This window comes from Silene latifolia, chromosome 6, assembly GCF_048544455.1.
Source record: "Silene latifolia isolate original U9 population chromosome 6, ASM4854445v1, whole genome shotgun sequence".
Lineage (NCBI taxonomy): Eukaryota > Viridiplantae > Streptophyta > Magnoliopsida > Caryophyllales > Caryophyllaceae > Silene > Silene latifolia.
This window is the reverse complement of record NC_133531.1, coordinates 114,308,489-114,380,577: the sequence shown is the minus strand read 5'-3', so window position 1 is coordinate 114,380,577 and position 72,089 is coordinate 114,308,489. Positions and strand designations below refer to the sequence as shown.

At 36.8% G+C, this 72,089-nt stretch overlaps 2 long non-coding RNA genes and 1 other non-coding gene across 3 annotated transcripts; 2 read left to right on the top strand and 1 right to left on the bottom strand.

The window, feature by feature from the left end:
• The first annotated feature begins 21,201 nt into the window (after positions 1-21,201).
• On the top strand, positions 21,202-21,308 carry LOC141589378 (small nucleolar RNA R71). Its single transcript, XR_012520319.1, has one exon. It is a non-coding gene; the product is annotated as a small nucleolar RNA R71 (small nucleolar RNA).
• Positions 21,309-33,022: 11,714 nt separating this feature from the next.
• LOC141587131 (uncharacterized) lies at positions 33,023-36,554 on the top strand. The gene is made up of 3 exons (XR_012519705.1): positions 33,023-33,368; positions 33,609-33,687; positions 36,195-36,554. It is a non-coding gene; the product is annotated as an uncharacterized LOC141587131 (long non-coding RNA).
• A 30,399-nt stretch (positions 36,555-66,953) lies between these two features.
• Positions 66,954-70,281, bottom strand: LOC141587128 (uncharacterized). The gene is made up of 2 exons (XR_012519704.1): positions 69,903-70,281; positions 66,954-67,234 (listed from the first exon to the last, which is right to left on the bottom strand). It is a non-coding gene; the product is annotated as an uncharacterized LOC141587128 (long non-coding RNA).
• Positions 70,282-72,089: the final 1,808 nt, after the last annotated feature.

Genomic DNA, 72,089 nt, shown 5'->3' with positions numbered 1-72,089 from the left:
ATTGAAACGATCGTTACAAATGAGATTGATTAGCACTAGTATAGAATGACAAACACACAGAGACCCAATGTACTTACATATCCAGCATGGACAAACCATACAACCCAAAGGTGGAAACAACCACGCAATAAATAAAGAATAAACACACAAGAATATGAAAATACCACCTTGTATTGGCCGAACAATGTATCATGCATCCTGTACCTGTTTCAACATAATTAAAGTACATATACGGCCTATAATATTCACTGTCTCACCTGCAACAAAATACAAATATAGAAAGGCAAGTCCAGACAGCAATATATCAATCTCATTTACCAAAATTGATAAGTAAATGTATCCAAAACTATCTCTACGTATCAGTATACACCATCTTAAATAAACAATACACTAACTAGCATCCCAAATGATCCCTACGGATCAGTATACACCGTCTCAATCATTTTCACATATCAGTATACACCGTCTCGATTATACAACGGGCTAATTAGCAACCAAAATGATCCCTATATATCAGTATATACCGTCTTAACTATACAACAGACTAACCAGCATTCAAAATACATATTTTACAAGTAATATTGAGTAACCTGTTATTGTTAACTTTTTCCGAGTGAACTAGTCCTCCATGACGTAAAAGTCTTGTACAGGACCGTCTGTCTCAGCCCCTACAACCGTCTTACAATAAATAAAACTGAAAATATAAAATAGTTTTGTAAAAATTCATAACTAAACTGAATTTTACTTACAACGGAATGACGAGAACGACGAGAGGAGCGCTATGGAACAAAAATAGTTGAAAACAGATGAGAAACGAAGCGACATAATCAATATTTTGGACAAAAATTGAAAATGTGAACCAGAAAGAAGAACAGAGAAGGACGAAGAAGAAAAAGAGGCGTGAAAGAGTGAAAGAATGAGTGACGAGCTTGCTTTTCTGCTATTTATTATGCGTACGTTTCTTCGTCGTTAAGTAATTTTGCTAGTTTCTAAATCCGCCTCGAGTTAAATTAAACCGATTTAAGTAAAAATCTGAGAAATAAAACGGAATCAATTATTAATAAATTTACTGAGTGAAAATAAAAATAAACTCAATTAGCGGAAATTAACAGACATAATACGAAATCGGCTCGAATCGGAATTCTTAGTGATTTTTACTAAATTAGCGGAATTTAAAGAAATTTGCTAATTTAGCGGAACAAACTCAAAATAGCTAATTAGACGATTCTTCTCACATCCGTCTTGAGCCTACTTAGCTCAACTTTCATAAAGAACTCGTAAAAGGAACATAAATTATTAACGACTATTAAAATTAACGTATCGAATTGTGATGAAATTAATTAATTAATTAGCTGAGAATAAAATTAACGTATCATGGTAACATTATATATATCGTTATATGACGTAATTAAATCCAAAAATAGAAATTAAAAGAATTTATCTCGCTTAATAAAATATGGGGTGTTACAATCACCCTACCTTCAAAAAGTTTCGTCCTCGAAACTTGAATGTAGAAAACCAAAACTCAAATAAAAGACAATTAGTCTTGAACTATGTGTGTTGACAAAAAGGATACAAAATAAAAGTTAAAATTAAAACAATCCTTTAACAATTTTTCAAGAAACGTTTATCAGAAAATACAAGTTTCACCTGTTGGAACGAAAGAGTACCCGTCGCGAACAAGAACTCTGTCAGTCCAACTCAAAAACAAACCGAAACAAAACTCAAAAACATACGTTAGCAAGTGATGAACCAAGTAATAGACGTCTCCAATAACAGGTCCAAGCATCAAACCAACGTTAAAACCAACTAAACTTCGTATAAAATATCAATTATATAGGAATTTTTTTTCAATTGGTAGACATAATTTACAAAAAGAAAGTAAAACACATTATAAAATCTAATGATAAATCGAAATTATTACTAAAAAGGAAACGAGATCTATAACCTAAATCTATGAGAAGAGAGAATGTTATGGAACAAAGAACAACTGAATGAGTTAAGCAATTGAGAAAAGGCGTATATAAGATGTGTAACAAACTTCGAAACAATTCCATAGGCTAAATTTATAGCACGAAATGGAGGAGTGCTAAAAAGAAATGAAGAAAAATGAGGACTTCAATCCCCGATAAAAATTATCTAATATCCAAAGTTCAACTTTCATATAAGAATAACCTAAAATGAAAGAAAATAGAACTCAGCAACTTACTGAAAACAAATCCCATTCCAATGGTACTCACAAATTTAATGATACTCCCTCAGTTTTTTGTTTTCTGTTACTCATTGATCCACGGTTTACGCAAACGGTCAAAACCGCGCTACTGTCTACCAAATCCCATTCCAATATCAATATTACTATGAGCAGTCTAACTCAAACATCATTCATCAAATAATCACCATTTAAATTTTTAGTTTCTCTACTGCAAGATATTCCATCTAGGGAATCTCCAACTATTTTATTCCAATTCATCTCCATAAACCTCCAATGGAATCTCACCAAATTAAACCAAAATCGTATCATATCCATGATAAACCTCAGCACTCAATCGAAGGTCTAATCTCGTAAGTTTGATATTGTCCAAAATATACACCTCCACTACCATTCCATAATATCATAACCTAATCATACCCGCTTGACTTCCAACATTGCCTCTTCCATTCAACTCACCATTAAGCATCAAAGTACAATATTTCAGACATCATTACCAACACAATCTCTAAGTTTATCCAAGTGGGAAACGGTCACTCAAAACCTAGCATGGTCTCTAGTTTATAAACATATACTCATAGAATTCCACGACACTTGAGAAAAGAGCATATTTGGCATCTAAAATTGCCAGGTTCGGTACAATTGGTTCCCTAAGCATCCACCAACTCGTCTCTCACATTCTCAAGGATTTTCCTCAAAAATCTCTAAATTAAATTCTACTCACTAGCCAAACCATAAAAGTAGATCCTTAAGGTCACTAATATCCCAAAAGAGCACTGTCTAGATTGTCTAAGCTAGCTTACACACTATCCCTGAACTCGATCAACATTCTCCAAATAGAGTGTCCTACGCTATCTTTCTCACTAAGCATTATATGGAAAACACCCAACAACTCTCATCCCAAATCAACTAGTCTCACTCTTTGCACGTTCCCAAAGTAGCTCACAATTATTGGCTTCACAACCTTACCTTACCTAGACGTTTAATCACGCAAGTTCATAGTTAAATCCAAATTCAACAATATCTCTCAAGGTCAAGTCAAACAAAAACATGCTCAATCCAAATAAGAGTGACACATCTCAAGGGTCCTCTAATAACAGTCCATCAAGAAAAGGTAAGGTATCTACGAACCAGGCGGCAATAAAAGAATTCTCAAGAGTAGTACAACTCATATCAAGAAATTACTAGGAACGGATAAGGTTCGGAATGAGGGTAGACTAAGTCAACCTACAAGTTTAAAGATTAAACCTAAACCAAGATAACACACAAAGACAGAACGGTCGATGACACGATATAAGAGCATAAGCATGAAATGGAGGATGATGGAAAGAATAACTTGGAATATTATGAAAGGTTAGATATGACTATTAAATGGAAGTTCTTGAAACGAGGTTAGTATTAAGACACTAGAAGCAAACGATATATGGACAAGAAAAAGAACTAATCATGAAGGAATATGACACTAGATAATTCCACTAATATTTTCACAAAGGGTACATGCTTACTTACCCAACTACAATACACTGGATCTAAAACCATAAAACTAGTTAAAAGATTATTCGTACTAATAATTTCAGTGAACTTAACTTTCCTCAAGATGGTTCACCGGTTATCAATTCACAAACTTGAAACCAGAAAGGTTACCAACAATAAGTATCAAAGTTTAGTCCTAAACACAAGCTCATCCTTGCACAATCAATTCCTTGCAGTAAATATACTCAACTTTTATCGCGCATCTAAGTTCCAAGATCTTCAAAATAACATTCACCTGAATTCTCTAAACTTACCCAACAATTGCACTATTCCAAAAGTCCAAGGCAAGTTTCTATAAGTTAGGGCAGAGGAAAGAATAAGAGACGAAGGATAAGTCGGAAAGATGATTCCCAACCATGAACAAAAAGTATTTCAGAAAAGTAACAAAGAATAATACCTTTCATTCTAGCAAATCCCCAAGCCAAATATAATGAAACTTATTCCTCTAAATTTAACATTGTTTCATCCTAAACAAGACTATATCCATCCAAGATAAAGTCCAACTACCGAGCACACAACCTATGAAAAGATCTAGGTTCCAGTATTCCCAAAATACTTCTCAGAAAGCTTTTCAGGCTCACCCCAAAACCGAAGTAATCAATCCACCTAAAGGTAAAGCAAGAGAGGGTACTTAAAAGATGTAGAAGGAATGTGAACAAACCACGAAAGAGAAGCTGAAAGACCCATTCTTAAATATAGAGTTCAAATGTCCTTGACAAGAAGGAATAAGAGTACGATCCATAGCAAAGAAAAGGATTGGAATAATAAAGATATCAAAATGAAAAGAATAAAGCGAGCAGTACCAAGAACGGGTAGAAAATACGAGGAAATAGAAGCGCCCCTTATTTTAGTCTAACAAATCGTCATAGAGTACAACGACCACTTTCTGTCTTTTTCTTCACACGTCGACAATTTGGTAGTCGATTCCAAGTTGTATATAAATCTTTCACCAAAACCAACAAATAGATTAGTACTTAACAAGTAGCAAACACACAAAGACTATCAAATTTGGTCCTTATTTCTACCCACTCTCACCTATTCTAGGTCAATATCATTGGTGTTACACGAATGTGCGTCGGGAGCGTTATGCTCTGATACCAATTGTGAACCCCCTCGGTTATACAAAAACATACACATATAATATGGGATCCAAAACTATCTCTACGTATCAGTATACACCGTCTTAAATATAAAATACACTAACTAGCATCCCAAATGATCCCTACGGATCAGTATACACCGTCTCAATCATTTTCACATATCAGTATACACCGTCTCGATTATATAACGGGCTAATTAGCAACCAAAATGATCCCTATATATCAGTATATACCGTCTTAACTATACAAAAGACTAACCAGCATTCAAAATACACATATTTTACAAGTAATATTGAGTACCCTGTCATTGTTACCTTTTCCGAGCGAACTAGTCCTCCATGACGTAAAACTCTTGTACCGGACCGTTTGTCTTAGCCCCTACAACCATCTTACAATAAATAAAACTGAAAGTATAAAATGGATTTGTAAAAATCCATAACCAAACTGAATTTTACTTATAACGGAATGACGAGAACGACGAGAGGAGCGCTTTGGAACAAAAATAGTTGAAAACGGATGAGAAACGAAGCGACGGAATCAATATTTGGGACAAAAATTGAAAAAGTGAACCAGAAAGAAGAACAGAGAAGGATGAAGAAGAAAAAGAGTCGTGAAAGATTGAAAGAATGAGTGACGAGCTTGCTGCTTTGCTATTTATTATACGTACGTTTCTTCATCGTTAAGTAATTTCGCTAGTTTCTAAATCCGCCTCGAGTTAAATTAAACTGATTTAAGTAAAAGTCTGAGAAATAAAACGGAATCAATAATTAATAAATTTACTGAGTGAAAATAAAAATCAACTCAATTAGCGGAAATTAACAGAAATAATACGAAATCGGCTCGAATAGGAATTCTTAGTGATGTTTTACTAAATTAGCGAAATTTAACGAAATTTGCTAATTTAGCGGAACAAACTCAAAATAGCTAATTAGACGATTCTTCTCAAATCCTTCTTGAGCCCACTTAGCTCGACTTTCATAAAGGCTCCTAAAAGGAACATAAATTATTAACGATTATTAAAATTAATGTATCGAATTGTGATGAAATTAATTAATTAGCTGAGAATAAAATTAGCATATCATGGTTACATTATATATCTCGTTATATGACGCAACTAAATCCAAAAATAGAAATTAAAAGAATTTATCTCATTTAATACAATACGGGGTGTTACATGGGTGCATTGGGTGACTCTCCTCTTAAGGGCAAGTGATAGGTAACCGCTTCAAAGGGGGCACCCGCCTGACGGGTTTGCTGTGGACTAAGGCTTTTAGTTCGGAAACCTCATCTGGTAGACTAATAGAATAATTTCTAGCAATTTTCAGAATCATATGAGGATGAGAGTTTCTAAACCAATTTAAAGATACAAAATATTCATAATCAAGTCCGCCATCCACCTCTCCCGAAGAAAGCAAAGGTTGCAAATGTGTGGTCTCTTGGTTAAGCGGCATACCCTATTAGCAATCCTTATGACCAACCCACCCAAGATAATCTAACTAGTGGAAGTGTTACATTGTTTGGTCAAATAAGTCGCAAAGTGGTAAAGGAGATTAATCCCCCATTTTTCATCACCATCAACATTTAGAAATACACCCAAAATTTCAACCTCCAACATCCTCACCGAGTGAGGTTCATTTATACCCAAAAATGTCCATCCCATGAATCGTTGCCATATACGAATGGCGGGGTAATCAATATATTGGTGGGGGACATGGTTCCAATCATCAAATGGGAATTTAGAAATGGCTTGCCATGTATTCTAAGGTTATAATGGATGGGAGACTCAATATGCAATTTCTCATGTTTTAATTGAAACTTTTCCGCAAATTCACCAAGAGTCATCCTATAGTCAATATTAAACAACCGGAAACTTACACCACAAATAAAATCCTTCTTCTTAGACTTCTAAAATTCAAATTAACTCAACTCAAGGGTGAGTTCGGGGAAGGTTTTGTAATTCATAGTATAAGCAAACTTCATATCAAGACCCTTAAACAAAGATTTGACATGCTTATCAAGACCAATATGCTTTAAAGAATCATGATTGATAAATTTGGTGGCCTTCATACCTTTGGCTCTCAAAGAAACCCAATTATCCCATTGCTTCTTAGTAGTGAAGATGATTTGGGGAAAAGTTGGATAATGCCATTCCGGTGTTTCTCGCATCTCGGCATCCTCTGCAGCACGGGATGCCTCCGCTTCACCTCTCCGCTTCTTTGAAGGACCTCGTGTAGTTGATTTTTTAGGAGACATGAAATTTCTGAAATTTAAAACAAAAATTTCATCTTATGACAAGCAAAAATTCTTCCAATCAAGCATAATAGAACAAACTAGTGAATTAATTCATCCTACAAGCAATAATAAAATATAATAAATCCAACTTCTAGCATAAGTAAGTGGCAAATCAAAAACCCCAAAATTGAGTTAGGGTTTGATAAATTGGGTTTTAATTGATTAAATTGGATGAAATCAATGGGAAATGAGATGAAAACTTACTTGTTGTTGATGAATGAAGAAAAAACCTTGATTCTTGATGATGGAAATGGTGTTTTGTTGTGATTTTAGGTGAAGAAAGTGAAGAAAATAAAGAGAAGAGTGAGAGAGGTGTACCGTCGGGTTGGAGTTGAGCATGAGAAATGATAAGCATTATCCCGTATGACAAATAAAAGCCACGAAAATATGAAATCACGTCTCCGATTGGGGACGCCTCACCCCGATCAGGGTTGACCAGTCCTACGCAGTTGACTTTTCTTTATTCCGTATGCTTTATTCTTTTCCCATTTTTGAAAGTTACGACCCCAAACGGGGTTCTTGCATGGGGACGCATGCGACCTCCATAAAGCCTTCTTCTCATCTTCAAGTACCTATAAATCACAAAACAAAACACCATCTAGTCTATAAATTATTTCTAATCCTACGAAAGCAGTAAATTGTTCGGAAATTAAAAACAAAAACAAATAAAAATACGGGTTGCCTCCCGAGAAGTGCTGATTTAACGTCCCGCACGACACAAGAAGATTCAATGGGTTAAGCTTCCATAAGTAGAGGATTCAAGGTGACTTCCTCTACAACTCCAACGATCACATTGTCATGATAGACCTTCAAACGATGGCCATTTGCTTTGAATTTTTCTCCATTGGTGGTCATCACTTGAACGGAACTGAACTTGTTGACATTTGTGATGGTAAGCGAACCGGACCACCTTGATCGTAATTTTCCCGGAAATAACTTGAAACGGGAATTGCATAGCAACATCTTATCACCAACTTTGATTCTTTCTTTAAGATCTTTTTGTCATGCCACCTTTTCGTCTTCTCCTTGTAAAGACGGGAGCTCTCATATGCTTGCAAGTGGAATTCATCAAGCTCATTGAATTGAAATAGACGTTTCTCTCCACTTAGCTTTGCATCCATAATTAACTCCTTGACCGCCCAATATGCTTTATGCTCCAACTCAACCAGTAGATGCCAAGTTTTTCCATAGACTAACCTATATGGTGAGGTACCAATAGGGGTCTTATATGCGGTATGGTAAGCCCACAAGGTGTCATCAAGCTTCAGGCTCCAATCTTTCCTCGACTTGGAAACAACTTTCTCAAGAATGGACTTGAACTCACGATTAGAGATCTCTACTTGCCCACTCGTTTGTGGATAGTAGGCCAAGCCTCTTCTATGGGAAACCCCATACTTTTCAAGCAATGCATCATGTTGTTTCTCACCAAAGTGAGTACCACGATCACTAATGACCGCTATAGGCACACCAAATCTTGGAAATATGATTTTCATGAATAGATTAATCACGGCTCGGGCATCATTGGTGGGGTTGTTGGAGCTTGTGTCCTCCACAAATTAGTGTGATAACATTTGTAAATCTCTTACAGGTTCACAAGGGTATACTTCGTATTTTAATCAGTTGATTAACGATTACCTAATAACTGTTGGCTTGCTAGAAAGGTTGACGTTATTATCATACAGATGGCGGTGATCAACTGGTCCCTAAAGGTCACACCTATAGGATGTGTTCGAGAGATGTGGTTATAGAAATATAATCACATTGATGCCTTATATGACTAAACAGTTAGTCAATGTGTGGATGAGACAATTATTTAATGAAGATTAAATAATATTAGTTGAGACGAATTAACTGTCAATTCGTAAATTGAATATAATAAGTTATATTTAATTAAATGTATGTAATGTTAGCTTGGACGAATTAATCTGTTAATTCGTAATTAAATGTAATCGGTTATATTTAATATCAACAAGATGAATGTGTCATAGTGGTAATAGTGAGGGTACTCAAACCAAAAGGTCATGGATTCGATCCTCACTAGATGACAATTTAACACATTTTATACATTTTTGGAATAACCGAAAATAAGGAAATCATACTCCTTATATCGGTGATATGGGCCGAATTTAGGGAAAATAATATCTCCCTTATTCACTCCCATTTTTCGGTTTCAATAAGAGGGGAAGGGAGATCCTTTTCTTTAACCTAATTCTCTTTTAACCTAATCTCTCCTCTCATCAAAAAAACACAAAATAACCTAAATTTTTACAGAAAATTTGGATCGATTCTAGCATAATCAAAGGGCATATCTCATATCATCTTGGGTGCAACTGATAGGAGAATATCATTGCGATATTGTACATGGGCCGTTTTTTCTAGGACCGAAGGTTATTTCTTAATCATTTACTTTTGTTTATGTAATTTTATTTTATGACTAGTGATCATCTTCATAAAATTCGTTATAATCCTTGAATATAAATGGATGCATACAGATAAATCCCACAAGTGGTATCAGAGCCAAGGCCACGAATTTTAATTTTGATGATTTTCATAAAATCGTTTGTAAACAACATTAGGGTTTCGAAAAAAAAAAATTAATGGTTCGGCTGAAAAATTTTGTGCCGAGAGGAATTTTTTTTTTTACGATTGTTGCGTTTTTTTGTTGTTTTTTTTCCATTTGATTCTCATATTGTTGTTTTTAATCGGTTAAGATAATAATATGATAATTTGTAGATGTTTCGATTTATTAAATCGAGATGTAAATGGAAATCGGTTTTGCCGAATTGATAAAAATATTTTGGGGCTGTTTTAATTTTTTTTAGCCGTGAAATTTTTTTCTGCTGTTACTGTACTATTCAAGGATGAACAATATTAAAAAAAAATAATAAAATAAAAATTCTGTTTTTTTCTTTCGGTTTTCCTGAAAAACCGATTAAAGTTTTTTTTACGGTTGTTTTTGTTTATGCCGATTTGAAAAGCATCCGAGAAAAGATATTTTTTTTCTTGTTACTGTTCACGTGTTACTGTTCACAGGGGACAAATTTAAAAAAAAAAAATTGTTTGGGTTTTTACAGATAAAACCGTGTATAAAATAAGAAACGGGCTGTTTTTGTGAAACGGTTCACAATTTAAAGATACCTAATTATTTTAAAGCAGTTTAAAATATTGATAGATTAAATTCATATTACAAGTTTAATATGAATTAAGATTGAAATTAATGTGATTAATTGAGGAATTGTCACTTAATTTAATTTAAATAGGTGGTTTGGATAAATTAATCAACATAATTAAGGAAGTGTGTCATGTATGTTTAATTTATTTTTAGTTGATGCATTTTATTTTTGTTGAATGAATCGTTGAATGAATTTAGTTACGTATGTTTTTGCAATCGGTTGTAATTTGTAATGCTTAGTGTGGCCTTAGTCAAATTATGTTTTCGTAATGAAGGAAACATGATTTTTTATGTAATTATGAGATCTCGAATCCCCTTTATTTTTCTTTTAGCTTTGGGTTTTGAAAATTGAATGTAATAAATAGGTTTATTATGTAAATTTATTTATTGTAATTTTCAAAGAAGACTAAAGATGGAGATTGGAGCTCACTCCCGCTACATGGATCAAGATGGAACATCAAGACAAGCTTCTCGGGTCCAAGGATGGATTCCAAACTTGTATTTAATGTTCATTTTGATATGATAGGCTACACTAGGACTTTTATTGTGTTTACGTTTTCATTCCTATTGCTTTTCATTCACATGCTAGTTAATGCATCATATTCCGCCTAAAACCAAACCACCTACTACTAAAATACATGAAAATTGACTCATATAGGTTGTATGTTAGTTTTCATGGACATACAGATGTCACAGACTTATTAAGCCATCACCTTAGTTTATTCATTCTCGCATGCTAGATATTAGTTCACTTAAAATGAATTAAAATAAAGTTGATGGGATCTTCCTCTAAAACGGAAATTGAGACTAGTCTTTATAAGGGCAAACAACTATGAATCCCTTCTTCGTCGGTAGGCATAATATGACCCCTTCTACGTTGGGTAAGTAGTTGTGTTGACTTAGTTTATCTCAACATTATAGTCCGAAGAGTTTCTCGTGATTATGATGGACTAAAAGATAGAATTTACAGAAATTTATCAACCAAGAATTCTAACGGTAGAATTAGCTAAAATGTTAGCTTATCAATTTACAGAGATCCTAATGCCTAGTGCAACACTCGATCGCGCGTCCTGGCTTAAAATTTTTATGGACCAAATGAATCAGTTCACACGTCTAAAAAATGACGGGTCCAACTTTTATGCGGATCGGGAGGCAAAGACTACGGAATGTTGCCATTCCGACGGTAAGCTCGGTACTTAACCGAGCCAATACCGGTAAACCCAGGCCCCAATGCAGGAGTCAACGAGTCACTCGCCTATAGTGACTTCGTTATGGAAGCGGGTGCGATAAAGAACGTACTCATCTTTGCAATGGAAACCAATTTGCAGAGACGCTTCATTGCCCAAGATGCAAACAAGATTTTCACCACGCTCACTAACGAGTTCTCAAAAGCACCGAGAATCGTTACATATGAGCATACCTGTCGCTTATTTGATGCAAAACTCCAGAAGGGCCAACCGGTTAGCCCACACATTCTTCACATGATTGAGAATGTCGAGAAGCTGGAGGCACTGAATTGTAAAATCAGTGAGAGCATTGTCATTGACCGAATGCTTCATTCTCTTCACGATGGTTTTGCCCTTTTGAGGGCGAACTACTACATGAATGACTTGAAAAAGAGTCCTCATGAGCTACACTCCCTTCTCGTATAGACTGATAAGGATATGAAATTGAGTGGGAGCATGAAGCAGGATGTTCTCACGATTTACAACAAGGGTAAAGGTAAGGGCAAGGCTCATGGCGACCTAGCTGTAGGTAAGCCAAAGTTTAAGAAGCCAGGAAATGGTAAGAGTGCGCCTGGTGAGACTAGTGGCTCACAGGGCAAGGCAAAGAGCAAGGGCGGTGACATAGAGTGCCACCATTGTCACAAGACTGGACATTGGAGGAGGAACTGTCCCGTCTACCGTGAGGACATCAAAGCAGGCCGCGTTGTTTCTGTTGGTATGTCATCTTATATTCATATGATTGAGATTAACCATGCAAGTTTTGGAACTTGGGTACTTGATACTGGTTGTGGTTTTCATCTGTGTAATCATTTGCAGGGCCTAAAGAACATCATACCTCTCGAAAAAGGTGATGTGGACCTGCGAGTCGGGAATGGAGCACGAGTTGCTGCTGTCTCGAAGGGAACATATGTAATCCAACTCCCTAGTGGTTTTGAGTTATTTTTAAATAATTGTTACTATGTACCCAGTTTGTTTAAGAACATTATTTCAGTTTTCGTACTTGCTAAAGACGATTTTGCATTTTCAATAAAGGATAATAGCTGTATTTTCTCTTTCAATGAAATGATTTATGGCAAAGCAGTTTCCATGAATGGAATTTACATCTTAGACCAAACCACGGAAGTATTACACGTGAATAATAAGAAAATAAAGGTTGGTGACAAATATCAAACCTATCTATGGCATTGTCGAATGGGACACATAAATGAGAAACGCGTGAAGAAACTCGTCGATAATGGGACTATTCCCGCATTCGATTTTTCTACATATGGTACGTGTGAATCATGTCTCATTGGCAAGATGACTCGAATTTCCTTCAAAGGTGTTGGAATGCGCGCTAGTGACCTATTAGGACTCATACATACTGATGTTTGTGGACCTATGTCAATTACCGCTAGAGATGGCTATAGATATTTTATCACTTTCACGGACGATTTGAGTAGATACGGATATGTCTACTTAATGAAGCATAAAAGTGAGTCCTTTGAGAAATTCAAGGAATACCAGAACAGGGTTCAGAACCAACTGGGTAGAAAGGTTAAAGCACTCCGTTCAGATCGGGGTGGCGAATATCTTTCAAATGAGTTTGATCAACACCATAAAGACTGTGGAATCGTTCTACAGTTAACTCCACCTGGAACACCTCAATTAAATGGTGTGTCCGAACGGAGAAATCGAACCTTACTGGATATGGTTCGATCCATGATGAGTCACACGGTAGTGCCTGATTCATTATGGGGTTATGCTCTTTTGTCAGCTGCTCTTATACTTAACCGAAGTCCGACTAAAGCTGTCGACAAGACTCCATATGAAATGTGGAAGGGAACGGTCCCTAACTTGTCCTTTATTCGGGTTTGGGGTTGCGAGGCTTATGTCAAGTGGAGACACGAGGATAAGCTCGGTCCGCGATCGGTCAAGACATACTTTATAGGTTATCCAAAAGGGACATTTAGTCATTACTTCTATTCGCCTACCGAACATCGAGTTTTTGTTGCGGCCAGTGCGACATTCTTAGAGAAAGAATTTCTCGATAACAAGACGAGTAATAGAACCTTCGAATTGTCGGAGATTCCAGAACCAACAACCGAGGAACAGATGGAGGAAGTGGTTCCTCCAACTAATGATACGGTTAGTATTCCTGAGGAACCTAGGAGGTCGGGTAGAGTCTCTCATCCTCCGGACAGATACATTGGTATGGTCGAGGAGAATGACGTTTTACTCCTAGAGAGTAATGAACCCGCTACCTATAAAGGTGCTATTACCTGTTCCGACTCAAAGCTATGGCTCGAAGCCATGCAATCCGAGATGGACTCCATGTATGAGAATGACGTGTGGGATCTAGTTGATTTACCTAATAAGGTAAAACCTCTACAGTGCAAATGGCTTTACAAAATAAAGCGTTCTGTAGACGCGCAACCAGATACCTATAAGGCACGACTAGTGGCAAAAGGTTTCACTCAAGTGCACGGATTGCATTATGATGAGATTTTTGCACATGTAGTCATGCTACGTTCTATTCGGATAATCTTAGCGATTGCCGCTTTTCATGATTATGAAATTTAGCAAATGGATGTGAAAACCGCCTTCTTAAACGGTTATTTGGAGGAAGAGTTGTACATGGTGCAACCCGAAGGTTTCATAGATCCTGAACATCCTAAGAAAGTATGCAAGCTTAAGCGTTCCATTTATGGACTTAAGCAAGCTTCTCGGAGTTGGAATCATCGTTTCGACCAGGTGATAAAAGAGTATGGTTTTACTCGATCGGTCGAAGAACCATGCTTATATATCAAGTCGAGTGGGAGCAAGATTGTATTCTTGATATTGTATGTCGATGACATACTCCTGATTGGGAATGACATTCCTCTCCTATCTTCGGTTAAAGAATGGTTGAAGAACCATTTCCAGATGAAAGATCTGGGTGAGGCACACGCATTTTGGGAATCCGTATCTACCGAGATAGATCACGACGGACGTTATCACTTAGTCGGGAGTCTTATTTGGATAAGATTCTTGAGAAGTTCAGCATGACCAACTCCAAGAAGGGGAACCTTCCAATGACGACCGGGATGCGTTGAGCAAGTCTCGATCACCCACGACGCCTGAAAGGATTGAGCGCATGAGTCGTGTTCCTTATGCATCCGCAATAGGATCGATCATGTATGCCATGATATGCACACGTCCAGACGTGGCATATGCATTGAGTATGACGAGTCGGTACCAAAAGACTCCAGGTGAAACACACTGGATAGCTGTCAAAAACATCCTCAAGTACCTACGGAGGACTAAGGATTGGGTATTGACTTATGGAGGCGATACTAAGCTATGCGCAATAGGTTACGCATATTCTAGCTTCTAAACGGATCGAGATGACTCAAAATCGCAGTCCGGGTTCGTCTTCACTCTTAATGGTGCTGCGGTCAGCTGGAAGAGTTCCAAACAGAGTGTTGTAGCAGATTCTACCATCAATCCGAGTACTATCGCTTCGGAGGCAACAAAGGAAGCTATATGGATGCGTCAATTCTTACAAGGACTTTCGGTAGTTCCTAGTTCGAATGACCCGATCACCATCTATTGTGACAATAGAGGTGCCATCTTCCAGGCTAAGGAGCCAAAGTCTAGCAACAAATCTAGACATGTACATCGGAAAGCTCACCTGATCCGTGATTACGTGGAGCAAGAAGAGATAGTGATTGACAAGATTGCGACAGATGATAACATCACGAATCCTCTCACTAAACTATTGAATTATGATAAGCATGTAGGGCACGTTATTTCCATGGGAATTAAACGTGTTCCTGAGTTGTAGTACTTGATTATGGATTTGATACATTATCTTTTTCATATACTATTTATAACTTCATCGTTTTATTATAATATTTTGTTTTTCATGTGGATTGTACTGACAACATTGAACGCCACAAAGTGAACTGAATTACATTATATTTGTTTTTGGTCCGTAATCGCCAATGTGAGTTGATAACTCCGGCTATTATATTGTGCAGTCGATTGATGGTGGGTTCAACGAGCCATAAGTAAAACGGTTGACTGATCGATCACAGATGCGAGATTATAACGATACCTCGTAGGACAACTTTTTGTGACAAGGTAATGGAGTCCTAAATGTTTAAAAACATTCGGTGCCAGGTCGTGGATAGGACATCCATTGTGTTCCTAGAGTCGATTCTTTTGACTATCGACTGTCTCTTGAGATTAAGGCAGTTTTTGGGTGACTTTGGTTTCTTTCTCACGGTCTGCCCGTGTGAATCGGAGGCTAAGTAGATTTTTTCTGGGTCATTTCATACTGTGCTTACATCTGCAGGATTCGAGTTGAGGAAAATATACAACCCTTATCAGGTATAGTTATTTCTCAGGGCCACTCGAGGAGTTGTAACTGAAATGCATGGCCATGCTCGAATGTTCATTCGTTTATCAGTTAAGTTACTCTCTAGTCGGGGAAACCACTCTTGATGATGATCGCTTGTAAAATACGACCTTTGTGAATACGGATTTGCAAATTGTTTTACATTAAGTGGGAGAAATTTTAGGATATGAGAATCGGTTATCGCACATACACTTGTGAGGACAGGTGGGAGTTTGTTGGAGCTTGTGTCCTCCACAAATTAGTGTGATAAAATTTGTAAATCTCTTACAGGTTCAGAAGGGTATACTTCGTATTTTAATCAGTTGATTAACGATTACCTAATAACGGTTGGCTTGCTAGAAAGTTTGACGTTATTATCATACAGATGGCGGTGATCAACTGGTCCCTAAAGGTCACACCTATAGGATGTGTTTGAGAGATGTGGTTATAGAAATATAATCACATTGATGCCTTATATGATTAAACAGTTAGTCAATATGTTGATGAGACAATTATTTAATGAAGATTAAATAATATTAGTTGAGACGAATTAACTATCAATTCGTAAATTGAATATAATAAGTTATATTTAATTAAATGTATGTAATGTTTGCTTGGACCAATTAATCTGTTAATTCGTAATTAAATGTAATCGGTTATATTTAATATCAACAAGATGAATGTGTCATAGTGGTAATAGTGAGGGTACTCAAACCAAGAGGTCATGGGTTCGATCCTCACTAGATGTCAATTTCACACATTTTATACATTTTTGGAATAACCGAAAATAAGGAAATCATACTCCTTATTTTGGTGATATGGGCCAAATTTAGGGAAAATAATATCTCCCTTATTCACTCCCATTTTTCGGTTTCAATAAGAGGGGAAGTGAGTTCATTTTCTCTAACCTAATTCTCTTTTAACCTAATCTCTCCTCTCATCAAAAAAACACAAAATAACCTAAATTTTTACAGAAAATTTGGATCGATTCTAGCATAATCAAAGGGCATATCTCATATCATCTTGGGTGCAACTGATAGGAGAATATCATTGCGATATTGTTCATAGGCCGTTTTTGCTAGGACCGAAGGTTATTTCTTAATCCTTTACTTTTGTTTATGTAATTTTATTGTATGACTAGTGATCATCTTCATAAAATTCGTTATAATCCTTGAATATAAAGGGATGCATACAGATAAATCCCACAGGGGTAGCAGTTGCCTCTACACCATTTAGAGACATAATCAACGATGACCAATATGTAACAATTACTTCTTGATGAAGGAAATGGTCCTTGATAATCGATACCCCACACATCAAACACCTCCATTTCTAAGATACCATTCAAACGCATCTTGTGTCTTCTTGAAATAGAGCCCGTCCTTTGGCAAGCATCGCATGCCATCACAAAATTCTTGGCATCTTGGAACACGGTAGGCCAATAGAAGTCGGATTGCAACACCTTTGAAACAGTTTTGGATGGTCCATTATGACCATCATAAGGAGAATAATGACATCCTTCTAGCACACCTTTCACATCCCATTGTGGGACACATCTGCGAAATAGCCCGTCGGAGTAACAATTGAATAGATAAGGATCGTCCCAAAGGAAGAACTTGGCATCATGTAAGAACTTCTTCCTTTGTTGATATGAAAGGTCGGGTGGCAACTCCTTTCCAACTAGATAGTTGGCTATGTAGGCATACCAAGGTGTATTGGCTTCCAACATCATCAAAGCATCGCCGGCGAAAGAATCATCAATAGGTAAACCAATACCTCAATCATCATACTTTATTCGAGATAAGTGATCGGCAACAACATTTTCGGCCCCTTCTTGTCTCGAATATCGAGATCAAATTCTTGCAAGAGCAAGATCCATATTATGAGACTCAACTTGGCTTCTTGTTTAGCTAGGAGATGCTTCAAAGCGGCATGATTGGTATGAACAATGACTTTGGAACTAATCAAGTAAGAGCAGAATTTGTCTAACGCATAGACAATGACAAGTAGTTCTTTCTCCATAGTGTCATAGTTGATTTAAGCCTCACCCAAGGTTTTACTAGCATAGTAAATATATAGCATAGAACACCTTATCCTTCGTCTGTCCTATCACGGTACCTATGCATAGTCACTTGCATCACACATGAGCTCGAATGGCAAGTTCCAATCTGGTTATTGATGATAGGTGCGGAGATCAAAGCCTTCTTGATCTTAGTAAACGACTCAAGACAATCATTAGTAAACACAAATGGAGCATCTTTTAAAAGAAGCTCCGTAAGGGGTTTGGCAATTTTAGAAAAATCTTTGATAAAACGGCGGTATAATCCCTCATGGCCTAAAAAACTCCTTACACTTTTTACATTTACCGATGGGGGTAGTTGTTCAATAACTTGGACCTTAGCATGGTCCACTTCAATACCTCTTTCGGACATAATGTGACCAAGTACCACTCCTTCATTCACCATGAAGTGGCACTTTTCCCAATTCAATACCAAATCAACCTCTTCACAACGCTTCAAAACTTTAGTTAAGTTAGCCAAGCATGCATCAAATGAAGAACCATAAACGCTAAAATCATCCATAAACACCTCCATAATGGATTCAATGAAATCAGAAAAGATGTTTATCATGTAACATGGGAAGGTAGGGAGGCCATTACAAAGACCAAAGGGCATTCTACAGTAGGCAAATGTACCATAGGGACAAGTAAACGTGGTCTTCTCTTGGTCATCCGGGTGAATGGGTATTTGAACGAACCGGAATAATCATCTAAGTAGCAAAAGTACTTGTGACATGCCAACCTCTCTAACATTTGGTTAGTAATGGGTAATAGGTAGTGGTCTTTCTTGGTGGCCAAATTTAACTTCCTATAGTCAATACACATGCGCCATCCGTCACAATCCTAGTGGGAATGAGTTCATTTTTATCATTTTTTACTATGGTGGTTCCTCATTTCTTAGGAACCACTTGGACCGGAATAACCCATTTAGAGTCGAAAATTGCATAAATAATTCCCTCATCCAACAATTTAATGACTTTCTTTTTTGCCACTTCTTGCATGTTAGGATTTAGTCGTCTTTGACCTTGGACACATGGTTTATGATCTTCCTCAAGATAGATTCTATACATGCAAAATTCGAGGCTTATGCCCTACAAATCATCAAGTTTATATCTAATGACTTTCTTGTGAGTTTTCAAAACTTAAAGTAGTGAAGTTAATTGACTTTCACTCAAATGAGTACTAACAATGACCAGACACATTTCCTCATCATCTAAAAAATCATATTTCAAATTGGAGAGGAGGGGTTTAAGTTCGGGATTTTGTACCTCGAGGTCTTGAGGAGTAGAAACCAAACCTACAAATTGTGAGCTTTCCTCCAATGGTAGCTCTTCTTCATCCAATTCAATCTCCAGAGCATCTACTTCCTAACTTCCAATCTCATCACCACCCGCAAATGATTCCAACAACAAGAGTGCCTCCAAGGGATCTTTAGCCAAAGATTGAGGTATAGAGTCTTCTATCACAACATCAACAATATCCAAAACGTCAATAGAATAACAAGACTCTTCTAACGTAGGACTCTTCATGGCACTATTCAAATTATATGTGACCTTATCGTCACCAACTTCCAAAGTCAACTTACCATTCTTGACATCAATTACCGCACCCGCGGTATGTAGAAAAGGTATTCCCAAAATTATTAAGATTTGGGCATCTTCAGCCATGTCAAGAACAATGAAATCAACCGGAATGAAAAACTTACCAACTTTTACGGGAACATCCTCCAAAACTCCCAAAGGGTGTTTTATAGACTGATCCGCCATTTGCAAAGTGACACTAGTATATTTTAAGACTCCCATGTTTAGCTTATCACAAATAGAATATGGCATTACACTCACACTAGCACCTAAATCACATAAAGCTTTGCCAATTGTATAGATGCCTATGGTGCATGGAATAGAAAAGGTATCGGGATCTTTTAACTTAGGAGGGGATTTAATTTGCAAAAGAGCATTTCAGTCGGCGATGAATGCTATAGTTTCAACATCATCAAAAGTCCTCTTCTTAGTTAAAATGTCTTTCATGAACTTAGTGTAAGATGGAATTTGTGTAATTAATTCAGTAAAAGGAACGGTTACCTGGAAATTCTTCACCACTTCCATGAACTTACCGAATTGAGTTTCCTTTTGATGCTTGGCCAATCTATAAGGAAAAGACACTTTGACTTTTTCCGGCACTTTAACTTCAGCATATTTCTTTGGAGGAGCATCCTCCACATCTTTAACTTTCTCAACAACAATTGGTTCATCAACTTTCTGGGGAATAGCTTCACCTTTCTTTGCATTAGGAGAAACCTCCAATTCAACAAGTACCTCCCCACTTTCTTTGGGCATAGGTGGCTCATCATATTTGGTGCCACTTCTCAAGGTAATAGCAATGACGGTATCATGTGTTTGCTCACCTTAGGGTAGTAGTTGACCCGTCTTTCTTTGAGAGCTTGATGAGGCTAGTTGAGCCATTTTATTCTCTAGCATTTTGATTGCGGCACTGTGAACTTGATCACTCTTTTGCATTTGAGGCAGCAATTCGGGTTGGGTCTTAGCCATTTGCATCACCAAGGCTTCAAGTTTGGTCCCCCCTTGATCACTTTGTTGAGAATTTGAATATTGACCTTGAGGTTGTTGGAAGTTTTGTTAAAATTTTGTTAAGGTGGCCTTTGATTTTGACTTTGAAAACTTAGTGGGTTAACGAACCTTTGTTGTGGGATATAGATATTTTGTTGTTGGGGCACAAAGGTATTTTTTGGTGGAGGGTTTAGCACATTTGTGATTTTGTAGGACATATTTGGGTGGAATTTCAAATTGGGATTATAAGTGTTAGAGAAAGTACCCGGAGGATATGTATTTTGCTTAAAACTTTGAAAAACATTTACCTCCTCAAGAGTTGTCGTACATAAATTGCAACATGTCCCGCTCCTCCGCAACCATCACAAACAACTATTTGGCTCGTAGTGGACATAGCATTGACTTGTTGGAGAGAGGCCCTTGCATCTCTAGCCTCCCATTGTTGTTGAAGCAAGGCAATTTGAGCCTTCAAGATGGATGTATCAGAAGATTCCTGCTTACCCTTGATTGGTGCACTCCGGTTATTGACATATTGAGCATTATGGATCGCCATGGATTCAATTATGGTATGAGCCATATCGGTGTCAATTTGATCAAACTGCCCATTGTTTGCGGAATCAAGAACTCGTCAGGACTCGGCACAACATCCATTGTAGAATGTTATAGGAAGAAACCAAGGATCCAACCCATGATGTGGGCATTATCTTTGAAACTACTTGTACCTTTCCCAAGCTTCATACATGCTCTCTAGTGCTTGTTGGCGGAACCCCGTGATTTTGCTCCTCAAAGTTTGAGTTTTCTCCGGTGGGAAATACTTGGTAAAAAGCAAGAGTCAAAGTCTCCCAATTGGTGGTCCCCGTGGCTTCTGTATCAAGGCTATTGATCCATAGCTTAGTCATGCCCTTCAATGAGAAAGGGAAGAGTATCTCCCTTATTTAGCTTGTGTGACTCCCGTTTGCCTAATCATGGAGCAATAGTCACAAAAATTTTGCACATGCAAGTTGGGATCCTCCAAAATACTTCCCCCAAATTGCCTTTTCTCCACAAGGCTAATGAAAGCCAATTTGATCTCGAATTCCGCGACTCATACTTTGGTAGTAGTGATACCCCTTGGAAGCATGGCCGCAGTGGGCTTAGAATGATCGGAAAGTTTCACCATCTTTTTTATTGGAGATGGTGGTGGCGGTGGAGATGATGAACTAGAACCTTGTTCCTCTTCATGAATGGGATAGTTGGTATGAATGCATTCCAAACTACCGAGACTAGATGATTCGTCAAGCTCCTTAAAATAATTGAGTTGGCTACGGAACGTTCTCTCGGGCTCCGGATCAAAGGGAATCAATTCTCCGGTACGAGAGGACCTGAGCATAAGACACAAATCTCAAGAAACTTGCAAGTAACGGTCTCAAGGAACAAGTGTTCCTTAAGACAAAAAAAACAAGATATAAATCAACAATTCTAAACGCAATAAAACCGTGCTCCTCGGCAATGGCGCCAAAATTTTATAGGCTATCTCACACCTAACAAAGATACCCTAAACTTGGCTAACAAATTAATGTAGTAAAGTAGGGGTCGAACGCAAGGAGACGGGAATTGCGTAATGAATTGTTATGAGTAGAATTCTATCTAGGTCGATTCAATTGTTTGGTTGGTTTGGTTTGGTAAACTTGTAAATAAAATGATATAAATATATAATGCTAAAGGAGTCTAGGGGAGTCGGGTCACACATGGAAATATATAGATGCTCATGCTAACTAGAAATAGATAATATTGTCAATGCTTTAGATCTTATGACAACCACCTCCCGGCCTTATTGTCAACCATAGAATGAGTCTTAACGAGCTCTCGCTATGGCTGATACGGTCGTTTTGTACCAAAAATAAATACCTAAGTTACTACTAACAGAAGTCAGCGGTAAGTAGGGTCGATCTCAACAGGGAGGCTAAATTGCTATCTATCTGTTTAATTCGGTCCGTCGGTGTGTCAGTCGTAAATGGGGGTTTTGATTGTTGAACTAAACTAATGAAGCTAAGGCAAGAGAGAAATGAATGTAAGAAATTAACAGAAAGAGAAAGGAATATGCTAGGAGTCGGTCTACCGTGGCAGCTACACTATCGGGTTAACTGAGTCGATTAAACTATTGATAAGAAGAGCTATGGTCGTCACCTTTCGGTCCTTAAACCGCCCTAGGGTCTCCTAACTTAGCTTTCGCCCAAATTAGGTATTACCTATTGTAATTAAGCAAGCCTTCCCTTCCAATTTTTCGATCCAGGTCGGGGTTAACTAGATAAATTGGTCTCCTACATGCATTCATTTGACCTAATAACAATTAAATTGCCTAATACAATTCTTATCGCAAGACTAATCTAATCAAGTCAATCCTATCATATTACTACCACGGCTTCCCTAATCCTAACATACAAAGGGAATTAGCTACGCATAATGAAATAGAAAACAAGAAATAAAAGGAGAACAATATTCATAAGCATAAATTAAAGAGAAAAGAAAGGGAAAGAAAGAAATACTGAATTAAATCCGGAAGAAAGTAACAGTAGCAAAGTATGATCAAGTTCCAGAGGAAAAGGAGAGAGCTTAAAAGTCGTCCTAATCTTCCTATTTATAAGAAAATAGGATTATTAATTAACCTAATGACGGAAATAAGCTAAAAAGCCCAGCCCATAGCGAATCCACTCGATCGAGTGGAATAAAACCACTTGATCGAGTAAACTCCAAAAGCGCTTTCGATCGACCAAGAATAGAGCTCGATCGAGTAAATGCTATTATTGAACTGGTCGATCGAATGACTAAAGTGCTCGATCGACTGTTTATTAGACCTAAAACCACTCGATCGACTAGAAAAGCACTCGATCGAGTGGAAACTAACTTCAGCAGCTCATTAATCACGTTAGTTCAGCTTTGACTTGTCCTTTTAGCTCCCAAAATAGCTTCACGCATCCCAAGACAGCTATAATTCCCGCTCCAAATCCACTCTTCCTCCAAATGCATGCAAAACGGACGGTAAATGGCTTGATTTCACTATTTTATGGTCCATTCCTGCAATTAAGACAACATACACCAAAGTAGCATATTCGGGGCATTTCGTAGCATAAAACCACGATAAAAGCATAGAAATACGTGCATAAAATAGGCTAAAAAGACTATATAAAATGCACGTATCAAATCTTCCCAAACCAAACCTTTACTCGTCCCCGAGTAAACTAAAATGCAACTAATGGAACGGAAAAGATAACTCAGAGCTAGCTACAAATGCCCACTTAAGCCAATTTAATGCAAACAAACTAACACTTATAGCTAAACAGTCAAATGCAAACGAGTTATAGGGTGTTTATAATAAAGCTGAACCGTCGACCTTGCAAGACCTTTAAAAATGGACTCTCACGGGTCACTCTTCCCTCATGAAGCAAAGGGTGAACATATATATGTAAGAGAGAAAAATAAATAGTCGCTCACCTAGACTACGACCCACATAAGCATGCATGCAACTAATATGATAGACAATTCTAGCTACCGTACATACATTCCAACCAAACAAGGTCTGTCACAGCCGAGGGCTTACAAAAATATGGTAAAGTGAGGCAATGGGTAAGAAAAGGCAAAACATTTATGGGAATGTGGAGGTATAGGCCGCCAAGCTAGTACCTAAACAAAACCCTATGAAACATATCCATTTCCAACTCAATTATGAATTAAGCACATGCCCTTCATTTGGCATAAAATCTCACCAAACCGAACTAGAAACACTCCTCAAATGATATAGGATAGAACATAGGAGCAGAAACCGACTAATCAACAAACAACATCTCTTTTTTCCAAATTTTTCCTTTCTTTTTCTATTTTTTTCGGTTTCTTCTTTTCTTCCTTTTCGAATTTTTTTCTCTTTTTCATTTTCGAATTCCTTTTTTTTTTTTCTTTTTCACGTCTTTTTCATCATCCTCCTTTTCTTCATAAGTTACCAACTCCGAATCAATAGATGCAAGCCAAACTTGATACAATAGACAATATACCGTAGAACAATCTAAACTAGCTTGACAAGGCAGGCTAAATTTGGAATGTAGCTAAGGGTCAACAGGCAAATTTGGCTAATGTGGAGTTTATCCCTTGAAAAAAATGAAAGAAGGGGAAAATGTAAGCACCTCCCTGCATGTGACACCAACCACTAACCCGAATGTATGAAGGCAAAAAGCAATTGAATTTCATATACGTGCAAATTGATGATACATGTTATGCAAGGAGTAACTACTCACAATCCTACATGAAACCGGTCATAAATGACACCAGTTTATAAGGCTTTAATTCCTTAGAAATTATAAGTAGGTTGCCAAAATTTCAGGTCAAGTCTATTCGTTCAGCTAAATTAAACATTAACTCGTAGATTATGCAATAAGACAAAGCTAAAATAATATATAGTTTATTGCAAGGCTTAAGCAAAAAGACAAATATAGTGCAATTTCATCATGGAAATCTACCGTTCCGACTCAACCTACATGATAAAATAACCGTGAAATTTTTTGAATTTTTCAATTTTTCTAATTTTTATGAGATTTTAAATTTTATATGAAAATAAAAACAATGCAATACATAAATTAAACGTGATAACATAAATGCAATTAAAGACAAGATGCAGACATAGATATGGATGCATAACCTCCCCAAACCAAACCGTACAATGCCCTCATTGTACCAAAACATGGAAAGGAAACGCAAACTAAAAGAGAAAGAGAGTAAATGCGGAAAACTTACAAGATACGCGAATAAAGGGACCTCCCCAAACCGACCATGAATATGGGAGGTTGCTAAAAGGCCCGGAAAAACGTCTCGGGAAGCTAATCCAAGTCAAATACACTCGATAGCAGATGAACAGTGGCCGATCGAGTAGAATGGGCATCCAAAACCGCTCGATCGAGGGGAATAGCAGTCGATCGAGTGGTTTCTCTTTTTGCAGGTGGTCGATCGAGTAGAAATTCTACTCGATCGAGTGGATTCATCAGAAAAAGTACTCATTGTACCAACCCGCTAAACGAAATGTAAAACAACCCGCAAACTAACTAAACAAGCATACTAAAATAGTTTATGGTATAAAAACCATTTATTACAACTGAAATTAAATAAAATGCAAAATAAAATCGCCGGGTTGCCTCCCGGGTAGCGCTAGCTTCAGACAGGTCCCAGCTCGACCTTCTTCTTATCATTTAATAGCACAGATTATTGGTCCACTACTAGGCCTCTGACTGGACGCGGTAGCTTCAGCAATCGTCAAGCGGACATCCGGCCTCCACAGCTTGGCAATGTAAGAACAATGACTTCCCACAAAGATCCGGTCCCAAACTATTGTCTCATCACGCAGCTTCTTCCTAGGCGGTGTAGCTTTATCAACACCTCCTCCTGGGTCGTCTATCCAGGCAATTGCGGATTCCAGACTCGGAGCACCCATCTCGCCTCTCGGGTCTGTGAACTTGTCAAGACCTGTAAGAAGAGAAACAAAACAATGTCCCTCCAATTCGCTCCCAGAATGGGGCGGAGGTGTTACAACAGCAACGACAATATGTGACTCAAAAGACGGCTCAGACGGAATGTCAACGGAGTCTACAAGGGGAATATCAATGCAAGGTATGATAGGTATGGACTCCCTAGGGTCATCGGACTTAGTACAAACCAAGTCCTCTCCTCCGACCTGAAAGGTAGGTGTCCCTACCCCGACATCAACAATTGCGCCAGCAGTGCACAAAAATGGTCGTCCCAAAATAATGGGAACATTGCGGTCTTCGGGTATGTTTAAGACAATGAAATCTGCGGGAATATAGAAATTCCCGATCCTAACAGGTACGTCATGTAAAGCTCCTTTGACCCGTACATAAGAGTAATCAGCCAACTGGATAGTCGTTCTAGCGCGCATAAACTTATTCACTCTCAATTTCAACGCCAGTGACAAAGGTAAAATGTTGACACTAGAATAGAGGTCACATAAAGCATTATCAAACGAATGGGTCCCTATAGAACACGGAATAGGAAAACGACTTGGGTCAGACATATTAGGGGGGTCTCATTCCGAAGAAGTGTGCTACACTCTTCAGTCATAGCTACATTCATTATCGTCTCACTGGCATCCCTCTCAGACCAATCAATCTGAGAAATAAAATTAGCATAAGTAGGTACCTGAGTGATCATCTCATCGTAATGAGCAGCGACATTGAAAGCTCGTATGCGGTCCAGAAATCTACGGTGTGGCAGCAATCGTTGTGGATACGGAATTGACCGAACAGTAATACTACTCGATCGAGTAGTTTCCTCATCATCTATAATCGGTTGAGGATCAGTGAATAGCTGAATGAACGCTTCTTCCTCAAGAGTCCTCGATCGAGTGTTTACATCCTCTCGATCGAGGGTTATAGCATCGATTCATTCGATCGAGCCGCATGCGAGTTTACTCGATCGAGCTCATTCTCCTGGCAATTGCTCGATCGAACAATAGCAGTAGCTCGATCGAGTGGCCTGTCCTCCAACCAACTCGATCGAGTATTGTGAGTTACTCGATCGAATTGAATTCCAAACGAAGCTCTTAAATCAGCGTGCATATCAGTACTGTGAGCTGCGTGAACGGTACCCGTGAAACTCGAGTCATCAACAGTAGCAATAATAGGCGACTTGGGCACTTCATAAGACGGAATGATGTCGGTGTTGATAGCATACACCGTCTCACATTGCTCTTGCTCGGTAATTAATTGATCACACCGAGCCCCTAGCTCCTTTATACGGCTATCAAATTCCGCACTAGAATTATGACACTGTAGTGCAAGTGCCAATATTGTTGACTTCAGTTCTTCCACCTCATCATTCCTAGCAGGTGAAGGGGTTGGTTGCGGTGGAAACAAATAACAAGGCTGTTGATAGCCTTGTTGCATCAATGGTTGTGGTCGAGGAGCGACATCATAGTAATTACCACAACCCCAAGAATCTTTCCTCTCCCAATTGGCAGATTTTTCAGTTTGAGCTTCAAACTGAGCAATAAGTCGGGAAACGGACGTCATCTTGGCAAAAGAGTCGAAGGTACTCAAGCCTTCCCTACGACAATCTTCTCTAAAAATTGACTAATAGACCTGTAGGCCTATCAAAACAGCGCTGAAGAAAAAGATTAGAACGGCCTCAAGGTACTCAGTCTTCCCTTGAGGCGAAAAACAGACAAAATTAAAACAGATAAAGGCGTCGCCTCCCCGACAACGGCGCCAAAATTTGATACGGTCGTTTTGTACCAAAAATAAATACCTAAGTTACTACTAACAGAAGTCAGCGGTAAGTAGGGTCGATCTCCACAGGGAGGCTAAATTGCTATCTATCTGTTTAATTCGGTCTGTCAGGGTGTCACAGAAATGGGGGTTTTGATTGTTGAACTAAACTAATGAAGCTAAGGCAAGAGAGAAATGAATGTAAGAAATTAACAGAAAGAGAAAGGAATATGCTAGGAGTCGGTCTACCGTGGCAGCTACACTATCGGGTTAACTGAGTCGATTAAACTATTGATAAGAAGAGCTATGGTCGTCACCTTTCGGTCCTTAAACCGCCCTAGGGTCTCCTAACTTAGCTTTCGCCCAAATTAGGTATTATCTATTGTAATTAAGCAAGCCTTCCCTTCCAATCTTTCGATCCAGGTCGGGGTTAACTAGATAAATTGGTCTCCTGCATGCATTCATTTGACCTAATAACAATTAAATTGCCTAATACAATTCTTATCGCAAGACTAATCTAATCAAGTCAATCCTATCATATTACTACGACGGCTTCCCTAATCCTAACATACAAAGGGAATTAGCTACGCATAATTAAATAGAAAACAAGAAATAAAGGGAGAACAATAATTATAAGCATAAATTAAAGAGAAAAGAAAGGGAAAGAAAGAAATACTGAATTAAATCCGGAAGAAAGTAACAGTAGCAAAGTATGATCAAGTTCCAGAGGAAAAGGAGAGAGCTTAAAAGTCGTCATAATCTTCCTATTTATAAGAAAATAGGATTATTAATTAACCTAATGACGGAAATAAGCTAAAAAGCCCAGCCCATAGCGAATCCACTCGATCGAGTGGAATAAAACCACTCGATCGAGTAAACTCAGCCAAAAACTGCTCGATCGACCAAGAATAGAGCTCGATCGAGTAAATGCTATTATTGAACTGGTCGATCGAATGACTAAAGTGCTCGATCGACTGTTTATTAGACCTAAAACCACTCGATCGACTAGAAAAGCACTCGATCGAGTGGAAACTAACTTCAGCAGCTCATTAATCACGTTAGTTCAGGTTTGACTTGTCCTTTTAGCTCCCAAAATAGCTTCACGCATCCCAAGACAGCTATAATTCCCGCTCCAAATCCACTCTTCCTCCAAAGGCATGCAAAACGGACGGTAAATGGCTTGATTTCACTATTTTATGGTCCATTCCTGCAATTAAGACAAAATACACCAAAGTAGCATATTCGGGGCATTTCGTAGCATAAAACCACGATAAAAGCATAGAAATATGTGCATAAAATAGGCTAAAAAGACTATATAAAATGCACGTATCAATGGCTAGGTCGGTCTACTAAAACATGCTTATTCTAATTCATTTTCGTCCCTCTCGACTTATAAAAGTGAATTAACAAATTAATCTAAGATAGTGATCGATTACCAAAGATTAGCAAATAAAACAAGCATGTGATATAAACTTATCAAACAATATTATATCATCCTAATTTAACATTTACAAATATTATTCATGCATGACTTCCCTAATCTCTAGACAAAAAGGACTACTCACTCATGTTGGAAATTAAACTAATGATCTATGAATAAAAAAACATTATTATAATAGAAATATTACTTAATGAAATTATAAGAATTATGAATAAACTAAATAGTGATAACATATGAATTAGTGAAATTGCTAGTGATAAGAAATGTAAATGAAATTGTTAGAAATAAACTATGGTGATAGTAACTTGATAATTCAATGTAATAAACTAATATGAAAATGCTAATAACAACAATGAGAATTATGAAATAACAAGAACGAACAACGGATTAACGAAATAAACTAGAAACGAAATTACTGTAACAAGAGAATTTAGAACTTTGAACAAGAAGAACACAAGTTAATAACCCAAATAACTTGAATGGAAAGCTTGTATTATAAAGAACAAAGTGCTTAAGTAAATTGTTTATAACAAAGGAAAGCTTAAGGAAATGTAAACTAATCTGAAACCTAAGAGAATATGTGTGCTTAAAAGTATAAGAATGTGATGGAAGTTGGTAAAATATATCCTAAATGACGAAGTCTACATCCTTTATATAGAAAATGAGGGTGTGAAACGTCAAACCAAGGAGGAGGTAACCCCGATCGGGGACAGGCCACCCCATCGAGGATGGGTGTTTTTAGGTTAAATGCCATTAATCCATGATTAATTAGCATATGGCATCCAAAGTTGGTCATTAAGCTCCTTAATTTCCCCAAGTTAGAGCATCATTTGGCATAATATGTTTGCTAGTTGACTTGGTCTTTTTGGACTTTGTTTTGGGCTTTATTTCTTTTCTTTTCTTGCATCAACCCATGTTCATTTCTTCCATGCTCATAATCCCTTAATTGTAATTCTCCAAAACGCCCTTCCTTTTGCATGATCTCATTTCTTTTAGCCTTGCGATCTTTAGTGGTTGCACATTTGACGGCAAAAAATGTAATACCACGGTATCCTGGGTCTTGTTACTCGGCCGAATAGGGCTAACTCGGCCGAGTAGAGCGTTGTGTGTTTTCTGGTCAGTCTACTATCCAGGAACACTCGGCCGAGTAATGTAATACTCGGCCGAGTAAGGGGTACTCGGCCGAGTACTCCACGTACTCGGCCGAGTAAGGGGTACTCTGTAACACCCCGATTTATAAAGGAGCCTTTAGCCAGACATTCCCTAATAAACCGGACTGTTACCATCTCGGTTTCCCGAGGTAGTGAATAACAAATTAAACTCCAAGGCAAATTATATAATTACTTTAACTTAATTATTACAAAACGTCTTTTACATCAAATTACAAAGAACTAACATAATTAAAAGTGAAAGTCTTCTAAATGATTATCTAGCTACTAAGTCTTCGGATCCAGTGTCTCACGCCCATCAAGCTCCCATCCTATCTCATAAACCTGTCAAATCTGCTCCCCAATATTTGGATCATCACAAGTGTTCACGAATACACAGGGTCAACCACGAGGTTGAGTAGGGAATACAATGAAACAACAAAATATGATATGCATGCTCCTCCGTCACCTCCATCTCCATCTCAATTCATATCTCATAACCCGGAACACCCAGCCATACCGATCCCCGGTAGACTATATATCGACCGTAGCCGATCGATCGCCACTTTCCTTGTTGAGGACACCAGGGCAAGTCTGCGAGAACCCCCGGGCCTTATCACAACATCATCTTCACCACACCACATCACCACAACATCCTCCATCTCCAATGCATATGAATGCTCAGAAGAAATTAATGCAACACAATATATATATCATTGAACTGATCAATCATAAAATCATGCCGGTTACCAAATGTTGTGATAACATACTCAATACGATCAATTGATCAATCACCTTCCAAAGATATGAATCATAACATAAATCAACAACCACGAATCAAGTCAACGTTCACAGTTTGGTCATATGAAACACAAACAAGTCAACACAATTCAACATCAACAATAATAAGTCAAGTGTATTTCCCTACCTCGATCTTTGAGTCAAATGGATGGATGCTCAATAATATTCCACAGCAAATTCGCCCTCTGAAAGATAAATAAATGATAAGGGATTACTTAACTATTCCCGTTCCCAAAATAGAAGGTTACTAAAATAGAAACTTCCTAAAAATGGAAAGTTTTCTTAAATGGAAACTTTCCCGATATAGCAGCTTAATTTTGGTCATGGCGTGGAAACACGGACATATAAAAATAAAAATAAATAGAAAGAATAATAAAAACACTCCCCGTTAACGCATCTCATACTCAAACCTACTCCATAATATAATAGACACTCTCGTCCCAATACTTAACTCAATCTCAACTCATTACTCTGTCTTACTCATTACTCCGTCTTACTAATTATTCTGTCTCATAATATAATTCTCCAAAATAACCATGTATCGTATTCTCATCGTCGAACCTAAGCCAAAGACAAGGGGTGAGTGAACTGGCGGATAAAAACCGCGAAACAATATTTCCATCTCAATATCAATTTCAAACTTCAAATAATTCAGTAACCATGGTCACACTGGACCGTAAACATAACTCGGCTCGAAGGCCCCATAACTCAAAACTCATAACTCAATACCAGTAACCAATTTCCATCTCAATTTTAATATCGATATTGTCAAATATTCCATTAAAGGAACTGCTCAACACTTAAAGTACAAGACTTTAAACTACTCGCCCACAAGTTAAGGTAAAAGGAAAAGACGATTCAAACACAATATAAATTGCTCCCAAAGTCCAAATAATGAATCATAGTAGAATGCATCCACTGATCAATGTATAATTCGCCACCATTATAAATAGACCTACACCAATCTAGAAACATTGTACATACTGCGTAAATATTATTGCGTGAAACTCCTAACCAACCAATTATCAAATTTCCTATTGCTCACAAGTCACGACTAAACCATAAAAGAGTAATAGAAATAAGAGTTGTGTTACCAAGTGATTCCAATTTTAAACCCATCTCAAAAACTAATAGAAATAAGAGTTGAAATTACATAGTTACTGGTACACATAATATTACACAACTGCAATTAACCACTTTTATCATCTAATGACAAATATTTACACATATACATACAACCCCGAACGATAGTAATAATAATAGGATCGGTAAAATTGTGTTACCTTTTACTAGAAAATCTGCTCAACAATTCTCGAAAACGGATCAACAATTAACCATCGAACTGACCAAATTAATGGAGAGTGCAATATGTCCACTTGAATGAAATTGAAGATATACAAATAATGAATCTACTAAAGAGGATGGGAGGTTGAAAATAAAAGAAAGTGGTGGACGAGAAAACCAAGTTTGCAGGAGAAGGATGATTGTAGACATGGAAACGTACAAGGGAATCATAGTTTAGATTTTGACGGCTTTTGGTAATCGATCATTCTAGGGCAGCATCATTAAAAGAAGGCGATGACAATTAGGTTTAGATTAATTTTGGAGGCCCGGTTCCTGGGCTCAGCCTGAGTGTGTTCAACGACTTTATTTTTCTACTCGAAAATGTCTCATGGATGAAATGTTTAACAAGTTTGATTATTAAAGCCAATTTGAGCATAAGTGTGTTCAACGACTTTAGAAAGCTGCGAAAGTGTACCCTCAGCATCAGGGGCGGCCTTGGGCCGGTTCAGGCTGAGCCCAGGAACCGGGCCTCCAAAATTTCAGCCCAAAAACTCTCTGCCAGTTAAAAAAAAAAAAAAAAAAAAAAAAAAAAAAAAAAAAACTAAACTTCTCCAATTCCGCAGTGTGAATGACAACGTTTAAGATATCATCATATCAAATACCCAATCAATCAACATAATCTTCTCCTTCCCAAAATAACTTTAAGATTCCCAATTTCCCATTAATCTCATATACTCAAAATAATCAAATGATCTTATTTTTCGATTATATATCTCTCTCAAATTCACAATAATCACTTGTATTCTCCAAATTTTTCTTTCAATCAAATTACCCATCTAACAAAGTTCTAGCTATTATTTATTTTTTTAAAACAAATCATCACAAATTCACGATTGCTCGATTTCTATTGAAAAGCGTAACGAAAGAGATCGCAGGTAAAATTTTCTTTTAATTTTATGAGTTGTAAGTTTTAATTTATTTCTTTAACAATTATATTGTAATTTCTTTCATCTTAATAATCTAAAGATCATGTTTTTTGATTGAATATTCAATACATTATACATGTTTGGCCGTTTATGGGACAATCTGACAAAATGTCAAGTTGTTGTTAATTTGTTCTACCCAATTAAATTTCATTTAATTATTCTTATTTATGTGTGTTGTATTTTGTTCAGGTTTTGTTAGATCAAATTTGGGGGTTTATAAATTCAATCAAAATCTCAAGTATTTTAATTTTCAAACCTACCATATCAGGTTGTTTCTTTCCCTTATACTCTAATTTTATTAAGATGCCGTCAAGAATAAGAAAGTTTGATTCTGGGTCTGAAAAACGTAAGAAAAAAAAAGGCGAATATAAGAGTTAACTCGGTCCCAAATTGGCGCCCTTGATAAGTTTTTAGTGAAAGGCTCTAGTAGTACTGTTGAAAATGTTGTTGATTGTGATAATTTGGTTATAGGGACTGAAAATACTGCAGATTGTGCCCAAAAAGATAATGATAATGTGGATGATGGTGATTATAATGGTAGTAATAATAATAATAATAATAATAATAATAATAATAATAATAATAATAATAATAATAATAATAATAATAATAATAATAATAATAATAATAATGAAAACGGTAATAATGAAAATGGTAATAATAATGAAAATGGTAACAACAAAATTGATGATGTTGCTGGAGATCCAACTGTTCATGGTAAAAATAATGCTGACAACATCGAAAATGTATTAGATATTTTTGATCCAAGAAATTGGAATGCACTTGACACTAATACGATTAGTATTTTAGCTGATAAAGGACCCCGTAGAGATCTTTCATTTGAGAAAGGACTCAAAGGCAAATGGTCTAGACAATTTTCTTCAACATGGTTCACTAGAGTTTTGTCAAACGGAGAGAAATGTGACAGAGATTGGCTTGTTTATTCAAAGGAGCTTGATAAAGTATTCTGTTTCTGTTGTAAAATATTTAGAAAAGGGGCTGGTAAAGGGCAATTAGCTAACGAGGGTTTTGCGGATTGGGCTCACCTTAGTACTAACTCAAGGAACACGAAAAGGGTGTTGAACATATCACTAATATGAGTGCTTGGTATGATTTGCGTGAAGGAGTTCGAAAAGATAAAACCATTGATAAAATCACTAAAAAGAAAATAAGAAAAGAGAGAGATCATTGGAGAAAGTTGTTGCAAAGAGTTATGTATGTCGTGGAATTTCTAGCAAAACATAATTTGTCGTTCCGTGGTAAAAAAGAAAGATTGTCTCAAAATAACAATGGCAATTTTTTAGGATTAATTGAAATGTTAGCGAAGTTTGACCCTATTATTCAAGACCATATTCATCGTATAACCAATGTTGGTATTCATGCTCATTATCTTGGTCATAATATTCAAAATGAGTTGATAATTCTTATTGCTTCAACGATTAAATCTGAAATCATAAAAAATGTGAAACAAGCAAAATATTTTTCCGTTATTCTTGATTGTACTCCTGACGTTAGCCATCAAGAACAAATGTCATTGATTTTGAGATATGTGGATGTGTCTTCTAATTCTATCTGTGTTGAAGAATCTTTTTTAGGATTTTTGAATGTAGATGATACTTTGGACAAGGTCTTTTTAATGTTTTATTGAATGAGTTGAAATCACTTGACCTTGATGTTGGTAATGTGAGAGGACAAAGTTATGATAATGGGTCAAATATGAAAGGTAAACACCAAGGTGTACAAAAAAAACTGTTGGATAAAAATTCTCGTGCATTTTTTACTCCTTGTGGTTCTCATAGTCTCAACTTAACATTATGTGATATTGCTAATAGTTGTGGTAAAGCAAAGGAATTTTTTGGAGTCATTCAAAGAATATATACTATTTTTGCAAATTCAACAAAGAGATGGAAAATGTTGTTAGAAAATGTGTCGGAACTTACTCTAAAACCATTATCATCTACTCGTTGGGAGAGTCGTGTGGAAAGTGTTAGAGCTATAAGATTTCAAATTTTGGAAGTACGTGAAGCTCTACTTCAAGTCGGTGAAACTGATAATGATACTAAGATAAGAAGTGAAGCTAAATCCTTAGCAAAAAATGAACTTGGTGATTTTGAGTTTTTGGTAGCCTTAGTCATTTGGTATGAAATATTGTATAGAGTTAATTATGTTAGTAAAAGTTTACAATCACATAATATGGTTCTTGGTGTAGCAATTGAAGATATTAAGAAGTTGGTTTTGTTTTTTGAAGAATATAGGGAATCTGGATTTTTTGATGCTATTAACGAGGCTAAAAAAATTGCTATTGAATTAGATGTGAATCCAGTATTTTCAAAAAGGAGAGAAATTCGAAGGAAAAGACATTTTGATGAAAATCAAAGTAGCTCATCTGATGTGGTTAGCCAAACTACCGAAGAATCATTTAGAGTGAACTATTTCTTATACATTGTTGAGCGGCTATCGGTTCACTTAATAAAAGATTTGAGCAATATCAAGAGTTTCAAAATATTTTTGGTTTTTTGTTCACTTCTAATAATTTGCAGTCGCTAGATAATGAGACCTTAAATTCCAATTGTATTAATCTTCAAAAGGCACTTACGAGTGGTGAACATTTTGACATTGATGGAAATGATCTTTATATGGAGTTAAAGTTACTTAGAGATATTTTGCCTAATGAAGATATGAGAGCCATTGATATATTGACGTTTTTGAAACGTAAGAATTATTTTCCTAATGCATGTATTGCCTATCGAATTTTGTTGACTATCCCTGTGACAGTTGCATCTGCAGAAAGGAGTTTCTCAAAGTTGAAGTTGCTCAAATCTTATTTACGTTCTACAATGTTGCAAGACAGACTTAATGGACTAGCATTGATAGCTATAGAGAAAGATCTGTTGAAAAAGGTTGATTATGGAAGTTTGATTGAAATATTTGCTTCAAGAAAAGCTCGAAGGAGGGTACTTTTCAAGTAAATATGAGGAGTATAACAAGGACGAGAGACTTAATTGATTTTTTTTTTTTAATAAATAGATGATGTTATCAAATTTTAATTTTATGCTTTTTCTTTTTTAGCAAATGAATTATCGACACTATGTTTATTGGTTATATAAAATTTCAAATGTAATTTTTAGGGCCTCATTTTCTTGCGGAGCACCGGGCCATTGTGATTGTTAAGACGCCCCTGGTGCCTTTGGAATGTGTAATATACATAACATAGGTTAGCATTATAATTTGCATAATCCATTAAAAATATGGTGGCTGGCGAATATTGTGGTTACGTTGAAAAAAGCTTAACCTAGAACCGCCTTTCCCATCTTAAATCAATCCTAGATTTCTCAATCCCCTTATATTTACACAAACCCTATTTTATTACTCAATTATTTGTCTGCAAACAAAAACATGAATTAGTGGTAATTAGTTGGGTTTGGTGTGGTTGATGGTGGCTTACGTGAAAAAATAAAGGCAAGAGTGAAAACTTTTACAGATAAATGAAAAGAAAAGAGGGGTTAAATAAGTGATAAAATTTTATTTACTTGTTTAGGAGGTAGCCGATCGTCAGTGTAATAAAAGTGAAGGGGGGTATTAGTTGGTTTTATTGGTATTTAAACATGAGTTTGGAGTATTATGAGCAACACCCCTATAGTTCGGAGTATTCCTATTAAATAATCCATAATTATAAGATTAAAGTTTAATTATAAGATTATATTTTAATGAAAGATAATAGTTTAAATAGAGACAGTTTTACTCGTTTCTTTATTTAGATATAGGCATTTGGAGGGAAAAATAAGAGAATTTTATTCTCTTAGTAGTAAGGGGATTCTATAAGATATTTAGAAAGATTGTTAAAGTAGTCTCCAAGACACTCTACTATATATTGTACCTTATATTTCACTAATAAGAAATTAGGAATCAAGTCATTCACTTATCTCCCTTCTATATCATCTAACAGTATGGTTTAATGGCTGAGGATCATCCTCACTTGTTTTTCAGCTGTGAGTATAGCTCCATATGTAGCAAAATAATATTCGGAAAATGCACGCGGTGCCCTTGAACTTTGATGTTTTGCCCGAAATACCCAATTTTTTTATCCGGAAATCTTTAAGAGGCTATAACTCGTGTTTACAAGCTCGGAAAGTAACGATTTTTTTTTCAAATTGATTATCTTTTCGAGACCTACGACTTGAAAAAAAAAATTGTCGTGTTTGGAATTCGTGACCAAGAGATATGGTCACTCAAAGTTTGTACGGTAAAAAAAACTTTGACGTACAAAAACTCCTAGCCACGGGATCCAAATACGACAATTTTTTTTTTCAAATCGTAGTTCTCGGAAAGATGATCGATTTGAAAAAAACAATTATCACTTTCTGAATTCGTAGACACGAGCTATAGCTGCTTAAAATTTTCCGGAACAAAAAATTGGATATTTCGGGCAAAATTCGAAACTTCAAGTGGACCAATTCGAAATTTCAAGGACACCACGTGCATTTTCCCAATAATATTTGAATGATGCAAGATGTAAGATGCAAGATGCAAGATGCAAGATGCAAGTGCATGATGCAATTAATTGGTGGAATGTAATGAGAATGAGGTCTTTTTGCAAAAAGAAGATAGTGGTTGTTATATCGACAAGTCTTATGTATCATATTTGGTCCTACAGGAATCAATGTCGAGTTGATGGTGTTTTGCTGACGCATGAAGTGCTAGTTAAGCTAGTTAAAAATGATGTAAGATTAATGATAACTCACATTTCACAAAAAAAAATGATATGATGTGACGATGAGGATTAGAAATCAAAATTGTTATATTCCGCTCCTACTTTACTCATTGTTCCCCTAATTTTATTTCTGAAGAGTCTATAGATCCAAAATACTCAAGAGGAGGGTGAATTGAGGATTTAAAACTTTTAAAAAAATTTCGATTGTATGAGTATAATTGATTATTTATAGTTTATTGATTAAACTTTAACTAATCAACTAATGAATAAGCAAGAACGAAGTAAACAAACAAACGAAAGAGAAAGAGACGCACGGTTTTTGAAGTGGTTCAGTTTCACAAATCGAAACCAACGTCCACTATTCTCGATTAATAAATTTAATACCTTTCTACGGATTACAAATTTACTAACCCAACTCGTACAACTAACTCTAGCTGTAACGCAATGAGTACCGTTAAATACTCGAGTGACTAACTTACGCTAATAAGAAAGCACTAATGATTCTTGCAAAGGTTCACGTTAATGAACGAGTAAGAAATCAATTAAAGCACTATTATCTTATAACGATAACAAAAGAACGAATGCACAAGTTTATAAACCACACGATCTTTTTCGAAAAATATCAAAACGGTTTTTGCTCTAAAACACGGTTTTTGCTTTTTGAAAATATATGAAAGTTATGCTCAGATGTAAAGTATGGAGTATTTATAGTAAAAGAGGAGCAAGGGTTTCGATTTATTAAAAACCCTAAGTGCCTTGTGAAGTCTTGTAAAGCAAGAAAGAATTAGGTTAAATCTTTCCTTAATTCTTTTCCAAGACTTCTTAATAAATAATATCTTCCTATCTTAACAACTCACCAATATCTTAGAGATTAGGAAAGATAATATAAGGAGATAAAAAAATCTCTAACAAATATTATCCTAATACCATAACCCTTATCCAAGCAAAGGCTTATTGCACAAGAAAAAAATTACTATTCACGTTTTACTATTCACTGTAGGCGGTATGACTATTAGACGAACAATGAACAGATAAACTTACAGAACTTTGTGAGAAAGATGTCGTGGCGTGATAGAATCACTGCCCTAAAGTTGAATTTGCCCCGCTCGATACACACGGCCTCTTAGCAACCAACTTCCCAGGGTTACACGACTTCCGAGTCTAAGGTGTACGACAAAGACTCAGATTGAGAATTACTAACAGAACGTTGCCAAAATCAGCTATGAAAGAAACAGATTAGAGAGGGAATAGATTGAGAAAGAGTAGATGAGAGAATGTGTTGTGTGTTTTGGAATGACAAAATAGGTAGTATTTATAGGTACATAAGGAAGGATTTTAGAAGCGTATTAAATATGTCTTGTAAATGTATTTTGGAAGACCGCACAATTAGCATGGAGAAGGCAACACTCAGTTTAAAAGACTGAGTAATCCGTATGGGAAAACTGCAATAGTCAGCATAGAAGACTGAACTATCAAACTTGGAAATTGTGCAAAAACCACATAAAATTCCAACACTTCCAACATCCCAACGATTATACTAATGTGGGATAATAAGAGCTTCTTTTGAAGCAATAATTCCAACAATCCCCCACATGATTCAAAAGAAGAAGAAGAGATATAGCTGATTAAGGCAACGGAACGCAAGTCTTAAGATGACAATGTTCCTGAGGAATTGAATTGTCACCCAAAGGTGCATACAATTATTACCTACATACCTCGATCGAGTTGCTCTCGGCATTGGACTCTCCACGGTGGTTTGTAACGGATAACTGCGCACAAACCTGCATTCGAATCTGTGTTCGTCCTCGCGAAATGTCATAAAAAGTGCCCCTCACATGCCTGGGATCTCCTGAACGCTCTAGAGGTCCTAAAGCCTAAGAACCTCATAGGGGGTAGGGCATTTCCCCCACATTCACATAGGTAAGTCCATCAGGTTTGACTGTCACAAACCACCCTTAAAAAAGGACTATGGACTTATTAAGAGCTTAGCTCAGCCTTCCTCACATGACAGAAATAACACAATATATAGAAAGAATACTACATCACTTTTAAAAATAGGAATGGTAGTAGTATTACAATATGAGATCCTCGTGACTTCGTTTGACCCATTGAACTTGGTAAACCCAAGTGGGGGAGCCCCGTCACGATTCACTCCCCATAGGCTTTAAACCCATTCCTCGTAGTGCCACCTACACCAACATCTACCATGGCCATTGGTAGGAGGATCTCAATATCCTCTTCACAATTTACGTACGTGCTATCATGATATCACATTATTGTGTAAGGGATCTCAATATCCACTTACAATTCACAATCTTTGTGAATCCATTATCCGATCAGATTACCCATCACTCTTGATAATCTGTCAAAAAACCCGATGCTTCAGATTATGATGCATGACAATTAATGGAGTCAAAATATTACCACAAAGGAATACAACCACTTAGTCATTCAACTTTTTATCCTGCAAATTCTTCAGAATATATTCATACTCCATTACATATTCAACAATGCAATTATGCATCTATAACTTGCATGATATAGCATTATGAAAGATACCGTTTTCCAAAGTCAAATATCATAATTATTCGACGTTCAATTAAATTGTAAACTCATTCCCAAAGATACAACTATTTTTATAGATTAGCTTACAAAAAATCATGGTGTCCACCATCTATAACAACAATATAAGCTATATCATATCTCTCATAACGCGTACAAACATCATATATATGAATGTAACAACCTTTCCACCAATTTCATCTTGTCATGTATAAACTCAAGAATATATCTTAAATAACTCATATATTGGTGTTCCAATTATCACCAATAACTTACGTTAAAGAAACATCGCCAAAATCAAAACCAAATAAAAATATATAGATTATTCGCCCTTTTCCTTTTCTTGGTTTACTATAATCATTTAAACAAAAAAAAGTAATTACTCGAACACATGTATTACCAAACAACCATTCATAAATTTCATAAACGGAGAAACAAGTTTATACAATCACAATATCAGAGTATTCGCAACTATCAATCAATCCCATGTAATTGTAATTATCACCACTTTCAACACTGAAGCTCAATTACCTTACAACAAAAAATAAGGCGGTCGAGTCTTACCTTCACCGAGTCTTACCGTCACCGGACACCCCCATAATCAACGACTTACCTCGAAGTCAACGCCTTAACTATGCAAACATCTTCTAATTAGACCAAACATGCTCATGAGAATTAACAAAGTTAATAAAGTTTTTAAAACATCCGACCAACAACAAAACTTCAAAGCAGTGAAAATGTTTAACAACATTTTAGACTTAGCTAGCAATCACGAATTCATGATGGGATAACTCAATGATAAAAGATTAACATGTCATCAATTTTCCAACATTGTCATATAAGAAATTATTGAACATCATAAACCAAGATGCCAAATTATACTTTGTCATAACCAATTATAATAGACCCAATTTTGCATTGCATTTAATCATACAATATTTTTTCCGTTAGTACGCTCCATATATTTCCACGTATATCACATAAGGATACATTCTTCACAATTAAGAGATAAAATATCAAACTTCTACAAAATTTATTCAAAATATACTACTTCCCCCACATGTTATCATATTTTATATAAGTGACAACACAACATTCAAAAAGTCACCATTGGAAAACTCCAACAACAACAAAAAAACAAAACAAAATTTACCTAACTATCTAGCCCACCATTGGAAAAAGATCTCGGCTCAAAATTATATCGTCATAAAAAATCGTCATTTTAGCATACGACTTCAAATAAGATCTCATTTTCAACCTTTTCAATCCCCATGATACGATTCATCGTACTCAACATATATTATGATTTCGAGGTGTCATATATATCATGATCATTTAAAAATTTCACAAAAAAAAAATACATAGTACTTATTAACCATACTAACAAGTAATGATTAACTAGTGAGTATATAATCTAGGTTATATAAGAGAAACTGGGAAGAAAAAGAAAGAAGCAAATAATAAATAAAAAAAAAAACGAATCTGCTCCAGGAGGCGAACCCAGAAGTTCATAGACTGAGGTCACAATTACGTGAAGCTTCTACCTGTCAGATGCTATAGATAATATTGCTTATTATTACTACTGTTTAGTACTTTTGCCTGAAATTATCACCCGGACCATGACCCAATTGGCTTCGTCATTGATAACAGACCAAATTATATGATTTTTACTAACCAAAAAAGATATTTTATACCTGTCATACAAAATTCACTTGATATAGACAGAAAATTATGACGGACTTCCATTTACAATCATACGAATTACCGCCATTCTAAGTCTAGTATGCTAATGCCATTTTACTTGTTACTCAAAAAAAAATACACCGTCTATCACAAAGTTTCTGCTATTAATTTTGTGTAAAGTCCACTTGTATTATATGACACGCTAAAGAACAGAGCAAGGGATATACAAAAGGCTAATGCCAAATAGAACAAAATTTTTAAATGTACACATATCATATTACTTTTCGCTACTAGAAATTATATATGATAAAGAATACCAAAAAAAAGACTTTAGATGACGAATAAGTAGAAAAAGACATAGCCATATCGCCTTAAATAAAAATTTAAAGAGCAAGATTTTTCTAATTTTCAAATTCAACTTTAGACTGTAGGCGGTATGACTATTAGACGAACAATGAACAGATAAACTTACAGAACTTTGTGAGAAAGATGTCGTGGCGTGATAGAATCACTGCCCTAAAGTTGAATTTGCCCCGCTCGATACACACGGCCTCTTAGCAACCAACTTCCCAGGGTTACACGACTTCCGAGTCTAAGGTGTACGACAAAGACTCAGATTGAGAATTACTAACAGAACGTTGCCAAAATCAGCTATGAAAGAAACAGATTAGAGAGGGAATAGATTGAGAAAGAGTAGATGAGAGAATGTGTTGTGTGTTTTGGAATGACAAAATAGGTAGTATTTATAGGTACATAAGGAAGGATTTTAGAAGCGTATTAAATATGTCTTGTAAATGTATTTTGGAAGACCGCACAATTAGCATGGAGAAGGCAACACTCAGTTTAAAAGACTGAGTAATCCGTATGGGAAAACTGCAATAGTCAGCATAGAAGACTGAACTATCAAACTTGGAAATTGTGCAAAAACCACATAAAATTCCAACACTTCCAACATCCCAACGATTATACTAATGTGGGATAATAAGAGCTTCTTTTGAAGCAATAATTCCAACATTCACAGCACTATTCATGGCACTATTCACGCAGCACTATTCATCCCTAATATTTTTATAAGATAAAAAGGAATAAATCAAATAATAAAGAGATAAAAAATCTCTAATCAAATATTATTTTAAACATTTACTCAATCTTTTCCTTCTATCTTTGCGAAAATAATATCTTATAAGTTAGGAAAGAATAAATCAAAATAATATGAAAGAGATATTAAATCTCTAATCAAATATTATAAAGATTTACATAAAATCCTAACTTGTACAAAGAGTAACCATGTATGAGAAAGAAATGATTCATAAGCTCAATCCTCTTTCACGAAAACCCTAGGTAAGATAAATTAGGTTTAGGATTTTTTAGAGTATGTAGAAACTAGAAACCCTAATTAGCAAGATGCCTCAACTCATAAGTTGATTCAATCATAATTACTAATTGTAAGCTCATAGTAGAACCATACTCAATATTAAAATAAGCTCCCTTGTAAAACAAATACTTTTACTAAAACATTTAAAATGATTTTCCAAAAACAATTTAAAAACTATTTTGTCGTGTATTTTATAAACTTCACATCTCAATGTTATAGTAGAAGAGCTATAACATTGAGCTCTTATATAAGTAATGTTATAGCTGTGAGGCCATAACTTTACCAATGTAATAAGTTCATTCTTACGTTACCACTACGAGATAATCACCTACGTTATTCTAATCTTCGTTAGGAGATCTTCGAGTGTAGGCTGCTTCATTATTCAAGCTTGATCAATCTTTAAATGAGCTTCATCTTCTAATGAATGCTTGAATAATTCTTCAATATCTTGTAATATCTTGATCCTTGATTGAGGGCTTGATCATAATATAAACGCATCATACTTCCATCACATTTCCTTAATGCTTGCGATTAGTAAGTTCAATCTAAAAGACTAAACAAACAATTACGCGCAACGAGTATATAAAATATAAAGCACTCTTGACATCATCAAAACAAAAACATATTTATCTATATGGTTCAACAATTTCCAAGATTCCAACTTTGCCCTTCCCTTTCTAAAAATATTTCTAACAATAATTTATCAATTAATCTTTAATGGGTGATGATAACCTATTTTTCGAATATCTATTTGAATCATACAATAATGAAAGTTCGTACAACAATGACGGAAATCGATTTAACAACGATTGGAATGCCAAACAATATAACAATGTGTATTATAGTTACAAAAATGGCTAGGGAAGCGGTTTTGCATATGGTGATCACAACAATACGGGTTCATATAGTTGCGCCGAAGAAGCTGAAAATGAGGTATTAATCGATTTTATAATATTTCGTCACGTTTTTTTAAAGTTCGTCACGTTTGTTTTTAAGTCGAGTAGCAGAAAATACATACATGGGTCAGATTCACGTTTTTGCCCTTGCTAAAACATGTAAATTACACGAATCAACCTAGGCTAATTGATAAGTGCACATTTTGTACATATTTACTCCATTATTTAGCTCCATTTTATATGTATTATGCACTAACTTTAATGTTAATGAGCTAATATTTGCTTTCTAGTTCCATTTGTATGTTTTGTCATGTTTTGTAGGTACATAAGCTTTTAGGAGCTTAATTCTACAACATTTACAAGTACTAGAAGCATGAGCTAAGTAGCTAAGCTAAGGAAGAGAATGGACTAGCATGAAGGAGTTGCATGGACTAACAATGCCAAAATAATGGACCAAAATGTAGATGTGTAACAAATACAAATGCAAAGTCAAGCCCATAATTTAAAAGTCAACAAATGCCTAGGATGCTAAAGTCACATAGAGATCCTCTCTAAGATGCCAAACATTGCATTCAGCTGGGTGATTAAGGGAGCATTTATCATGAACATTGGATCCCTCAAGCATTTAAGCACGGATTAAGTGAAATATGCCGGGACAACCACACCCCCGATCGGGGTTGACCCTCTCATGTTATTTTACGTTATGCCCCTATTTTCTTATAAATAGGGGCCTTAATCCATCATTAGGGTTATTTTATTCTTACGTCTCATACACTCTATAATAGCCTTAAGCAATATTTCTCTCATAAGTTTTCATATTTGTTTTCAATATTGTTAAGCTTTTAGTTATCAAACATTTGGTTCTTAATATATTCAAGCATTTGGTTCTACTTTGTTCTTCCTTACAAGTTCATTTCCATTACGGTATTTCTATTTCTGGTTTACTACTTTACATTTCTATTTTAGTTATTGCATAGTTCATCATTAGTACTTTATTTATATCACGCTAGTATCATTCTTATTTTATGTTATATCATTTAGTTTATATCATTTCTACAATTATGTTTAGCATTTCCTACAACAAAGTTTATAATTTACATTACGTCATGAGTAGCTAAATTCCTTAGTCTAGGGGCTAGGGAAGCCATGCAAAATCAAATATAAAAAATGTTAAATTAAGTTGATATAATATTGTCTAATTATTTCTATCACATGTTTGCATCATCACGTTTAATCTATGTTTAAAGGCCTTATTCATTGATTAAGTTTGTTCATTCATTCTAAAAGTCGAGAGGCACGGAATTGAATTAGACAAAGCATGTGTAGTAGGACGACCTAGTCATGGATGAGAGTTTCTCTAGGACCTGGTCTATTGTTGACACTAATATCGTAAGGTAGGTGTCTCTAAGCCTAAACAATTGACAATGTTATTAATATCGAGTTTAACATGATCATATATTTACCTTCGCATGTGTGACCCGACTCCCCTAGACTCCCTTTTATCATATAATTTTCATATTAATATTTGTTAGTCATCAACCAAACAACAAAAAAACCCAAAACGAAATCGACCTTGATAAAAATCCTTCCATAGCATTTCACAACGCAATTCCCGTCTCCTTGTGTTCGACCCCTCTTGCTACATTAATTTGTGTCTAGGGTAATTATCTTTGCATAGGTACACGATAAGCCTATCAAATTTTGGCGTCGTTGCCGGGGAGCACAGTTTTATTGCGTTTTGAATTGTCGATTTTTATCTTGTTTTCTTTTGTCTTAAGGAACACTTGTTCCTTGAGACCGTTACTTATCATTTTCTAGAAATTGTTGTCTTATGCCCAAGTCCTCTCGTAGTGGAGAATTACTTTCATCGGATTCCGATCCCGAGAAAACCATTAGGAGAAGACGGCGTTTTTGGAAAGAAGTGAAAGAAGCTGCTTCTCCCGAACAACTTGAAAGTGCTATAAAGTCTTACTTAGACGATCTAAAAATCTTTGAAGAAGAGGAGGGTTTAAGTTCATCATTTCCACAACCATCTCCAACTAAAAAGATGGTGAAACTTTCCAATCACTCAAAGCCCACCGCGGCCATGCTTCCGACCGGTATCACAACTACTCAAATTACCGCGCCGGACTTCGAGATCAAATCGGATTTCATCAGCCTTGTGGAGAGGAAGCAACTTGGAGGAAGTCCTTTGGAGGATCCCAATTTGCATGTGCAAAATTTCTGTGATTATTGCTCCATGATCCGTCAAACGGGCGTCACTCAAGCCCAAATAAGGGAAATACTCTTCCCTTTCTCTTTGAAGGATAAGGACAAGCTTTGTATCAATAGCCTTGACCGCGCCGCATTGGGAATCACAAATTGGGAAACATTGGCTCTTGCTTTCTATCAAAAGTTTTTTTCCACCGGATAAAACTCAAACTTTAAGGAGCCAAATCACCGGATTCCGTCAACAAGCTCTTGAGAGCTTATATGAAGCTTGGGAGAGGCACAATGAATTACAAAGGCAATGGGCTAGATGATTGGTTTCTAGCTATAACATTCTACAATGGATGTTGTGCCGAGTCCCGAAGGATTCTTGATTTCGCCAACAATGGGCGATTTGATCAAATTGACACCGATAATTCTCATGCCACAATCGAATCTATGGCGGTCCATGTGCACAATATGTCAATTCCCGAAGTGTGCCACTCAAAAGTAAAGAAGAATCCTCCGACAAATCCGTCTTGTTAGCTCAAATTGCCTTACTCCAACAACAATTGGCGGAACGAGATGCTAGAGATTCCCATCAACAACTCAATGCCATGTCTTCTACAAGTCAAATAATTGTTTGTGACGGTTGCGGAGGTGCGGGTCATTACACCGCTCATTGCCAAGATCCTATTGAAGAGATAAATGCTTTTCAAGCTCTAAGACAAACTTCTTATCCACCAGGTACATTTTCAAATACATATAACCCGAATTCAAGATTCCACCCGAATATGTCTTATAGAAGTAATAATGTGCTTAATCCTCAACCCCAACCCCCACCACAACAAAATGTCCATGTCCCTCAACAACAAAAGTATAATCCTCCACCGGGTTATCAAAACCAACAAAGGCCACCACAACACAACTACCAACAAAATCAACCCCCGCCACAAAATGGCCAACAAAACAACCAAGGAGGAGGGAAGCTTGAGGGCTTGATAGTGCAAATGCAAAAGTAATTGTTGGCTCAAATCCAAAAGAATGAGCAAGCTCAAAATGCCGCGATCAAGATGTTGGAGCAACAAATGGCTCAACTAGCCTCATCTAGCTCTTCAAGGAAAACGGGTCAATTACCACCTCAAGGTGAGCAACCACATGCTACCCTTAATTCTATCTCCTTAAGAAGTGGTACGAAATATGATGGGCCATCCATGCCCAAGGAAGATGAGGCGGTACTTGTTGAGTTGGAGATTTCTCCAAATGGTAAAGAAAGTGAGGATGTTCCAAAGAAGGTGGATGATCCACTTGTGGTTGAAAAAGTCAAAGATGTGGAGGATGCTCCTCCAAAGAAAGATGTTGAACCAAAGGTACTGGAAAAAGTCAAAGCGTCGTTCCCTCATAGATTGGCAAAGCATCAAAAGAATTCTCAATTGGGTAAGTTCATGGAAGTTGTGAAGAATCTCCAGGTAACCGTTCCTTTTACCTAATTAATCACTCAAATTTTATCTTATACTAAGTTCATGAAAGACATTTTAACTAAGAAGAGGACTTTTGACGAAGTTGAAACAATAGCTCTCACCGTCGAGGTGAGTGCTCTTTTGCAAAACAAGTCCCCTCCTAATTTAAAAGATCCCGGTAGCTTTTCTATTCCATGCACAATTAGCACCTATCAAATTGATAAAAGTTTTATGTGATTTAGGTGCTAGTGTGAGTGTCATACCTTACTCTATTTGTGCTAAGCTTAATATGGGAGTCTTAAAATGTACTAGTGTCACATTGCAAATGGCGGATCGTTCTATCAAATGCCCTTTGGGAGTTTTGGAGGATGTTCCCGTTAAGGTTGGTAAGTTTTTCATTCCGATTGATTTTATTGTTCTTGACATGGCCGAAGATGCCCAAATCCCAATTATTTTGGGAAGACCCTTTTTACACCGCGGGCGCGTTAATTGATGTCAAGAATGGTAAAATTATATTGGAAGTGGGTGACGATAAGGTCACATATAATTTGAATAGTTCCATGAAGAGTCCCATGATAAAAGAGTCTTGTTATTCTATTTACATTTTGGATGTTGTTGACATTGTTATAGAAGAATCTACACCTCGATCCTTATCTAAAGATCTCTTGGAGGCACTCTTGCTATTGGAATCATTTGCAGGTGATGATGAGATTGGAAATGAGGATATTGATGCTTTGGAGAAAGAATTGGATGGAGAAGAGCTATCATTGGAGGAGAGCTCACACTTTATAGGTTTGGTTGCTACACCTCAAGACCTTGAGGTACAAAAATACGAACTTAAACCCCTTCCTTCCAATTTGAGGTATGCTTTTCTAGATGATGGGGAGATGTGTCCGGTAATTGTTAGTGCTAAATTGAATTAGAGTCAATTGTCTAAATTGCTTGATGTCTTAAGGTCTCACAAGAAAGCCATTGGATAAAAACTTGATGATTTAAAGGGCATAAGCCCCGAATTTTGCATCCATCAAATTAATCTTGAGGAAGATCATAAACCATGTGTCCAAGGTCAAAGACGACTAAATCCTAACATGCAAGAAGTGGTCAAAAAGGAAATGCTTAAATTGTTGGATGCGGGAATTATTTATGCAATTTCCGATTCTAAATGGGGGAGTCCGGTCCAAGTGGTTCCTAAGAAAGGGGGAACCACCGTAGTGAAAAATGATAAAAATGAACTAATTCTAACTAGAATTGTGACGGGCTGGAGAATGTGCATTGACTATAGGAGGCTAAATTTAGCCACCAAGAAAGACCACTACCCATTACCTTTTATTGACCAAATGTTGGAGCGGTTGGCATGTTACAAGTATTTTTGCTATCTAGATGGTTATTCCGGGTTCTTTCAAATACCCATTCACCCGGATGACCAAGAGAAGACCACATTCACATGTCCCTATGGTACATTTGCTTACCGTAGAATGCCCTTCGGTCTTTGTAATGCCCCCGCCACTTTCCAACGTTGCATGATAATCATCTTTTTCGACTTTATCGTGTCTATCATGGAGGTGTTTATGGATGATTTTAGTGTCTATGGTTCTTCTTTTGATGCATGTTTGGCTAACTTGTCTAAAGTATTGAAGCGTTGTGAAGAGGTTGACTTAGTGTTGAATTGGGAAAAGTGTCACTTCATGGTGAATAGAGGAGTGGTACTTGGTCATATTATCTCGGAAAGAGGAATTGAAGTGGACCGTGCTAAGGTCCAAGTTATTGAGCAACTACCCCCACCGATAAATGTGAAGAGTGTAAGAAGTTTCTTAGGCCATTCAGGATTCTACCGCCATTTCATTAAAGATTTTTCTAAGCTTGCAAAACCTCTTACGGAGCTTCTTTTAAAAGATGCTCCCTTTGTGTTTACTAACGATTGTTTTGAGTCTTTTAATAGGATCAAGAAGGCTTTGATTTCCGCACCTATCATCCAATCACCGGATTGTAACTTTCCATTCGAGCTCATGTGTGATGCAAGTGACTATGCGGTAGGTGCCATGCTAGGACAAAGAAAGAAAAAGGTTCTTCATGCTATCTACTATGCTAGAAAAACCTTGGATGCGGCTCAAATCAACTATGCCACCACGGAGAAAGAGCTACTTGCCATTGTCTATGCCTTAGACAAATTCCACTCTTACTTGATCGGTTCAAAAGTCATTGTTCATACCGATCATGCCGCACTTAAGCACCTCCTAGCCAAACAAGACGCTAAGCCAAGGTTGATACGATGGATCTTGCTCTTGCAAGAATTTGATCTTGAGATTAAAGACAAGAAGGGTGCCGAAAAATGTGTTCGATCATTTATCCCATTTGAAGTTCAATGATGGAGGTATTGAATTACCTATCCATGATTCCTTCGCCGATGATGTTTTAATGATGTTGGAAGCCAATACTCCTTGGTATGCCGACATAGCCAACTATCTAGTTGGAAGAGAATTGCCACCCAACCTTTCATATCAACAAAGGAAGAAGTTCTTACATGATGCCAAGTTCTTCCTATAGGACAATCCAAATTTGTTCAAACATTGCTCCGACGGGCTATTCCGGAGATGTATCCCACATTGGGATGTGAAAAGGGTGCTAGAAGGATTTCATTCTTCTCCTTATGGTGGTCATCATGGACCATCCAAGACCGTTGCAAAGGTGTTGCAATCCAGCTTCTATTGGCCAACCATGTTCCAAGATGCTAAAAAATTCGTGATGGCTTGCGATGCTTGCTAAAGGACAGGCTCCATATCAAGGAGGCACGAGATGCTTTTAAATGGTATCTTGGAAGTGTAGGTATTCGATGTTTGGGGTATAGATTATCAAGGACCGTTTCCTTCCTCAAAAGGGAATCGGTATATTTTGGTTGCCGTTGATTATGTCTCTAAATGGGTAGAGGCAATTTCTACTCCAACAAATGATGCTCGTGTCGTGATCAACTTATTCAAGAAGATCATATTTCCGAGGTTTGGTATTCCAAGAGCGGTCATTAGTGATCATGGTACTCATTTTGGTGAGAAACAACTTGATGCCTTATTGGAGAAATATGGAGTCTATCATAGAAGAGGCTTGGCTTATCATCCACAAACTAGTGGCCAAGTGGAGGTTTCTAACCGTGAGATCAAGTCCATACTTGAGAAAGTTGTTGCCAAGTCACGAAAGGATTGGAGTATGAAGCTCGATGATACCTTGTGGGCTTATCGTACCGCATATAAGACACCTATTGGTACCTCACCATATAGGTTTGTTTATGGAAATACGTGCCATCTTCCCTTTGAGATGGAACAAAAAGCTTATTGGGCGGTTAAGGAGCTCAACATGGATCCGAAATTGAGTGGAGAAAAGCGGTCGTTGCAACTCAATGAACTCGATGAATTCCGCTTACAAGCCTATGATAGCTCCCGTCTCTACAAGGAGAAAACAAAGAGATGGCATGACAAGAACATCTTGAACAAGAAATTTCAAATTGGTCATAAGGTGTTGCTATTCAATTCCCGATACAAGCTATTTCCGGGAAAGTTACGATCACGGTGGTCTGGTCCATATACCGTCACAAATATCAACAAGTTCGGTTTCGTTGAAGTGATGACCACGAGGGCGAAAAATTCAAAGTAAATGGCCATCGTTTGAAGATTTATCATGAGAATGTGACCGTTGGTGTGATAGAGGAAGTAACCGTTCAACCTCTACTAAAGAAAGCTTAAATCGACTCAAGCTTTTCCGTCGTGCGGGATGTTAAACCAGCGCTTCTTGGGAGGCAACCCAAGCTTTTTAATTGCTTTTATTTAATTCTTGTTTTTAATTTTCCGTAATTTAATATTTTTCGTAGATTAGTAATAATATGCTAGACCTGGCGATGTTTCTTTATGTGATTTATAGGTGAAAATGAAGAAAAGAGACTTAGAGGAGAGAATAGCACGCTTCCCCATGCAAGAACTCCGTTCGGGGACGTAGCTTTCGAAAAACGGGACGAATAAAAGAATTACGGAGGAAGCAAAGTCAAAAAGGCAAGGACCAGTCAACCCCGATCCGGGACGTGGTTTAGTGGATTATTGGCAGCTATTTCGACAGGTAAAAAAAATGAAAATCTCATTCTATCAATCCTCATCCATGACAGTACCATTCTCTCCCTTCTCTCTATCATATTTCTTCATTTCTTCATCTAAAAATCACAAGGAACATTACTTTCTTCATCATTTTGCAAGATTCAATCAACCATTAACATCAACAAGTAAGTTTCTCTTCCTTTTCTCTTTAATTTCATCCATTTCAATCAATTTAATCAAGTTTAGCAAACCCAAACTCAAATTGGGGGAATTTGATTTTGTGCTTATTTGTACTAGAAATTGATTGTGGAATGCTTTATTCATGTTTATAGTATGAATTAGTTCACTAATTCGTTCTATTATGTCTATTTGGATGAATTTTGGTTTGCCTTAAGATGAAGTTTTGTCTTAAATTTCAGAAAAATGGCACCAAGAAGACCTCCTACCCAAGGTGCTTCTAAGAGGAGAAGGAATTATGCGGAATCCTCCCGAGCTGCGGAGGATGTGCAAATGAAAGAGGTCCCGGAATGGCAAGACCCGGATTTTCCCGGAGTAGTTTTTAATTGTCAAAAGCAATATGACAATTGGGTCATCCTAAAGAGCAAAGGTATGAAACTGACTAAGTTTATTAACCAAGCATCTTTAAACAATATTGGAATTGAAAATAATGTCAAGGCATTGTTTAAAAATCTTGGTATGAAGCATTGTTATACAATGGATTATAAGACCTTTCCCGAACTCACCCTTGAGTTAATAAGCTCTTTTGAGTTTCATAGGTCTAAGAAACCTGGTTTTGTGCTCTTTGTGACCTTCTGATTGTTTAATAATGACCATAGAATGGACCTAGCGGACTTCGCTAATATCTTCCAATTGCCTCATAAACTTACCTACTGAATCACCCGAGTCTTATAACCCCGTTTTGACATGGAATGCCATTTCTCACTTTCCCTTTCAAAGTTGGAACCATTGCCCTCACCAATATATATACACTATCCTGACATTCGGATTTGGCAAAGGTTTATGGGATGGACCTTTTTTGGGAGAAATGAACCTCACTCGGTGAGGAAAGTTGAGGTGGAGATTTTGGGTGCTTTCTTGAATGTTAATGGTGATGATACTTGGGGGATTAATATCCCTTACCACTTTACGGTCCACTTGACCAAACAATGTAACCCCAAGAATAGTTGTATTGTCTTAGGAGGTTTGGTTACAAAGATTCCTCACCACTTGTGTTGATTCAACCAAGAAAACACCAACTTGAGACCATTGCTTGTGTCTAGGGAAAAAGGGGTTGGGCTAGATTATGAGTATTTTCTTTCTTGAAATTGGTTTAGGGATGCTCACCCTAACATGGTTCAGAAGATAGGTAGGCAAGACTCCATTCGTTTACCCGAAGAAAAGAAAGAAATTAAGGCTTTAGTTCACACTAGGCCCTATCATGGGAGTGCCCCTTTTACTAGACCGACTTACCACTTGGATCTACGGGGTGAGCCAAGAACCACCGTTGAGCGGCGTGAGGGAGGTCAACCCCTCAAGCACGCCATTCTACCTCTAGTATTCATTCACCCTCTAGTCTAGAAATGATGGATATGATGCGTGACTTAAGCTTAAGTGTTAATACAATTCGTGATGACCAACGACTTGCATTGCATCCCATATATGATCATTTTGCTAGACAAGGAGTAATCCAACCCGAGGGGCCACACCCTTCATTTTATACTTATCCCTCGGGTGGATTTCCTCCTCCTCCTCCCCCTCCTAACAATGATGCAGGTACTTTTACTACATATCCTCCCGGTCCGGATTTTTATGGTTCGGATTATGGAGTTGAGGCATTACATGGAGGATATGGAGGGTATGGTGGCTATGGAGGGTATGGTGGTTATAGTAGCTATGGCGATGGTCTTGGCAGTGGCCAAAACATTGGTGAGTATGTCACTCCTCTTCAAGAGGATGATTCTAGTGGTAGTGGTCAACAAGGTGAAGCAAGTGAAAGTGGTAAGAAGAAGAAAGGAAGGAAGGGGTTCAATTTTTGGCCCTTTTCTTAGATGGATGATGAAGAAGTCCCCCGAATACATGTTAGCATGGGGGGAGGCTAGCAAGTCTTGTAAGTTTTATTTGCTTTGCATTTTAGTTTAAATTCTCGCAACCCATTAAACATGACCTCTAGTCCTTCTTGTTTTGTGCTTTGAGCCATTTTTATGGTTTAGTTGGGTATTTTTAATTGTTGGCACATTGAGGACAATGTTGTGTTTAGCTGGGGGGGGGGGGGGGGGTTGCATTTGCATTGTAGTATAGCATGTAGTGTAGAAAATTTGAAAATTTTTGAGAGAAATTTGTGGTTTTTGCTTGCTTGTCACCTACTTTCGTTCTTGCTTATCCTATTGATAGCATTTAGCTAATGATTTGTTCTTATATGATGGGATAATAGCTACATGGGGATGTCTTGACATAGTAGGTGGGAGATGGAAAATGAACCGAATAGGCTTGATCTCGATTATTGGCAAGCTACAAATTGGTAAGGTAGAACCTCCTTAGACCGATGCATCCATATCCGGCCTCTCTTAGGTGAGTGTAGGTGTCTCCTTATGATGTGTATTTCATCAAAACGCACAAGTATGGTTCTCATGTCATCTCTTTATAAGCATGCATTCATTTGTTATAGAATTTTGGAGCCATTCACATGAATATAATTGTCTTCTTGACCCCTTCACAAACATTTTTCCTAGCTACATTATAATTTGCCTACCTTGTTAAGCTAGTAGCTTTGTTTGGTCTTGTTTGGGTGCTCAATTGGGATTTGTTTCAAAGTTTGGAGAATCATGTGAGCTTGGTCTTAATGCTCAAGAAAGAAAAAAAAAAAAAAGGGGAAAATGAAGATGATGAAAAAAAATGATGAATTGAAAAAAAAAAGTTGAGAACAAAGAAAAAGCATGAAAAAGAAATGAAAAAAGAAGTATGAATTGAAAAAAGAAAAAGAGAAGAAGAAGTTGATGTGAGAAACTCTCATGCATTATTCACATATTATGGAGAGTTTATGTTGAGTTTATGGATTCAAGTACCTAAGAGGGGGAGGGGGTGAATTAGGTACTATTTAAAAAAAAAATTAACTTCAACTTTATTGATTTAAAGTGAGTTATAAGAACAGAAGAAATGAGAGAATACTTCGAATAATATTGAAAGACTAAACGAGTATTAAGATGAATGTTTGCTGAAGTATGAAAGTAACAATTGTTCTGACTGTAGCTATTTGTCTCAGTTTATGGAATACGGACTGCAGACCAAATGTGACAGTATGATGAACTGTTACTTCGAAGGTTAAGCAAAACAAAACAAACAAGCAAGATAAATAGCAGCGGAATAAAGTAAGAAGATTTAAACACGAGATTTTTGAATTGGTTCGGCAAGAAACTCAAGTGCCTACGTCCAATCTACTTTTTATTGATTTCTTTTAGTGATCTACTCCGACAATTAAAAGACCCGTACAATAAAAACACCAACCTACTCCGGTTGTAAAGCGAGTCCAAGAACTACTCCGTTCTTATGACAAGCCAACTCGCAACCTACTCCGGTTGCCAAAGAGTTGAAGACTACTCCGTCCTAACTCTACACACACACTAAGAATGTTTTAAGGATCAAGCTTCCACAATCTTATTCTTAACAAAGAATTGAGGTGGACAACTTTTACAAGATCAACAATCTTAAGTGAGAGAGTTTAGTAAGTTAAAGTAACAGTATCCAAGATTGTAACAACTTGAAGACTCTTAGAAGTTTTGCAAAATAAACACGGTTTTAAGCTTTGAAAAACAATTTGCAAACTTGAAATAAATTTCAGAAAAAGTCTTGGGATTTTTATGACGGAATGGCACGCCTTTTATAGAGAGGATGAGTAAGGGAGTTGCTAGGGTTTTGAAGGGTCAAAGACCTCACATGTGATGAGCCTCAACAACCACCCAATACTTGCACCAAAGAAGGTTCTTATGCAAAGGCAAAAAGAGAGAAAGAGTGTTTGAAAATTATCATAAAAGCTCATACAAATTCAGAAAACAAAGAGGGAAAAACAAGTCACATGATGACAAGTTTACACAAATATGGCAAAAAGCATTTCTTGTTTTCTAAAAGACCAAAGGGTCAAATTTGCACAAAGAGGAAACATTTTGAAAATGATAATTATTCAAACCGCTTTTTATTGAAGGCCAAATCCTTATAAAAATCTGAAGTTTATCTTTCAAAAATAAGAGACACGTAAAAGGCTTTCGAAAGATAAAAAGACTTCAAGTGTTACGAATTGAGGCAACAATCCAGGCAGCTGTTACTTGTGAAAGTAACAGTCGTCTTGACTGTTTCTATTACTCTAAGATACTTAACTTTCTAACTTGTACATTAGATGACACTTAAGACTCAATACAATGGGATGATCAACAACTCAACACTTCTTAATCCATGCTTGATTTAATCATTAATCCTGAAAAGGTAAACTAAGATAGCACACATCAAATAGGCATGTTATCATCAATTAAAGGAATCCAACAAATTCCCCCTTAGATGATGACAAGCCCTAAACGAATGTATAAGCAATGTAAACACCTTAATTCAAGATTTTAATCAAGCAAGATCATATGAGAGAAGGGACTATATTACCTTATATAAAACAAGAACTTAAATCAAACTAACCATGACAAGTTTACATTGCCCCAAAACAAGAGTAAAAGTTAAGAAGGTTAGGCCTAGTTATTAGTTAATCAATATGCAAGGAGATTAAGAGCATGAGTTTACCTTTTCCCCCTCTTGACATCATCAAACGGATAAGGATGTCAATGGCATTAGAGTGCAAACAACCATAAGAAAACACAAAAAGACACATATAACCGTGACAAGATAACAAAGTCAACACAAACATACGGTTTAACATAAGTTAACCATAGTTTACCATGGCTAAAAGTAGTTTAACTTACACCACCAATCATAAAAACAACGAGTAAAAAAATGTCTTAGAAGGGCACAACACGGTGGGACAAAATAAAGAGTCAAGGATAAGGGCACAAGGTTGAAATGGATAGGATAGGCTAAGGAGAGGAAGCTTGGTCACCATCCGAGTTACTACCCAAGGGATCTTCATCCAATTGATTAACATGGGCATCATCACCATGTTCCTTTGTTGAGACAAGAGTGGAGATAATGTCCACTTCACCACGAATGAGGTCCACGGTGGAGGCAAGAGCCGAGATGGCCATGTCCTTTTGACTAGCATCGTGCTTAATCCAAGCACTCAAATCAGCCACAGCTTGAAGAACTTCCCGCCAATTACCCGTACCAACTTGACTAGACGACCCACTCTCAGGATTCGTCTTAATTTTCACAGAAATCAATTCATCATTATCCACTTTGATAAGCATTTTCCCCATTTGACCATCACTCATGATGTCACACATGTCTAATGAACCCAAACTAGAACTCACTAACACCCCGTGTGCCTTGAGCACAATTGACAACCACATTCCATAGGGTAAGTGAAGTGCACTAGAAGAGGGTTTACGGAGTTTGGTCGAAATGAGTTGAAATCGCTTAAGCATTAACCCAATCAAATTCACCTTTTTATGAGTTGCAATGTGATAAATTAGGTATTGTTGGGCTATGGATAGTTTGCCCCGATCACCCGAAGGGTAGATGGAGCGACAAAGCATGTTGAAAATAATCCGAAGAGGAGGGGGTATTTGGGTGTTGCTAACTGGACCACAAGTGACTGTTTTAGGACACACAACTTGAGCGACACCTAGGGGTGAGGCGTAAGGTAAGGCAACCCAAGTTTCAGAGGGGAGATTATCATAACCTCCGGTTGGGATATTAAGAGCGGTAGCAAAATCAGATTGAGTCAGTTTAAGGGGCTTACCATTCACCTTAGCCGTGAGGAAATCACCCGATTTATCCACTCGGACGGATGCAAAGAATTGAATCACTTCACTTACAAATACCGGTTCACGCAATTCCAACAACTTTTCCCAACCTTGAGCCAAAATCATATCACGGACATTGTGAAAGGCGGGAGACTCGAACCAAGACTGTTTGTATACCCGAAGAGAATGGATGGCTTTGGGGTTCATCAACCGCTCACAATTTTTGTAGATGGAGGTGGGAAGGTCTAAACTTTCAAGTTGTTCCCAAACATGAGCCACATCCCATTTAGAGATTAGGGATACCGAATCAGAAGGCGAAAGGTGCACTAATTTTTTCTTTGATGGTTTCGATTTTTTCAAGGGTGGTTCACTGGGTGTGTCAACAGGGAGATTGATTGTGGGGGTTTCAATGTCACTTTGCTCGACACTTTCAGAGATAGGGGGTAATTGGGATGAAGAGGCTTTATCCTTTATTTTGTTACCTTTCTTTGCCGGAGCCGGATCTGACTCAGTAGACTTAGTCGGATCCTCATTCAAATCAATTGGAGTTTCTTCAATTTCATCGACATTCACAGTCATAGTCTCGGAGGAGGAGCTTGGGACAGTAGCACTCTTTTTCTGACCTCCTCGAGTACGACGCCCGACCATGGTGGAGATGGGGATGTCGTCAGATGGGACCGAGGTTGGTGGGATAGTGGAGAGAGGTGTTGGATGAGGGTTTGGTGGTTCTGGGTTAGGTGATGGTGAAGGAGTCGTGGCTGTGTTTTGTGGAGGAAAGGTATGGGAGATTTTTTGAGAAGGCATGGTTTGAGATGTCGTTGGTGGGTCAGATGTGACAGGTGGAGAGGTCATTTTCGCGGGTTTGATGGGTATAGGGGTGTTAAACGATGTTTTAACCATGGTAGGTAAAAGGGGGTTTAAAGGGTAGGTGAGATGAGGGAAGTTTAGGAGGTTAGGAGGTGAAGGATTTTTGGGTTATGGAGTTTGGACGGTAGGTTAAGGATAGAAGGTGGGTTGAGGAAGTAATTGGCCCAATAAATGAGGGAGGTAAGGTAGTTGGCCCAACTAATCAATTTTAAAGCTCGAAATAAAAACGCAAGGTAGTATATTATAAACGTAAATTTAGATATGAGGTTGAGTGATTACCGACTCACGAATACAGTGTCAATTTTTGGTCTAAAAATGATATGAATGCACTTAGAATACTTAATAACATATGTCCATTTTAATTTAATCAATTAAGGAAATTTGTAAAACTCACACTAAAAATCACAAGCAATTAATTAACCCAATTTCTAGTCTAAATTTCTCAAAATGTTCTCTTGTAAGTGGCTTAGTGAAAATATCGGCAATTTGATTTTCAGTTTTGCAAAAGATAAGCTTAACATGTCCTTTTTTCACATGATCACGAATAAAATGGTGACGAATATCAATATGTTTGGTTTTAGAGTGTTGAATAGGATTTTTGGAAATATTTATTGCACTCGTATTATCACACATTATGGGAACGGAGTCAAAAATAATACCAAAATCCAAGAGTTGTTGTCTTACCCAAAGTAATTGAGAACAACAATGTGCGGCACTAACGTACTCACTTTCGGCCGTTGAAAGAGCTACCGTATTTTGTTTCTTTGAGCCCCAAGAGATTAAACAAGGACCCAAGAATGTTGCAATTCCGGAGGTGCTCTTTCTATCAACCGTGCATCCCGCATAGTCCGCATCCAAAAAGCCTATGAGATCAAAAGGACAATGTAAGGGATACCATAACTATAGATTTTGTGTTCCAATCAAATACCGAAGAATTCGTTTAACGGCTTTAAAATGTGATTCTTTCGGATTTGCTTGGAACCTAGCACATAAACAAACACTAAAGAGAATGTTGGGACGACTTGCGGTCAAGTAGAGAAGTGAGCCTATCATACCTCTATACACCTTATCACTAACATTCTTACCGAGTTCATCTTTGTCCAATTTGGACCCGACTACCATGGGTGTATCGTGTGACTTACCATTTGTCATCCCAAATTTCTTAAGCATTTCCTTAATGTACTTTTGTTGATGGATCATGATTCCTTCCTTTGATTGTTTAATTTGGAGCCCAAGGAAGAATCCTAGCTCACCCATCATGCTCATTTCAAACTCCGATTTCATTAGTTCCGAAAAATATAAGTAAAGGAGTTCATTTTTTGCACCAAATATAATGTCATCAACATATACTTGTACAACCAACAGTTCGTCTGACTGTGACTTTAAGAACAATGTTTTGTCAATGGAGCCTCTTTTAAAACCATTATCAATAAGAAACTTAGAGAATCTATCATACCAACACCTAGGTGCTTGTTTTAAACCATAAAAAGCTTTGTCTAATTTGAAAACATGGTTAGGCAAGTCATTGTTCTCAAAACCCGGTGGTTGCTCTACAAAGACATCTTCCTCCAAATATCCATTTAAGAAAGCGGTTTTGACATCCATTTGGAAGAGTTTAATGCCTTTGTGAGCCGCAAAAGCTATAAGCAAACGTATGGCCTCAAGTCTAGCTACCGGTGCATAGGTTTCATCGTAATCAATACCCTCTTGTTGGTTATAACCTTGCACCACTAGCCTAGCCTTGTTCCTTACAATTTCTCCCGAGTCATCAAGCTTGTTGCGAAAGACCCACCTAATACCAATGACGGTACGATTAGACGGTCTAGGGACTAAGTGTCATACCTCGTTTCTTTTGAATTGATTGAGTTCTTCTTGCATAGCAAGCAACCAATCTGCATCAGTCAAGGCGACTGTTACATTTGAAGGTTCAATTTGAGAAAGGAAGGCATTGTGGGCACAAAATTCATTGAGATGAGCGAGATTGTTGAGGGATGATCTTGTTCGAATTCCCGAGTTGAGATCACTTGTGAGATTAGAGAGTGGATGAGAGCTTTGATGTTTCCACTTCTTTGGAACAATGGTTTCTTGTTCCCCCTCAGCAGCATCAGTCACAGTGACTGTTTCTTTTGGCCTGGAGTGATCTTCATCATCATTGTTTTGGGTAGATTCAGTTCTGGAGGTGGAGGCAACAGTCGTTGGTCTGTTGCTTCCGAGAAGAAAAAAGAGTGAGATGTGCTACGTGTTCCCCCTGAGCTGCTGATTTCCTTTGAAGGTGACAGTCCCTGTGTCTGTTGCAAGTCAGCGTTGGGAGCTTCTTCATCCTCGAACACGAAGTCCTTTCGAACAAGACCAATCTCAAACTCATCGTCATCATCATTATCATCCCCATCCACGTTTTGTACCTATCCAAGCACACTAGATTCATCAAAAATGACATGGATGCTTTCTTCAATTAACAAGGTTCGTTTATTGTAAACTTTATAGGCCTTGCTATGATCGGAGTACCCAATAAATACTCCTTCATCACTACGTGGATCGAACTTACCCAAGTTATTTTTACCATTGTTATGAACAAAACATTTGCTTCCAAAACATCTAAAATATGAAATGTTGGGTTTTCATCCACGTAGCAATTCATAGGGAGTTTTATTCAATATACTCCTTATCATGACACGATTATGAATGTAGTAAGCGGTATTTACCGCTTCGGCCCAAAAGTTCTTAGGCAACTTACTAGATAATAACATTGTTCTAGCCATTCCTTCAAGGGTTCTACTCATCCTTTCAACCACACCATTTTGTTGTGGTGTTCTAGGAGCCGAGAAGTTATGGTCTACACCATTGTCATCACAATAAGTACCAAATGATGAGTTTTCGAATTCGGTTCCGTGATCGGTTCTCATTGAAACAAGTTTTAAATCAAGTTTATTTTGAATCTTTCTTAACCAAATTAGAAACTCATCAAATGTCTCATCCTTACAGCTTAAGAAGAGTGCCCAAACAAACCTAGAGTAATCATCAACAATGACACACACATAACGACTACCACCTCTACTTCTAGTTCTCATTGGTCCACACAAGTCGATATGTAAAAGTTGCAAAGGTTGAGATGTACTCAAAATTCTTTTGGATTTAAAGGAACTTCTAACAAGTTTGCCTCTAGCACATTCATCACATACTTTATCAAAATCAAACTTCATGTTGGGAATACCTTCAACTAAGTCAAGTCTTTTAAGGGTATTAAGAGTTTTTGTACTAACATGACCAAACCTTTTATGTCATAACCAAGGATCATTGTTCATTACACTCATGCAAGACATGGTGTGACCGGATAGAGTGTTCAAATTAGTTAAGTATACGTCTTTGACACGTCTTCCTTCGAGTATTAGTTCATTAGTAGTGGCATCAATTATTCGACACATATTAGCACTAAATTCTACAATATTACCTTTATCACAAAGTTGAGAGATGCTAAGGAGATTATGATTCAAACCTTTGACAAGCCGCACGTTGTCGACACAAAGTAGTGGTGACTTACCAATCTTTCCAATGCCAATCACTTCACCTTTCTTGTTGTCACCAAACCTTACCGTGCCACCATTGTATGCTTTAAGTGAGAGGAATTGGCTTCTATCACCCGTCATGTGACGAGAGTATCCACTATCCAAGTACCAATTGCGGCTGCCTCTCACCAAGCCCTACACAAGATTAGATTTTGAGTTTAGGAACCCAAACAAACTTGGGTCCCCTTTTGTGATCAACATATCTTATGGTGTCTTTCCTAATCCACATTTGCTTAATTATTTTGATGTTCTTGTTAATGTCATGAAATCTTTTTCTACAAGTGTTGAGGACATGCCCATTCTTACCACAATAATTGCAAATAATGTATTCGGGAAGACCAACGTACTTTCTCCTTCTAAAATCGGTTTTGGGCTTCTGGATGTAACAGTCTGTCTGACTGTTCCATTTTAACCCCAAACCAACAGTTTTGTTACATCTCTCGGTTTGATTCGTGAGGAAGTTTAACACGGTTTGACTTCCTTCCCATTTTTCAGTGATGTTTTTAGCACTCACAAGTTCATTGGTCAAGTCGTTGACTCGTGAGAGGAGATGTAAATTCTTTTCTTTTTCTCTTTTGAGTTCATCATTGTTAACACTTTCAATAGACAACCTTTTCTCAACTATGAAGTCATGGGTGTGGTTGTTGAGTTTAGACACGAGATACATGATTCATTCTTTGGACTCTTCATATTTAGACGTCATCTCGTCAAGACTTTTGTTTAGATCAATGATTTCATCGGATCTATGATGAGGAGAAGACCTATAAGTGCTACATTCGGGCATACCTTTTTGAAAAAAAGTAAGCCTATCATGAAGGATTTCTATTTCATTCTTGAGACAAACAACCTCACCTTTTAGACACTTGTTTTCATTTACCAAACATTCAATCTTTTCATTTGAGTTGTCTAAATCTTTGTCAGAAGCAACAGTCTTAGACAATGTTTCTCTTAGGTCTACAACCTAAACTACAAAGTCATAGACTTCATTTTCAAGAGCATCTTTATCCCTCAAAAGATCATCACGTTCCTTGGTTAGTGAGGAAACTTGCATCACTAAGGTAGTGTTGACGTTTTCAAGGTCTGAGACGTATGTGGGGGTCATCCTAAGACGCTCTAGTTCTTTAGTCAAATGTTTGTTTAACTTGTTGACTCTTTTAACTTCATCATAAGCTTCAGAGGTGACCGTGACGCTGTCTGTTGCTTTTAGTTCATTTTTAAGGTTGAAGTTCTCTTGAGCAATTTCCTCAATCTCATTTTGCATTACCTCAAACTTATCATTTTGAAACCGACACTTATCAAAAAGTTGGTTAAGAAGCTTAAATACTTTCTCTTTGGAGTAAGTTCTAGCCTTGGCCTTTAGATGGTTTACCTCGTTGTCAGAATCGGAGTCGGAATCGTCGGGATTAGCCATGATGCATCTTAAGTGTTCAAATTTTGAGGTTTTTGAGACTTTTTCTTTAGAATGATTTGTAAGACACATTTTAGCCTCTAATTCCTCCTCGATGAGTTACTCATCTTCCTCGGAGTCGGACATTCCCTAAATAGCACTCATGACTCTATGTTTGTAGTCCTTTTTAACCTTTTCTCTTCTTTCCTTTGATTTGATATCATCCCACTTGGGACATTCTTTAATTTCGTGAGTTTTATAACCACATTTAAAGCATCCCACGGTGGAGTTAGGTCGTCTCTTAGGAAAGCGTTTTTTCGAGTAATTATTAGTGAACCTTTTGTTTCCTTGACCATTGACTAACCCGGCTAGGTTTCTTGAGAACATAGAAAACTCGTCTTCCTCCTCATCTTCTCCATCACTTGGAGAGGATGTGAGGGCGAGACTCTTTCTCTTTGAGGACTCACTAGAATGCTTATCGAGATTAAACTCATGATCCCATTAGTTCATGAAGAGATAGGGTTGACAAGTCTTTAGCTTCCTCTATGGCGGTGACTTTGGGTTGCCACTTAGAGGTTAGACTACGAAGGATTTTTCGAATGATGTCCTCGGACTCGAAATTCCTTCCTAAACTTTTAAGCTCATTAATAATACAAGAAAAACGTGAAGAGAAACTATTTATGGACTCGTCTTTTGACATTCTAAACATCTCATATTGTTGCATGAGAAGGTCAACACGGTGTTTTCTTACTTGGGACGTCCCTTCATAGGCAAGTACAAGGGAATCCCAAATAGATTTTGCCGTAGAACATCCTGATATTCGACTAACTTCCCCCTCACCAACACAACGTTGAAGAATCGACATTGCTTTGGAATTCTTTTCTGCAAGTTTAAAGTCGTTTTCATTGTAATTTATTTCCTCTTTTGTCTTGGTGAAACCGTTTAAGATATCGGTTTCCTCAATGGCAAGAGGTCCATTTTGGATGATGTTCCAACATTGATAATCGATACTTTTGATGTAATGTTCCATTTTTACTTTCCACCATCCAAAATTCGAACCGGTAAAGACCGGAATCTTGGAGTGTTTCTCGGAATCCATTACCCAAGAATCAAACTCTAAGGCAATTAGCCTCGATCAAGAGCACGAGGCTCTGATACCAATTGTTGAGTTTATGGATTCAAGTACCTAAGAGGGGGAGGGGGTGAATTAGGTACTATTTAAAAAAAAATTAACTTCAACTTTATTGATTTAAAGTGAGTTATAAGAACAAAATAAATGAGAGAATACTTCGAATAATATTGAAAGACTAAACGAGTATTAAGATGAATGTTTGCTGAAGTATGAAAGTAACAATTGTTCTGACTGTAGCTATTTGTCTCAGTTTATGGAATACGGACTGCAGACCAAATGTGACAGTATGATGTCGAAGGTTAAGCAAAGCAAAACAAACAAGTAAGATAAATAGCAGCGGAATAAAGTAAGAAGATTTAAACACGAGATTTTTGAATTGGTTCGGCAAGAAACTCAAGTGCCTACGTCCAATCTACTTTTTATTGATTTCTTTTAGTGATCTACTCCGACAACTAAAAGACCCGTACAATAAAAACACCAACCTACTCCGGTTGTAAAGCGAGTCCAAGAACTATTCCGTTCTTATGACAAGCCAACTCGCAACCTACTCCGGTTGCCAAAGAGTTAAAGACTACTCCGTCCTAACTCTACACACACACTAAGAATGTTTTAAGGATCAAGCTTCCACAATCTTATTCTTAACAAAGAATTGAGGTGGACAACTTTACAAGATCAACAATCTTAAGTGAGAGAGTTTAGTAAGTTAAAGTAACAGTAGCCAAGATTGTAACAACTTGAAGACTCTTAGAAGTTTTGCAAAATAAACACGGTTTTAAGCTTTGAAAAACAATTTGCAAACTTGAAATAAATTTCAGAAAAAGTCTTGGGATTTTTATGACGGAATGGCGCGCCTTTTATAGAGAGGATGAGTAAGGGAGTTGCTAGGGTTTTGAAGGGTCAAAGACCTCACATGTGATGAGCCTCAACAACCACCCAATACTTGCACCAAAGAAGGTTCTTATGCAAAGGCAAAAAGAGAGAAAGAGTGTTTGAAAATTATCCATAAAAGTTCATGCAAATTCAGAAAACAAAGAGGGAAAAACAAGTCACATGATGACAAGTTTACACAAATATGGCAAAAAGCATTTCTTGTTTTCTAAAAGACCAAAGGGTCAAATTTGCACAAAGAGGAAACATTTTGAAAATGATAATTATTCAAACCGCTTTTTATTGAAGGCCAAATCCTTATAAAAATCTGAAGTTTATCTTTCAAAAATAAGAGACACGTAAAAGGCTTTCGAAAGATAAAAAGACTTCAAGTGTTACGAATTGAGGCAACAATCCAGGCAGCTGTTACTTGTGAAAGTAACAGTCGTCTTGACTGTTTCTATTACTCTAAGATACTTAACTTTCTAACTTGTACATTAGATGACACTTAAGACTCAATACAATGGGATGATCAACAACTCAACACTTCTTAATCAATGCTTGATTTAATCATTAATCCTGAAAAGGTAAACTAAGATAGCACACATCAAATGGGCATGTTATCATCAATTAAAGGAACCCAACAGTTTACTTATGATTCGAATTGCAAATTGGGTTAGAATTGGGATTGAGCATTCTTACATTTGGTTGTTGCTAGCTTGACATTAGCTCCACAATCCATAATTCATTTGTTCCCCTTTCTTACCCATTACATATTGCCTTCTTCCTACCCATTTGGCTTCTTTATCATGCTTGCATTTGATTGTTTTGGGTTACTAGTTTTGATTGATTACCATATTAGATTGCGGGCACATTATGTAACACCCATGATTTCCGGGCTAATTTAGAAATAACATTTAAATAAAAAGCTGGCCGAAAAGTCGAGAATGTCACTGAAAATATACAAAGTTGCTCAAAATAATAAAATTTAGAACTCTCTTTAGAAAGCTTACAAACCAATAATTAATAATAAATAAATAAATGATAAAGCTGGTACAAAATACTTGATACAAAACTTGACTGAAATCTTCACTTTAAGATCGACTCGAGCTCAACGAGAGCAAACCACCTGAAAATTTACAGAGAGAGAAAAAAAATCTACCCCATGATGGGTAGCCCCAAAAGGGAGAAACACGTCAGCCGGAAGCTGGTAACATAGCTCATAACAGAGTAAAACCTCAATAATAGGGTGATATTATTTTTCTGTCATGGCACGGAAACACTAACACGTAAAAAAATTGGAAACTATATTGTATTAATACTATTATTATAAACCACAATAAACTCAAAGATTTCTCAATACTTTCACATATTACCACACACTACCTAACTCCTTTATTTCATGTCTCGCACTCACAACAGCAGCTCGTCCCAAATAAACTCATATTATGATCTCAACTTATAACCAGTACTATACTACCATAATCAACCCAAAGACTCAAACAAGGGGCTGGGTGAACTAGTAGGAGTACCGCGACAAAAACTTCTATCTCAATGTCGACTTCAAAATATTAATTATCTCAGCAATAGCCATGGTCACAATGGACCCAAACTATACCATGAACCCAAACTATGACTTGGAACAAAGGCCCCAATACAAGTAACCAATCTCAATCCATACTGTCAAGGTACAAAGTACCCTGCCCAATCCCATAAATATCATAACCTCAAAACCAATGTGAAACTTAATATTCTTAAAATCTTTCTTCTGTCAAATATAAATAATTAGCCTTCTAACAACATATGGACACCAACTTAATTCATAGCGTGTTCTCCTGCACTCACATTCACTTAGTTAATACTCCTTAAATCTCCACATACATGGCCTCCTTATCATAAATAACATATCTCTAGCTATAGCAAAATTACATTAGCTATCTCTATTTATTTATAAATAATATTACAGTAAGAACATAAATAAACAAAGTAGGCAACAATTATATAATAAGAACTTTACTTCCTTGAGGCTAAGAGGTTAACAAGAAACGACTGGCCATAGACTTAATGTGCACACCTCTACACCAGGTCTGCGCCTGGATACGAGCATCTAATGGCGGAAGTGGGGATCAATCCACTCCATACAACTACTAAGGCATTATTTCATACCGGGCTCGCCATGCGGGTTGTGAGCCAAACTCTAATCCCGGGCATTTTTGTATGCGGCCGCCATCATGGGCCGTGAGCCAAACTCTAATCCTCTAATCTTATAGCTTTCAATTTTAGCGAATACGCTAAATAAATTGTAAAATTCTGAAACAAAGCTGAGTTGTCATATTATTAAGAATATAGTATAATTACTTCCAAAAATAATATAACTCGAAAACTTACTCAATTTGCTTAGATGATACTATAAAATAAATAGAGGACAATCATCACTTACAAATCAATATTTTCAAAACAATAGAGTTTAGTCCCTTACCTTCAAAGTGACAATACATGTTCCAGTGGTTCAGAGAGATTCTTCTATAAACTCTTCGTCTCAGTTTTATAGTTATCCTTCTATTAGACGTTAATCAATACTATAAACTTACATCATCATTTTTATACAAGCAAAATATAACTAAAGTAAACTTACTACCACTAATTAAGGTCAAATAAAACAATAATTTGAACACAATAATCAAATATCATAATTATATTTTAATTTGACACAAATACTGATAATGAAGCTCTTTTTGATAATGAAACAAAGTCAATTTCAAATGAAGCTAATTCACTCTTAAGATAACTAATATTGTGCCAATAACTTGTGTTATCCTAGTGTACGAATAGTTCACCTCAAATAGGAATCACCATCATGCTCATCCTCTAGCCATATACCATTATGACAATCCAACAAAGTCAAGTTCTCTTTAATTGTATGTGCTCCTCTTAAACTATCTGTGCTAAAAACACTCCCCGATAACTAATCAGACAAACTTCTTTTTATTTTCATTATATAACACACTCTCTTATTCCAATAGTTAACCAAGTCTCATCTCATTACTCCGTCTCACTCATTACTCTTATCTCTTAATATAATAATCCAATGTAACCATGTATCGTATTCTCGTCGCCGGCCCTAAGACAAAGACAAGGGGTGAGTAATCGGGCGGATAAGACCGTGAAACAATACTTCCATCCCAATATCAATTTGTCAAAGGTACAAAGAACCGTGCTCAACACTTAGAGTAAAACTCTAAGCTACTCACCCACTTACCCAGGTAAAAAAAAACGACAACTGAAGCACGATACCAACCGAATCAAGATCAAAACCTGATGTTCAAAAGCCAAATAAAAGTAGGCTCACCAAATCTCGCATAACAATTCCAGTACGAGATTACTTACCATCTTAATCCTTATAAGACCAAAAGAATTTTAATAAGAAAAAGCTTTATAGTTCAACCTGACATTACGCACCATCCATATGTGTTTAGCTAGCCTTTAGTGATAATACACCAAAGAAATTATCCTTTATAATTTCCAACAATCTCAATACTACCTTAAGGAATCTACTGGATACAATCTACATAAAATCATACTTATCCAACTTCATAAATCCAATACTGCCAACAATAAAACTTGATTATCTTAGCAACCCCAAACCCATCTCACATACAGCGATCTAAACAAAAGGTATATACAATTATTACTATATACTCGTATGATAAAACATTATAGCTATAAATTTCCAGACGATAAAACACAACGCAGGGAAATAATTAGCATATAATTCACACAACCTCGAACAATAGAAAAATTATTAGGATCGGTAGAATCGTGTTACCTTATCCACAAATTAGTCCGAAAATAGCAAACGAGCGCGCTCCTAAAGAGTAATCATCAATAATAATTTAACAAGATAAGACGGAACCTTCGTTAGAAAACAAGGCTCTCCAATCCCTCTTCCAGTAAAGACTTAATTTGGGAAAGAAATATCATGATGAGCGATTGTTCCAGGGATGCCACGCAATATGAAGGGGCAAAGTGATTAACTTATAGTTTTGAGGAGCAAGTGGATAAAACCCACCAAAAATTTACGGCCAACAATGAATTAATATGTAATGAAGTATGGACAAAGCCCAAGTACTATGTTAATGCACACCAAAAATCCAAGTGGTAAAACATGTAACAAGTTATTTTTAATATTAGTGATACTTCATGTTTTTAAATTGTACAATAGTCAGAGTTAATATACTATTTAAATTTAAAATTAAATCAAAATATTCAGGGTATTACACATTACTATAAGTCGAGGATAGTTGAGTGTTTATTCACAAAATTGTCCTTTCAAATATAAAAGAGTTTGAGTGCACCGTGAGAGTCCATAAGTCGAAAGATCATGCAAGAGCTTAAAGGTTCATTTCAAGTTTTCCATGCTACGCCGTCATGTAAATCTCATCCATGTTTTGCTTTGTTCCTTGCCCATGTTGTTTCGGGTTATTAAATCACTATGCATAACTTGTTTTGGGATATTGCAATTGATGGGATATGGTTTCTTGTTTGAGGACAAGCAAGGGTTTAGCTTGGGGGAGTTTGATAAGTGCATATTTTATACATATTTACTCCCATTATTTAGCTCCATTTTATATGTATTATGCACTAACTTTAATGTTAATGAGCTAATATTTGCTTTCTAGTTCCATTTGTATGTTTTGTAGGTACATAAGCTTTTAGGAGCTTAATTCTACAACATTTGCAAGTACTAGAAGCATGATCAAAGTAGCTAAGCTAAGGAAGAGAATGGACTAGCATGGAGGAGTTGCATGGACTAACAATGCCAAAATGATGGACTAAAATGTAGATGTGCAACAAATACAAATGCAAAGTCAAGCCCATAATTCTCAAGTCGACAAATGCCTAGGATGCTAAAGTCACATAGAGATCCTCTCTAAGATGCCAAACATTGCATTCAACCGGGTGATTAAGGGAGCATTTATCATGAACATTGGATCCCTCAAGCATTTAAGCACGGATTAAGTGAAATATGTCGGGACAACCACGCCCCCGATTGGGGTTGACCCAATCATGCTATTTTACGTTATACCCCTATTTTCTTATAAATAGGGGCCTTAACCCGTCATTAGGGTTATCTTGTTCTTACGTCTCATACACTCTATAATAGCCTTAAGCAATATTTCTCTCATAAGTTTTCATATTTGTTTTCAATATTGTTAAGCTTTTAGTTATCAAACATTTGGTTCTTAATATATTCAAGCATTTGGTTCTACTTTGTTCTTCCTTACAAGTTCATTTCCATTACGGTATTTCTATTTCTGGTTTACTACTTTACATTTCTATTTTAGTTATCGCATAGTTCATCATTATTACTTTATTTATATCACACTAGTATCATTCTTATTTTATGTTATATCATTTAGTTTATATCATTTCTACAATTATGTTTAGCATTTCCTACAACAAAGTTTATAATTTACATTACGTCATGAGTAGCTAAATTCCTTAGTCTAGGGGCTAGGGAAGCCATGCAAAATCAAATATATAAAATGTTAAATTAGGTTGATATAATATTGTCTAATTATTTCTATCACATGTTTGCATCGTCATATTTAATCTATGTTTAAAGGCCTTATTCATTGATTAAGTTTGTTCATTCATTCTAAAAGTCGAGAGGCATGGAATTGAATTAGACTAAGCATGTGTAGTAGGACGACCTAGTCATGGACGAGAGTTTCTCTAGGACCCGGTCTATGGTTGACACTATTATCGTAAGGTGTGTGTCTCTAAGCCTAAACAATTGACAATGTTATTGATATCGAGTTTAACATGATCATATATTTACATTTGCATGTGTGACCCGACTCCCCTAGACTCCCTTTTATCATATAGTTTTCATATTAATATTTGTTAGTCATCAACCAAACAACAAACAAACCCAAAACGAAATCGACCTTGATAAGAATCCTTCCATAGCATTTCACAACGCAATTCCCGTCTCCTTGTGTTCGACCCC